Consider the following 72,089-nt stretch of genomic DNA (forward strand, 5'->3'; position numbering starts at 1 on the left):
TTCTCAGATATGTGAAAGCTAGAGAGGAAAAACGAAAATAAAGGTGTTTTGGGGGGAATCTCATGTAAATCTATAAATCGAGATAAGATATCAGTTGAGGAGAGGGATCAGGGGGAGGGAGCAAGCGATGAAAAAGACAAATACTGGTTAATGCTACTGGCCAAATTGTTACATTGTGTTCATGTATGAATATGTTACAATAAATCCCCCATTATGTACAACTATAATGTGCCAGTAAAACTATTAAAACAAATAAGCTGTTTAAATCATAATTTACAGTTTCATAAAATCAACTTTCATCTAATTATGGAAAAACTGAACTTTACTGTCATTTTGGTTGTGTTCTGGAAAAAGAACCACCAAATTAAGGGTACATAAGTCAAAGCTAAACATTAAGCCTCATGCCATGAATAAGCAATATGGGAGAGTAAGCACAAGCAGGTCTATTTGGTTGAGTTTCTACTTACGTATGCTTGTTGTACTTTGAAATTCCTAAAACCAGGGAGATTGGCTTGGTATTTTGGGAAACATATTTGGTTGTTTTAGCCAAAACAACCAAAATAATAAATGCACTAGGTTTCCCACTCCGTCGGTTGACACACACCTATTTTCCCAGGAGAAACCCGGGATCTAGACCTCGGGAGGGCGCAGGGCGAGCCAACAGCGGGCGCGTCCTGCACGCAGCCAGGTGATTGGCCGCGCTACAGCGGAGCGTCCTGAATGGGCAGACGGCGGCGGCCAGGCATCCCCGCAATTCAGTGGACAGAACTGCGACCAGGCGCGCACGGGGCTGCCAGCCCAGTGGCCTCGCAGGCGCCCAGCGAGGTAGGGAGGCGACCCACAGGACAAAGGCAGGCTCACGGCCGAGGGAGGCGGCGACTACCGAGAGCTCAGGTCACCAGAACGCACCACCACCCTGTCCTCCGGCGCCCGCCCCCCCCCCCGTAGAAAGGCGGAGACCCCACGCCCGCCCGAAAGCGCCCCCGAAGGGCGGCAGCGGGTCCCAAACTGCCATGCACGCCCATGCCCGGGCACTGGCTGCCAGGGAAGCCGGGAAAGGCCTCAGGGGCGGGGCCTGCGCAGCCCAACGGACCTGCCCGGGCAAGCGAAGCTAGTAGGGCCACGGGGGCGGGGCGCTCGCCTGCGAGTGAAGAAGGGCCGACGCCGGGGGCGTGGCCTGGTCGGGCGGGTGAGGCCGGTTAGACGGCGAAGGCGGGGCCTGTGCAGCTCAACCAGACCTGCCCGGTAGAGCGAAGCTAGGAGGGTCACGGGGGCGGGGCGCCCGCCGGGGAGTGAAGAAGGGCCAAAGCCCGGGGCATGGCCTGGTCGGGAGGGTGAGGCAGGTCGGGCGGGTGAGGCAGGTCGGACGGCGGAGGCGGGGCCTCGGGGGCGGGCGGGGCCTGGGCTGGCGAAGAAAGGGCGGGGCGGGCCCTGGGCGGAGCTTCAGCGGCGGGACAGAGCCCGCAGATCCAGGCTGCCCCAGACAGTCAATGCCCTGATGGCGGCGGTGGCGGCCGCTGGCCTGTAGGGGTGGGGAGCTGCACGGCCCCGGCTGCTAGGGCAGCTGGAGCTGGCTGTCGCAGGGAGCCAAGAGGCGGATCTGGAGCTGGGAGCGCATCCCAGGCCGGCAGAGGAGGCGGCTGCAGCCGGATCCGGAAGCTCTGCTGGCGGCGGAATCTCCCGCAGTCAGTGCCTGAGGCGGCGGCGGCGGCGGGGCCCCGAGGTACCAAGGGGCGGCGGTGGCAGGGCCGCGGTGCCCAGGGGCGGCGGCGGCGGGAGCGACGCCCTCCCTTGGTCGGCAGCGCGCGGCTGCAACGGGGCTGGCGGAGACCCGCTTCCCCTCCGCGCCATCCCCGCTCCGGCGCGCCGCGCGCCGGGGGCCTGGAGGGTTGGGGGCGCCATGCTGGACATTGGCCGCGGCCTTCGCGGGGGCTCCGAGGACCCCGCTCTCTCCCGCGGACACACCCTAGGGGCGGGGCGGGGCGGGCGGCGGCGGGCGTGCGGGGCGGGGGACCACGGAGCGGGGCTCGGCCTCTGCTGGGCGGCCAGCCCTGCGACCCGGGCGCCGGACTCGGACCCTTTTGTCTCCAGGCCGAGCTGGACTCGGGCTGCCCTGCCGGTGCCTCTGCCCCGCGCCCGTGCTCCGAGGAAAGTTTGGATGAAAATATCATTAGATGAATTACGTTAAAAAGATTATATATTCTTAACTCAAATAAATTGTCAAAAACTAAACATTTTAATGTTCAATTCTGAAAATGCCTTGAGGATTTAGCACACTCAGATTTTCTGTGGTATTTGAACAGTTCAATCCTGTTACAAAACATTTTGGTAATATATTTTAATAGCTAATCTTTTTCCAGCACCTTTAATCTTGGTGTCCTAAAATTGGGAATTTTTTTAAATGAAAAAAATTTAATGAAAAATTAAATCTACACCAAGATTTTTATTTCAATGCACTATTTATAATTAAAAACATAGACATCAAACATATATAACAGTAGGGGATTTTAAAGTATGGTCAGAAATTCAATTAAATATTGTAAATTAAGACATTATTTTAGACTGTATAACAAGACATTCAGTTTTAAATTAACTTGTCAATACTAGTTTAATTGATCATGTCTTGAGTGACACTCTAAATGATAAGTGATTAAACAAGGCAAGGCCTCTACCTCTGAGATACAGGCAACTCAACAGGATTTAGAAATGAATATGTACACACATATGTATTATGTAAATCAAGAATTGTTATTGCTTAAGAAAAGGAAAATCAGTTCTGTTGGAACACCAAAGGGAAGCAGGTAAGTTTAAGCTAGTTTTCTCAGATTTCAATAGACATTCCAAGGAGAAAAGAAAAAGACCATTAAACGAAAATACTAGATATATTCAGAGAATAATATCTAGTCATTGGACTATAAGATGCACAGAGGGCTAGGCATGTAGGTTCCGTTCAGAGTACATAGGACTTAACTTGTATGCTTAGTAATGATGCTATTGAAGACTATTGAAGAACCAAGTTTTGTGATGTGAATTCAAATGCTAAAAAATGGAATTCATTTTCTCTTTCAGAGAGGAGAAATTCACCAAACCCAGGTGTTCATTTCACATGGCTTACTTTGATTAAATGACACACTTTTTTTTTATTATGTATCATGATTATTTAGATTTATTCCCCTGATTTTGCATTTTGCTTGCTTTCTTCCTGTATCTCTTTTTTTTTAAATTAATTTTTATTGTAGGTTGTTCAAAACATTACATAGTTCTTGATATAACAGTGCGATTTTATCCTTATTTCTTCTATTACTTTTAAGTAAATTTTTTTACAGCAACTTTTGTTCCTGTACTTTAAAATGAATTTTAGAAACATAGAATAGATTTGTTTTGAAAAATTTATACATCTTGTGAAGGAACCATGCTAGTTTTTGTGGGGGGGAGCATGTTCATTGCAATATTTGAAAATACCTGAGTAGGGGAAGCACTATAAACACATACAAATTAAATAAATAATGTTATAAATCCCTGGAGATACAGAAATTTGTAATGAGAAAATTTTAAGTTTAAAATCACATTTCAGTTTTTAAAAATTATTATTTTGATATTTATTTAAGATAACCAGATGAATAAAGAGGATGAAAATTGTAGATGAGGTTTTTTTTTTTTGTTTGTTTGTTTTTTTCTAACCAGGATTCTCTCTGAAATGCTAACTTGTTACTATATTATTGTACTGTAGTAATAATCAGGACAGACCATGTGGGAACCAAGACCATCTTTCAAGGGATATATCATAGAAAAGAACCTATAGTACTTTCTTTCTCCTAAATTAGAGTGAATAATTAGCATAGCAAGATTCATATACGGTAATTGGTTATGGGGATTAGGCTATCTGTGTCTTTATGAATGACTTTATACACATAAACCTCAAAATTCTCGACAGAATTAATATTTAATTATTTTTTTAATAATGTTGAGTTTTACTTTTTAATCTTTATTCATTTTATTTATTTTATATGTGGTGCTGAGGGTTAAGCCCAGTGCCTCAAATGTGCTTAGACAAGTGCTCTCCTTCAACCCCAGCCCCTTATTTTGTTATTTTTATTCTGGTACACTTACATTTAAACATATTCAGTAGTTTTATAATATAAAATGAAACTAAAACAAAATGGATACAGAATATGAAAAAGAATTAACAAATGTCAAAAATGTCCTTAATGCTATGTAGAATTAAAATCCATACAGGGAAAAACAATCAAATGTCATCATTGAGTAAGTTCAGTTTTGGAAGATAGCATTTCCAATGTATTATTCTCAGTGAAATAAAGAGGCCTGCTTTTTCATTAACTGAGAAGTCATTTCAGTGATTGTGCTTACCTACTTTTAAATGTGGCACAATGATCTATTTTGAAAACATAATTTCTGGCAGAATGGCCTTTGCTGTAATGTTTATGTTTGACTTTAATGCATTCCTTTAATTTCTGTTGTATTTTTGATTTGCAGATTGCTCTGGGAACAGTCACAAACATGGAAGAAGCAGTGAAGTGGATAAGTTACACTTACCTTTATGTACGGATGAGAGCAAATCCATTAGTGTATGGCATCAGTTACAAAGCTTATCAGGTAGAAAACTCAAACTCATTTATTAAAAAAAAAAACCTCAAGCCTTCTTTTTAGTTTTGTAATCCTTTCATGATGTGAGGATAAATATTTGCTACTGTTGCCTCATCTGAATAGAGTTATGGACCTAGAAGAAAAATAAAGAGCCTTAATCGTTTTTAAAATACACTAAAAAAAATTAAATTGGTTCCTTGTAATTATTTGCCTTTTTTAAATCTCTTTTCCCATTAATAATGTTGATATTTGTATCATTCTATTTTTCAGGTATATTTCTGTTAGATGTTAATATTTCATCATGATTTTTTACTCTGGTACATTGAGTTTTAGAAATAACCGTATATAAGGAAACATATAAACCATTTTTAAAAATACACTTGTTATATACAATCTACTCCTCCTGTCATGTCCCTTCTATTCCCTATAGTGAAATAAAAGACAGCATTAATGCATTATTGTCTTAACAGTTTAAAGTTTGAAGTCAGTTTCATGATTCAATGTGTGTGCATAGACAGAGAATTAGATACATGTGATAGCAGGTCTTCCTGTGAGCTTTATAGTTGTGTGGTCCATGTGGCTTACAGATCTTGTCTTTTCTTTAGAACTCTGCTTTATATACTGTAAATGCTTCCTAATTACAGATAAAATTCAGTTGTAATGTAATAAAAACATTATTTCACCATCTTCATATTATATTTACTTCTGTTAAGTCAAAATTATCAAAGAGGTTGAGTCTAATTCAAAATTATAATTTTTCTCTATTTACCAATATACATACACACAAATATTGTATTGATAAATAAATACACATACATATGCATTGAGAGTGTATGTATGTGTGTGTGTGTTGGTAAATACATATATATATATATATATATATATATATATATATATATATACACATACATACATACATACATTTGTTATCAAAGCAATTGCCAAACTTTTGGGGTTTTTCTTTCATTTTTCCTTTTCTTGTGCAGTACATTTTGCATGGAAGAGTTGAAACTTAAGACTTAGGGGGGAAACAATAAGAATAGTAGTAGCAACTAGTTCTGAAGCTGGTAATCTGAAATTCTTAGGTTTTCATACTTGGGTCTTCTTTACATAGAATTCTACTACTTTTCTGCTTCTCAGTTAAAATATGTGCTGATCTTCAAATGGATGTCTTATTTTATAAGCAAATTATAACTGCATTATAATCTGTGATTTCATACATTTTTATATTTATTAATTTTTAACTGATACTCTATAGGCACACATAAAGGTGGGAATCACTGATGGTTATTCATACATGTGCATAGCATAATTTGGTCAGTTTCTTCACTCGGTTCCTCCCTTTTCCATCCCTTCTCCCTTCCCTCTGTACCCTTTATCTACTTCGCTGATCTCGGTTCTATTTTCATGGGACATTGCCCACCCCCTTTCTCTGTTTTTTTTAGTTCCTTAGTTATCTCTTGCTTCCACATGAGATAAAACATAAGGCCTTGTCTTTTTGAGTCTGGCTTATTTCACTTAGCATGATATTCTCCAGTTCCATCCATTTGCCAGCAAATGCCATTTCATTCTTCTTTAAGTCTGAATAAAACTCCATTTTGTACATATACCATATTTTCTCCATTCATTCATATGTTAATGGGTACCTGAACTGATCACATAATTTGACTATTATGATTTGTGCTGCTGTGACCCAACAATCCCAACAGACCTTGCACTTTTTAAATTATGTGTCTCTAAATGTTCTCATCACAAATATGATCATTGTGAGAATAGTCAAAGGTAGAATGAAAATTTTCTGAAGGACTAAAAATAAACAAGTACATGTATTTTCATGGGTTAAATATCCCTTGGAATAAGATAAACACATCAATTGATTTTTAAGTATTAGGTTAATATCAAAAGTTTTTTTGCAGTATAATGAAAACTTTAACATAGTTTTCTGGTATTTAAAAAAGAGGAATTTTGTTTCATTCCAGGATTCATAGTTTTACTGCCTTTACAGTTCTATATCTTAACTTTTTCTTTAACTTACATGTTTTGATTTTGTTGCTCTGTAAATTTGTATCTATAGAATTCTTATAGACAAAAACAAATCAAGTAGTTTGGACCTGATATATATAGTATCACTTATAGAAAATATTTGCTGATAATACTCTTGATGCTATGTTACTTATCTGCAGTTGGTTTCCTTTTGCCTCATTTTTCTGATTTTTAAAACTTTTTAAGCTGCCATAAAGATCTAAGTTAAAATAAATGGAAGAAGTATTAACTCATTAGATTTCTAGGAGTTTTACTACTTCTCCAACACCCCATTAAAGGTCATATTTTACATTATTGCTCATAACAAGAGATTAATCTTCAAGACTTAGATGTGTATGGTTGTGCACTTGTACAGTATGGTTGTGCATGTATATACATAGCAACAAGAATATTTGTTAGGGGGCTGGGAATGTGGCTCAAGTGGTGGTGCGCTCGCCTGGCGTGCGTGTGGCCCGGGTTCGATTCTCAGTACCACGCACAAACAGGGATATTGTGTCTGCCGATAATTAAAAAATAAATATTAAAAAATTCTCTCTCTCTCTTAAAAAAAAGAATATTTGCTAGTATTTTGTATTGAATATCAATTTATACTTAGAAAAAATTATAATAGTTTTAAAACTATATAAAAGTTCACTGTCAACTTCATTTTATTCTTTGCTTCTATTATTATTATAGGCAAAATGGATTTTTCCACCAACAGTTGTGAAAATTACTAAAACAATAGAATTGTATTTTTAAGGGAATAACCATGCATTTATTTTACCTTTGACAGGGAAAAGCATTCTTGCCATCATATCCCCAAATGACTGATAAAATAGAAGTATGGTTCGGTAATTTAAAGTGCCTATTTAAGTGTGGGAAGGAGAAGATGATGTTTTTTTTTTTTCCTTATACCTGATTCCCTGTGTCTATAACCTGAAAGATTATAAGATCATGGAAGAATAATATTAGTATCTAAAGAGACTGTACAGATTGATAGTTTTATTATCCAAAAAGACTATGTGGATTGATAATTTTAATGAATTTTAAAGCTTTCTTTATTTAATCAAATAAAATCTTTTTTAGTTGTTTCTTAAATGTATAGAATGTACTTCAGAATTTATAATTGAAAAATCTCTGATCAGCAGCTTCAATACTGGATATATACCCAAAGGAAATGAAATCAGTATGTTTAAGAACATCGGTTCTCCTGTGTTCATTGCAGCACTATCCATACAAAGAAATGGAAGCAGCCTAAGTGTTCATCATCTTATGAATGGATAAAGAAAAATCTAATACCTATACACAAATGGTGCATTATTCAGCTATAAAAAAAGACTGATATATTGTCTTTGCAGTAACAGGGATGGAACTGGATGTTGTTATGTTAAGTGAAATAAGCTACGTACAAAAGAACAGGTACCACCTGATCACATTCATGTGTAGAATCTCAAAAAGTTGATCTTACAGAGGTTGAAAATAGAATGGTGGTTACCAGGGGCTGGAGAGAGGGATGGGGAGAGACTGATCAATGAGTACTAAGTTTTTAACCATAAATAAATGATAAATGTTTGAAAGATAGTTGTATTTAATCTGTTTTAAATATTGCACAATATATTTTTGTATTGAAAAATCACTTTACACCATTGATACATATAATTTTATGCTTCAAAGTACCAGTTCAAAATTAAGTTTTTAAAAGTCTAATTAAAACATCAAGTGTTTATATTTCTTTCCTGTAGATTGACCCAACATTAAGAAGCATCGAGAACAGTTAGTCATTGAAGTTGGATGAAAACTAGACAAAGCTCAGATGATTCATTTTGAAGAGAGAACTGGTTATTTTTCCTCAACGGATTTGGGTAGAACCGCCAGCCACTATTATATTAAATACAGTACCATTGAGGTAATATTCTGAGAGGAACAAATGCAAAAATGTTTGTTTTTATAGTCAAATACTTTCTAGACTTCAGAATATATTAATAATGCCAAATAACAAAAGCAACTTATGAGCAAATACATTTAGTTTATATGAATTCAGCAATATACTTTTAGTAATGACAAGAAAAAAAATGACTTTAGATAGCAATGGTGCTCTTCTGCCATCCTGTTTCATTAACATATCCTAAACACGACATACACCTGAAATAGTTGAAGCCTATTGGTGAGTCTTACGGAGTGTATGCCAGAATGATTTTAAGCTGGACTTGATAGCTTAATTATTTCCTTGAATAAAAAGTTGGAAACTTAATTGCATATTAGTAAGAAACACTAAAGAAGAGTTTAAGAAACTACTAAAATTACCAAGTCAGCCTGTTTGTACTAGATGAGTAATTTAAGAAACTTTTAAGGCCAATTTTGAGCATACAATTATAAGAGAATTTGTTGCTTTTTAACAACGTCCTGTTTAAGATGATGTGATACTTTAATATTTTTACTTTTAAAAAGCATATACATTTCTTTATGTGTTTTCATGTATGTATATCAGTACATGTCAATACAATGATAACCTGTTGGGAGAATACTTAAATATGAAGAGATTGAAATAGGTTAAGTTGAATTTTTATACTTTTTTCCAATAGATAGTGTTTTGAGCTTTTTCTTAAATTCATTTTTGCCTTTTGTACATAAAGTTGTTTTTAAAATAGGAGAATAGAAATCATCAAAAAGAAAAACTCAGCTTATATGAAATCTCGGGTTTGTAGATTTAATATTTGCTTATATATAAAACAGGTTTCAGAAAAACACCTTTATGTGCTTACTTGGTTTTCCTCATTTTTTCAGAATAACCTATATGTGTATGACACTAGATTTCTGCAAGACCTCTTCACATATTATCTCAGAGCTGTGATTTGGTGGTTCCTCAATCCCAGACCTAGTCCTTCCTCCTTATATCACCTACTCTCATCTCATTGTCTCTATGAGACAGCCTTTCTCATTTGTCCTCTTGCTAGTAGACTGCTTCCAAACTACAGCCTAACACTTTCTTTTTTTGCAGTTCTTTTTCAGCAACTCTAGCCCTGTAGTACCTTTGTCTTTTCCATATGGCCTTTAACTGATTTTTCTGTGTATTCTCACTATTCATATTTTGAGACTCTTTGAATTGCATGCTGTCTAGTTATTTCCCTCTGAATTTTATATGATGTATGTGAGCTTATAATTAGTAAATGATGCAGATTTCCATATGCCTATACTGAAGTCAGGACCAGAATGTTATGTTGCACATTCTTAGACATTTAGTATAGATTTCATTAGATGATTTTACTGATCTTTTTTTGGTTCTAATGGCTTTCTTAACTATGTTTAAGAGTGTTTTATAATCTTTCATAAATTTGATAATATCTTTTGATATTCTATTTTAATTAAATGTGACACTTACTTTGATAGACCTTTAATGAACTCTTCTATGCTCAAAAAACAGAAGGTGACATATTTGAGATAGTCTCCAAAGCCGAATAATTTGATCAGATCAAGGTAAGATTACTTGAAATTTCAGTCAGATATGTATAACAAAGACACATTTATTCATTTATGAAAGTTTGAAATTAATTGTTTTTCCTGATACAATATAAAAAAGCCATATGGCATATTGGAGTATCAGCAGTGTTTTCTATAGTACAAGAAAACTCAGTGTTCTTGATAATAATATCACAGCATACCTAACATCATGCTTTGCTTTGTATCCCAAATCAAGAAATTTAAATAGGTTGTGTGTTAATGAATTTATCAAAAATATATTGTATATGTTTTGGTTTATTTGCAATATAGTTCACTGAAGAAAATGTTAAGAAAATCCATGATTCAAACTAATACAGAAATGAATATTTCTGTACCCATATTATAATTTAATGTTATTAACAGTGAAAACTTTAATACTTTGAAATAGTACTTCACAATTTTAAGCAGTGAATGCATTATGCCATATAAAAATATATGACTTCAATTTTGCCCTATTCAGTCTGGGCAGAGGTTTTACTCTGGTCAAATAAAAAATGAAACATCATCAGTTGAAAGATGGTGAGGTCAGATGACTTAATTTTTGTGGCATATCAAATTTTTATGTGTCAATGGCAACTTTAATATTGGTGATGAACAATAAATATAATTGTACCTGCCTCAACATAATTTCATATTATATTTTATAATTTACCTATGGGAAAATTACTGGGTTTTAGCTGTACAAGAGTAAAATATTACATTATACTAAAAGGCAATCTTTAAAATGTTCAATATGATTTTTAAATAAATCAAACCAAATATTACTATAAAAATATTGACTCTTCTAGGTCAGAGAAGAAGTAATAGAGGAGTTAGATGCTCTATTAAAAATTTTTTGTGAACTCTCAGCTCCTGAAGGTGTAGAAAATAGTTATGGGAAAATAAACATCTTTCTTCAAGCTTCCACCAGCCGAGGAGAGATGGATAGTTTCTCCCTTATGTCAGATTCTGCATATGTTGCACAGGTAAGAATCTTACTCCCCATTTTCTCTTCTTTGTTTATCTCTAGAGACCAAGGAATTAATTCTATTATTCTGTGAATACATTACTTTGAGAAATTCTATGAACTACAGTTTCTCCTTAGAATTAAAGATATTGATTTGTACATCTTTTATGTAACCTGTGCTTGTAAATCAGGACTGGGGGTGAAAGTTAGTGGTTTGTTTGGCTTAGTAACAAATCTATTTTATATAAGGCCTAATATATATATTCCAGTATGATAGGTTTCTGATTTTAAATATTGAATACTGAAAGAAAATTGTTCCCTAAACCTACAGCTCATTTAATTTATAACTTTTAAAAACTGTTATTGTAAAAAATTCTTCATATATTTAAACCATCATGTGAAATAAAGTAAGTTATTTTTTGTCTTCTTTGTCTTTCATTTCTTTTCTTTGTTTTGTTTTTCATAATACTACAGATTGAACTGAGAGGCTCTCTATGACTGAAATATATCCTCAGTTCTTTTTTACTTTTTTCTTTTAATTATTTATTTTAGTACTAGGGATTGAAACCAGGGGCCCTAAATCACATCTCTAACCCTTTCTATTTTTTTTTTATTTTGAAATAGGGTCTTACTAAATTGCTCAGGGCCTACCTAAATTGCTGAGAATGGCTTTGAACATGCAATCCTCCTTTCTCAGCCTCCCACACAAGCACACCTGGCTTTATTTTTTCCTTTAAGACAAGGTCTTAAACAGCTACGTTGCTAAAGCTGACCTTGAATTTATGATTCTCCTCTTCAACCTTTGGAAGTGCTGGGATTGCAGGTGTGTGCCACCATACCTGATTCTAAGCATAAATTAAAAAAAAAATCCTAACCTTTAAAGTATACATTTTGATTATTTTTATTTAGAAATACCTTTATTAAGTTGAGAAGTAAACTTTAATCTTATATAATTATGTTATCTCATGTAATTATTCTATTACATTATATTTGTAATTTTATTCAAAGATTTAATATAGAAAAAGTATGTTTTAAATGTTTTTTTTTCAAATTCTTATTTTTATTTAAATGTAATGAATAGTGTTGTTGGGTTTTTAAATTTTATTTTATTATTTTAATTAGGTATACAGGACAGAAGAATGCATTTTGATTCATTGTACACAATTGCAGCATAACTTTTCATTTCTCTTGATTGTACATGATGCAGTGTCACATCATATGTGCAGTCATTTATCTACCTAGGGTAATAATGTCCATCACATCTCACCATCTTTCCTTCTGTCTCCCTATCCCCTCTCCTTCCCTCCCACCTCTTTGCCCAATCAGAATACCTTCATTTTTTCCATGCCCTCCCCCATTATGGATCAGCATCCACTTATCAAAGAAAACATTTGACCTTTGTTTTTTGGGGATTGGCTTACTTTGCTTAGCATGATATTTTCGAACTCCATCCATTTTTCTGCAAATGCCATAATGTTATTCTCTTAATGCTGAGTAATATTCCTTCATGTATATATACCACAGTTTCTTTATCCATTCATCTATTGAAGGGCATCTAGGTTGCTTCCACACTTTAGTTATTGTGAATTGAGCTGCTATAAACATTGATGTGGCTGCATTACTATATTATGTGGATTTTTAAGTCTTTTGGGTAAAGATCCAAGAGTGGGATAGCTGGGTCAAATGATGGTTCCATTCCAAATCTCCATACTGCTTTCCAGACTGGTTGCACAGTTATGCAGTTCCACCAGCAATGTATGGGTGTGCCTTTTCCCCTCGTCTACACCAACACTTCTTTTTGTTTGTATTCTTGATAACTGCCCTTCTGACTGGAGTGAGATGAAATCTTAGAGTAGTTTTGATTTGCATTTCTCTAATTATTAAAGATGTTGAACATTTTTTTCATATATTCATTGATCAATTGTATATCTTCTTCTGATAAGTGTCTATTCAGCTCCTTAGCCCATGTATTGATTGGGATTTTTATAAGTGTTTTTTGAGTTCTTTATATATTCTGGAGATTAATTCTCTTCCAATGTGTTGTGGCAAAAATTTGCTCCTAAAATGTAGGCTCTCTCTTCACCTCATTAATTGTTTCTTTTGCTGAGAAGAAGCTTTTTAGTTTGAATCCATCCTGTGTATTAATTCTTGATTTTATTTCTTCTACTTTAGGAGTCTTTTAAGGAAGTTGGAGCCTAATCTGATGTGATGAAGATTTAGGCCTACTTTTTCTTTTTTCCTCTGTCAGGCTCAGGGTATCTGGTCTAATTCCTAGATATTTGATCCATTTTGAGTTGAGGTTTGTGCATGGTGAGAGATAGGGTCTTAATTTCACTTTGCTGCATATGGATTTATAGTTCTCCTATCACCATTTGTTGAAGAGGCTATCTTTTGTCCAGTGAATGTTTTTGGCTCCTTTTTTTAGTATGAGACAACTGTATTTATGTGGATTTATCTCTCTGTCTTCTATTCTGTACCATTGATCTACATGTCTATTGGTGCCAATACAAGCCTTTTTTGTTACTATAGCTTTGTAGTATAGTTTAAGGTCTGGTATTGTGATGCCTCCTGCTTCACTCTTCTTGCTAAGGATTGATTTTGCTATTCTGGGTCTCTTTTATTTTTCCAAATGAATTTCATGATTGCTTTTTCTATTTTTATAAGGAATGACATTGGGATTTTAATTGGAATCACATTGAATCTGTATAGTGCTTTGGGTAGTGTGGCCATTTTGACAATATTCATTTTGCCTATCCAAGAACATGGGAGATCTTTCCATCTTCTAAGATCTCCACCAATTTCTTTCTTTATTATTCTGTAATTTCCATTGTAGCGGTCTTTCACCTTTTTTGTTAAGTTCATTTCCCAAGTTTTGTTTTGTTTTGTTTTGTTTTTGTTTTTTTCTTTTTTTTAGGCTATTGTGAATGGGGTAGTTTTCCTGATTTCTCTTTCAGAGGATTCATAACTGATGTAGAGAAATACATTTGATTTATGGGTATTGATTTTATATCCTGCTGCTTTGCTGATTTTATTAATTCATTCTAGAAGACTGAGTTTGAATAATAAATTAATGACAAATTTAAAAATACATTGGACCTAACAACCAATCTCCCCCTTTTATTCTTCAGAATGCAGTTAGAATTGTTCGTGCCCTTTTTGAAATTGCTCTGAGGAAACATTGGCCTACCATGACCTACAGGCTCCTGAATCTTAGTAAAATCATCAACAAGAGGCTTTGGGGTTGGGCTAGCCCTTTGAGACAATTTTCAGTGTTACCACCACACATTCTAACAAGATTAGAAGAAAAAAAATCTTACTGTAGATAAGCTGAAAGATATGAGGAAAGATGAAATAGGTAAGAAGGGGGAAAAGTGCTTAAATGAATTTTTCTGTGAAAATAAAATATTTTACCAGATATAAAAATATTGTGGGGGCTGGGGATGTGGCTCAAGCGGTAGCGCGCTCGCCTGGCATGCGTGCGGCCCGGGTTCGATCCTCAGCACCACATACCAACAAAGATGTGTGTCTGCTGAGAACTAAAAATAAATAAATAAATATTTAAAAAAAATATTGTGAATTTTCATATTATTTAACATAAATTTATTTTATTTTTTTTTAAAGAGAGAGCGAGAGAGGGAGAGAGAGAGAGAGAAAGAATTTTAATATTTATTTATTTTTTTTAGTTATCGGCAGACACAACATCTTTGTTTGCATGTGGTGCTGAGGATCGAACCCGGGCCACATGCTCGCCAGGCGAGCGCGCTACTGCTTGAGTCACATCCCCAGCCCCAATAAATTTATTTTCTCTCTTCTTTTTTTATTTGTTTTTTTTTAGTACATTATAGTTTACATTGTTAATTTTGACATATCCATGAATGCATATCTCAATATAAATTTTGAACCTACATGTGAAATCTCTTTATTTATGCAAAAGAGCAAAAATCACTCCAGATTTTATGAAGTTATTTAGCAGAATTAGCAATTAAGGCTGGATGTGGTCACACATGCTTTTAATCCCAGCAGTTCTGGAGGCTGAGATAGGAGGATCACAAGTTCCAGGTCAGCTTCAGCAACTTAGCAAGACCCTGTCTCAAAATTAAAAAAAAATTAAATGGGCTAGGGATATTGCTTGGTGGCTTAGCTGCTGGCCCTGGGTTCAACCCCCACTACCCCCTCCAAAAAATTAGCAATTAAAATAGTTTATATTAGCAAAGTTTTAAGTATTTTAAATGTAGATCCTACCCATAAATGATAGTAATCATTCAGTGATATTTATTCTCATTTTGTTTCTTAATATTGAACTAATTTCAAAGATCTGTTAGGTATATCAGCAGTATCACAGTAAGCTCTACATTCTCCAGAGTTTCTAAACAAGCTTAATCACACATAGATGCCTTTAAATCCAGTTGTCATCAGTGCATACATAGTATTCAGTGTACAGCATTTTGTGTAATATTGAAAAGTTATTTCTAAACATACATTTCCACAAATCCTAACATTTATGGAATAAATGTATAATGCCTTGATTAGACAGTATTGACTTCTGCAGAGGATAGACATTACACATGAAAAGAGTCATTCTGAAGATGAGTAAGGAGGAGAGTTACTGTTGGCCAGAATTCTAAAGAGGAAACTGAGCTCCCTGGCACACCCCAGGAATCCCAATGGCTGGGGGGGCTGAGACAGGAGGACTGCAATTTCCAAGCCAGCCTCAGTAAAAGCAAGGCACTGAGCAACTTAGTGAGACCCTGTATCTAAATAAAATTACAAAATAGGGTTGGGGATGTGGGTCAGTGGTCAAGTGCCCTGAGTTCAAGCCCTGGTACCAAAAAAAAAAAAAAAAAAGAAAAAAAAACAGAAGAAAGAATTCCAAAGATGTTTAGAGAGGCTGAGATAGTCATAACATTTGTACTCTAAGATAGAGTAGGAAAAAGCGCAGAAAGAAAGACAGACTTAACAAAGTAAGTTGACTGTACACATATTGCACACTTGATGCTTTAAAACATGATCTATTTTCACTTAATTGCTCAAATCAGTCACATTTGTTTTTTAACAGCCTCTACCCTTGGTATTCCCATACATGTCTGCATTCCAAAACCTGATTATTTTATGTTTTCTAGAAGTGGGCCTGGGTGGATGAGTAGTTTTTAATTCCTGAAGCATTTCTCGTGATTTTAGAGTTCTAAAGTAGACCATGAATAAACCAGTGGCTATGTACATAAAATGTTAAATATTTCTGTATGTGTTCTAAACTAACTCAAAAAGAAGTAGTTCTGTTTAAAGTAGTTTAAGGACAATATCAAGGCTCAGAACCCTAATAATACCTAAAGGAAACTTGATACTGATTTCCAGAGCTATGAATTGCTGCCCGAGGCAGCAAGAGCCACCCTATTGCCCAACAGTAAAGGTCAAATATACAACTCAATCAATCCAGCATCACAGCAATTATATATAGCTTAACTCAAATCATCATCTCAATGGTTCGCTGGCATCACCTTTCAAACATTCCCTCTGGCAAATGCCAGGCATCATTCTGACTGGGCTGTGGCTCTCAACAATGCCAGGTCAAGTCAGATTATATTGCTTTTTTTCTGTCTGGACACATTACTTCTATGTGATATTTTTCTTTCAGGTCACATTTTGCATTGTGGATATTGGACAGAAGGTCAAACAATGTGTTCATCAGATTCCTTCTGTTATGATGGAATCATCCATTCAGCCTATCACATGGACTGTCCGCATCTACCCTGATTTCACATGGAATGATCAGGTAGAAGTGGAAAATATCTATATCTATATTAAACTAAAATGTCTGTACCTCAGATTTTACTACGCCTCCGTCCTCAGAGAGCCTAGGGAACTTAACATTGCATCACTGGACACTATTTTAGTGGTTTCAAATCCATGAGAACTTTGCCATTTATATTTGCCCTCTCTATTGACTCTCATTTTTGCTTACCAAAAATCCATTTTTAAATCATGATGTCTCTCAAAATACTGTTCTCTCATTTTCTTAAACATTAGACTTGTAGAGAAAGGTGTTCTACATTTTGTTTCTTGTCACCAGTTTTTTTTTTCTGCTGAGACCACTTCCTCAAGGATCTCTAATATCTGATTGACCAGATGCCATAACCAGCAGATTTTTCAGTTATTTCCCTTCTCTGATTAGATAGCATTTTATATGGAGCTCTTCCCTAGGATGTCCTTTCTTGATTCTTATCATGTTTCTATTTCTACTTTTATTCCTCCTTTTCCTCCTTTAATACTTAGAAGTTCTTCAATATCTTATATGTGTTTACCAACATAATGGTAAACATACATGTAAAAACCTACTTTGTATCCTCTTCTTATTCTATCAATAGTTTTTAAGATATATCCTTTGACTAGTTACTGTGTTAGAAATTGTACATACAAAAGGCAAATAGGACTCAGTCTACAGTTTCAAAAAACTAACTGGGGAAGGCAAGTAAATCAGGAACTGTATACAACAATGCTTTACATCAAGTAGTCTTTTAAAATTCTAGTTAAATGTATTTGGATACTTCCTATATTAGTTAACATTTGTACATCTTTAATGTAAATGAATTTTGTTCAGCAGTGTGTTTTAAAATCACCCATCCATGTTATAATTTAATTCCACATTGTCATTAAAGCATTCAGACCTTTAATTCCTAAAGCATTCCTCATTCCTATTTTTCTCACAGTATATGAGCACTAGTTGATAACACCAAATTACAGTTAATATTTTTATAAATATGAAATTTTATATAAAATATTAAATTATATTTAAGTATAAGCTCATATTTGAAATTTTTGATTGTTTTTAAAGGAATGGAAGTTTCATTATTTTTGCACAGTTTTCTACTATTGATATTCATAATACATCATAATTTAGTTTTTTTAATTAATAGGAGAAAGTACATGTTTGTTTTTATGATTAACTCTCTTATAATGCTATTAGCTTCAAGAATGTAAAACCTAACTTGCCTCAGTCTGATTTACGTAAGGTAATATATTCTTTTGTACAATAAAAGGTCCACAGATCAGATGGGCCCTAAGGAGGGTCCAGTCTTGAGGTTAATAGTATTGTTCAAGGCCCAAGATCTTTTCACTTCTTTGCTCTGCTCACACTGTTGGATACTTCCCCAATGTTTTCCTGCTTCTCTTTCACTTTTAATGGAGTAAGGGGAACACATACCCACTTCCTCAGCCCACAACATAAACTGTAAGCCCTCTTCCCACAAATACATGCTCCCCCCAGTCTAATTATGCCAAGTGTTTGTTATGGACTTCTCCTTTACTATAGATATTTTCACGAGAATGTCATGAGGTGATTGGCTTTATGTGAATCAAAATTATCCCAGGTGTTATGGTTTAAATGTGGTGTCCCCCAAAAGCTCATGTGAGACAGTGCAAGAAGATTTGGAGGAGAAATGATTGGGATGTGATCTCCTTTTCATGAGTCCCCGAGGAAGAAGTGAATTCTGAACAGTATTGGACCATATAAGGAAAAAAGAGAGATTGGCTTATATAAAAAAATATGATATATGTGTCCAGTGGAATATTATTTGACAATAAAAAGAAGCAAAGTACTGATGCAGTTTAAAACATGGATGAACTATAAAAATAGTATGGTAAGTTTAAAAAGCCAATCACAGAAGACCATATGTTATATCATTCCATTTAACAAAGTGTTTAGAATAGCCATGTCCATACTTCTAATGAATATAAGTACTCTCTTGGAGGTGATAAAAATGTTCTAAAATTAGATTATGTTCATAGTTGTACAACTTTGTAAATATGTTAAAACCATTGAACTGTATACTTTAAATGAGTGAACTTTGTTTTATAAATTATATATCAAAAAAGTTCTTAGACTAATAGGTGCTGATATGTAAACAGTACTGTTACTTGAGTTATGATTTTCATAGTAGTAGGATAATTTTTATTCTAGGTCCATGGGACAGTAGGAGAACCCTGGTGGATTTGGGTGGGAGATCCTACAAATGATCATATTTATCATTCAGAGTATTTTCTAGCTCTTAAAACCAGGTGAATATAACCTTATTATTTAGCTATCATAAAAAAATATATAAACAATTTTTGGTTTTTACTATCTCTCTGATTTCAGAGTGCCATGAAAGTTTTGTTATGTTCTGTTTTCCTGTTTTGTTTCAAAGGAACACAGAGATTCAGTGTGACAATATTGATTATTCAGTCTGATCCTAGTTCAAGAAATTCATTTATAATCTTTACCATGGTTTAAGGCATGGCTTCTAGAGGCGTGGAATATATAAAATAAGGAGGGTAAAAATAATTTCCTGCAAAATAATAAATTGCTTAGTGAAAAGATCATTCCTTGTAAAATTATCTGTAAAGACTCAATTGTTGTTACATCTTTAACTCATGTTTTATTTGTAATTTCTCTTTATATCAAAGAGAAAGCAAGCTTCCGATTGAAAATCTTGACTAGATACCGATAGTATTTTATAGCAATATTTTGTTTTCATGCATTTATCTTCTTGATAACCATGTAACATATATATTTTAAGAGATTTCAGATATTCCACTTAAGATACTGATCAGATTTAAAGAAAAATATTAAGTAAATAATAATATGGTACTTGAAATTATAGAAATCATGAAATAATTGCATGAATCATGTTTGGGAAATTCTGATAATGAATCAAACTGGTAACATGTCATAATGATAATATATATTATAAAGTGAGTAGAAATTTTTACCTTCTGTTATATCAAATAATCCTCAGAAGGAAATCACCTACAAGTTACTGTAGTACCTGAATATTTGAGCTATTTAGAAATCCAACATAGTTTATTTTTATTATATCTGATATAGATACTATTAAGAATTGACTACTAAGAACTTTATTTATTTTAGACTTTATTTCACATTAGGTCATTAGTAAAGAAGCTCAACTACTGGTATTTGCAATCCCTATTTTTGAACCTTTGCCTTCCCAATACTATATCCAAGTAGTTTCTGATAGACGGTTTGGAGCAGAGGCTGTTTGTATTATCAACTTCCAACATCTGATTCTACCAGACAGGCATCAGCCCCATACAGGTAACAAATTGAACATCAATGTGTTGATGTGAATTATTGACTTCCCAAAATTGTTATTTTAATTAATGTTGACAAGTATAAAGTTGTTTTATTCTGAATCAAAGTCCAACTTACTTGAAAAATTGTTTCTAAACTGTACGTTCAAAATTTTCAAAATCAAATATGTATATGTAGATAGTCAAATTGTGGACCTTTAATTTTTGTTTATTTAAGCCCCAAAAGCATTAAAGTAGGCTTAGTCAATTCTGATAACCATAGTAATGATAAGAGTTACTATTTCTTTGTTACTGGACTTTCATCTGTACATATAATCATTATTTCTCCATATAGCCTTCCTTTTTCATTGTAATTGTCATTTATCATTTAATCTGTATTCTCTGTGAAAGTTTTGAGATATCTCTTTTTTCTTACAATTATTCCAATTCACATAAACTTATTTCTAGTACAGGTTATCTTTTATCCAAAATGTTTAAAATCTGAAGTGTTTCAAATTTCACATTTTTTTTTTAGATTTTGGAATGTTTGTATATATATATAACAAAGTATTAAAAGGGATATATAGTAAGAGCATTCAGCAGCATTTTTATTGTTGTAATGTATAAACTCTAGGTTTTCACAAAATGAACCAATGCCTTTCTGTTTTGATTTATTAAAAAAGCAAAATTTCATGAATAAATCTTTGCAGTGATACTTTCAAGTACCCCTGAAATCTATTTCAAAAACATCTCGAAACGAGTATACTAATTTTATTTTTTGAGAATTCATAATTGATGAGTATTGATTTTCAGAGGTCCTTAATTTACTTTACAGACATAAATTAGGAGTCAAATTTTCTTTCCTATGTATATTTCAGACACACTGTTTGACTTTTCAGAATAAAAATGTTATTCTGACTACTTTAAATAGCATGCTATTTGACAGTCCTTTCAGAAGTGAAAGGAGACCTAAATATGACTTTATAATCTTTCATTTTGTCAAATGTACACCTTATTCATATTATTCATTGAGAGATTCTTTATACTACATCTCAATTTCTCTTTGATATCTTGGCATAGCAAAACCAAAATATTTTATCAAAATAGAATGATATTGAGACTGTATAATCTAGTAATCTACTTATTGCAGAGGGTCTTTCTGGTCTTATTTCATCAAATGTGTTTATGTGATATCTAGAATCTCATAAGTTCAAAATATATGGAAGTGATGATGTTTTAACTTAAAATATATGCTTGCAATATCATTGCTAGGTTTCTTTCTTTCATTAAAGTACTTAATTTCACATATATTAGCATTATATGTTAATGCCAATTTAATAATTTCTTTCTTAAGCAACCAAATACATATCAACCTATTTATATAATTAGCTGATATTATATAAACATACCATTTAGGTAAAATCACTGTAATAGATCATCTTAATTTAACATTGTCAATAACTGTGCATTTGACATTGTACAATGTTTAATTTTTAGTCTTTTATTTAAAAAAATATGTTTGATTAACATTGCATGCCTTATCATGCAATGTCTTCCTCCTTCCTGGATTTCCAGAGCTATGGAAAATTTAAACAATTATAATCAGACACAGAGAGTATGAAGTTAGCTCTCAGCTGTCCTTGTAATAGAGTAGAGCAATGGGTGGGGCAAAGATAACTTCTTAAAGTCATCTTTTTATTTATTTATTTATTTTTTCCTTTAGGGACAAGGTACCAGGATTGAACCCAAAGGGCACTTAACCACTGAAGCACATCCCCGGTCTTTTTATTATTATTATTATTATTTTGAGAGATAGGATATCACTAAGTTGCTGAGTCTGAGGTTTTCATTGTTTTACAAGTTATGGCAGATTTATTTTTGTACCATAACATACATATTGTCATGTACTTTTATTCAAGTTATTTCCCTTTTTGGAAGAGAAATATATAGTTGGTTTATAGGGGATTCTTCAATAAAAGTGTTCTGTTATCAGTTATGTTAAATGTAGTGACTGAATAAGATGTGTCACTGGTGTATAAGAACTTATATTAAATATGTTCTTCTCTAGAGATAATTAGGAAATGTTATTCTTTATAATACAGTATTCAGTATTGTGCATGTTTTTTCAGTTATTGTATAGAAGTAACTGTTGGATCTTTTCAGAATTACTGGATCTTCAGCCTTTGCCAATTATGGCTTTAGGATGTAAAGCATATGAAGCCCTGTACAACTTCAGCCACTTTAACCCTGTGCAGACACAAATATTTCATACACTGTATCACACAGACTATAGTGTCCTAGTTGGAGCACACACTAGATCAGGAAAGACTGTTGCAGCTGAATTAGCTATTTTCAGAGTCTTCAACAAGTATTCCTCCTCAAAGGTATGTTGAACATATTGTGTGCTTATTATATTCAATTAGAAAAGATAGTTAATGTCTCTAAACTAGCCAGGTCCAAATATTCTGGCATACCCTGGTGAATAGCTTTGTTATACTCTCAGTGAATTTTCCAGGGGGCCAGATCAGTACTAGAATAATTTGTTGCAAAAAAGATATCAACTTTGGAGTCTTCTAGGTGAATTTCTCATGTATATAGTGCTCACACATCCTCATATCTATAATTCATGGGTACTTCTTTTATGAGGTAATTAATTCTTAGCTGTACTTGTTAGGTATATAATGATTCATAATAATTCTTTGGATATGAATGAAATGCTAATGCTTTAAAACACTTCGATTATACACAGGAAATATAGACATAATTTATGCTACATTCCTCCAAATATTGCTATTATCAATTAATGTCAAATAACACCAGAATCAAATAAGTATTGATTTTTAATTTTTTTAAAACATATTTAGTAAATTTTTCCCAATACTATTTTATTTTTAATAGAAATTATTTATATTTGAGGTGTTCAATGTGATACTTAAATATACATATACATTATAAAATAATTGATAGAATGAAGATAGCTAGATATCCATCACTTCAGATAATCACATATTTTTGCAGTGGGAACATTTAATATCTAGTCAGCATATTTCAAATCTATTAATATGATATTATTAAATACAGACACTCTTCTGTACCTTAGATGTCTAGAACTAGTTCTACATAAATGAAACTTTGTATCCTTTAAGCAATATCTCCTCATATCCCCCAGTTTCACCCCTCTTAACTATTATTTTAATCTGCTTCTATGAATTTGACTTTTTATTATTGCACCTGTTAGTGAAATTATTCAGTGTTTTGTTGTTTTCAGCTTATTTCTCTTAACACAAAGTATAATATTGCAAATGGCAAGATTTTCTTCTTTTGTAAAGCTGAAAGATCTCCCATTGTGTTTCAGTTTCTTTTTTTATCCCTCTTGGGTCACTTAGACTGTTTCTTTATTTGGCTTTTCTAATCAATGATGTAATAAACATAGAAGTGTACATGTCTTTGAGACATTGATATCATTTCTTTTGGATATGTATTCAAAAGTAGAATTCCTATGATGATGATGATGTTTTCCATGTGTAATTTTTTAAGGCTGTTCATGTGTATTTTCCATAATGGCTTCCCCAACTACATTTCTACCAGCAGTGTGTAGCAGTTTCCTTTTCTCCACATCCTTGCCAATACCTTCATTGTTTTAGTAATATTCATTCTAACAGATGTGAGGTGTTGACTCATTGTGATTTTTTAAAAAAATATTTATTTTTTAGCTGTTGTTGGATACAATACCTTTATTTTATTTATTTATTTTTATGTGGTGCTGAGGATCAAACCCAGGGCCTCTCACATGCTTGACCTGTGCTCTACCACTGAGCCACAACCCCAGCCCTCACTGGGATTTTGATCTGCATTTCCCCAATGATTGGTGAAAGTAAGCACCTTTTCATGTCTGTTAGCCATTCTGTATTTCAACAGAATGATATCAATTGGCCTCATTTGTCCCTCCACCTTTTTTTTCTATAATAGAATTTTTAGCCTTTTTGTTCTTGGGCTATGTAAGTTCCTTATAGGTTTTGGATATTAACACCTTACTAACATCTGTAAGTATTTTCTCCTATTACATATGTTATTTTTAAAATTCATTGATGGCTTCCTTTTCTGTGCAGAAGGTTTGTAGCTTTGGTGCACCCCTATTTGTTTATTTGCACCTTTTTTTCCTGTGTTCTTGGGAACATATTCAAAAACTCATTGCTAAGACCAGTGTCAAGATCTTTTTCCCTGTTTTCCTCTAGGAGTTTTATGGTTTCAGATCTTACATCTAAGTTTTTAATAAATTTCGAGATGATTTTTGCATATGGTGTAAGACAAGGTTCCAGTTTCATTCTGTTAAACGTAGATGTTCAGTTTTCTCAACATCATTTATTGAAACCTATGCTTTTCCTTCTTGGTATTCTTGTTAGATTAGTGACAGGATGTTTGTTTATTTCTAGACTCTATTCTGTTCTGTTAGTCTATGTGTATATGTTGGTGCCAGCACCATACTATCTTAATTATTGAAGCTTTGTACTATAATTTGTAGTCAAGAAGTAGAATGCCTCTAACTTTATTTTTTTCTCAAGATTTCTTTGGTTTTTTGGTTCTTCATGGTTCCTTAATAATTTAGATTTTTTCAATCTCTAAGAAAAATGCTATTGGCATTTGTTAGGGATTATATTGAATCTGAAGATTGTTCTGGGTAGTTAGTTTCTTACTTTTTTTCAGTTAAACATTTAATTTTATTTTATATGCTTATAAAACAGCATAATGTGTCTCAGATTGCAATAAAGTCTACATTACTGGAAAGTGGAAGCTGGAAAAGGAGACTGTGATCCAGAATAGGTATACACTTTTTCATACTTTATGATGGCAAGTTTCACAACTTCACTGGAGCTTTATTCCTTGATGAAATAGATGAACTGTGATTGCACACGTTTATTCTGGTTCTCATTGTTGAGGAATTTTTTCTGTTGTTGTCAGTACTCCTTGAATAAATGTAGGAACAGGGCAAACTTAATTTAACTAAATAAAACTCCAAAGAAAACATAATGATTTCATTACATGAAATCAATCAGGGGCTTCCAAATTTTTCCACAGTTTGTTAAAGAAAGAAAATCAGGTTTTTGTTCTACCCCCACTACCAATTTATTGTGTGACACAAGGAATGTCACAACTTCTCTGGAACTTTTTCCTAAAAAATTGTATTAAATCATTTCTAAAGTCCCCATCATTTCTGAAATTCTAGAATTCTTTGATTTCAGCTATAACATTATGAAAAAGAAAGGGTTTTTTTCTTTTTTATCATTATTATTTTTTTACATGACAGTAGAGTATACTTTGAAATATTATACATACATAGAGTAAGTTGTAACTTGTTACAATTAGGATACTGTTACTGTGGTTGTACATGATGTAGTGTTACACTGGTCATTTATTTATATATGAGGATAGGAATGATATTCCATATTCATTCTACTGTCTTTCCTATTGCAGTCACCCCCTCCCTTTGCTTCATTTCCCTTTGTCTAGTCCAGTGAATTTCGAATCCCTCCTGTTTGTTGTGACTTATAATCCACGTATCAGAAAGCATTCTGCCTTTGGATTTTTGTGACTGACTTATTTAATTTAGCATGATATTCTTTAGTTCCATTTACTTACAAGCAAATGCCATAAGTTCATTCTTCTTTATGACTAAGTAATATTCCATTGTGTATATATACCACAATTTTTTCATCCATTCATCTCTTTAAGGGCACCTAGGTTGGTATCATAGCTATTTTGAATTGAGCTGCTATAAACATTGAAGTAGCTGTGTCACTGTAGTATGCTGATTTTAAGTCCTTTGGATATAAAGAAAGGAGTGGAATAACAGTGCAATACAATCATAATTTTTTGCATTACGATTCTTAATACACGTTTATACCATAATTTATTAAATCTCTGTATTTATAGTGTTGACTCTAGCTCAGCAGTCCCTTCGACACAGAATGTACAACCAGTCCAAGTGTTTTAAGGAATCTCCAGACTGCTTTCTGAGTATTTTCACCAATTTGCACTCCCACCAACAATGTATAAATGAACCTCTGCCATTCTGACTGGGATGAGATGGAATTTCAGTGTAGCTTTGATTTGTGTTTCTCTAATTGCTAGAGATGTTGAACATTTTTTCATATATTTTTTGACCATTCATATTTTTTCTTCTGAGTAGTGCCTGTTTAGTTTCTTAACTCATTTGTCATTTGGGTTATTTGTTTTTGTTGTTGTTGTTGTTATTTATTTATTTATTTGGTTAAGTTTGTTGATTTCTGTATATATCCTGGAGATCAATCTCTGTCTGAGATGCTGGTGGCAAAGATTTTCTTCCATATTGTAGGCTCTCTGTTCACATTCTTGATTGTTTCCTTTGCTGTGAAGAAACTTTTTATTGATTTTTTAATTGATTCTTTATTTTATTTCTTGTGCTTTAGGAATCTTATTGAGGAAGTCCTTTCCTAAGCCAACATTCTGGAGCATTGTAATGCATTCTGCTGTCATATATTAAACAAAATCAAAAGGAAAAGTTAATACTCTAGTTTGAGACATTTTTTAAACAAGTGCTATTTTAGTGAATAATGTATTTTATAAAATTGGAACAGCTAAAATATATGACTGGAATTTTTTAAGATCTGCATTAATCCCACTATTGGGATTTTCTATTTCTGTCATTCCTGAAGTTGCACTATAAAGTTGCAAAAATTCTTTCACATTTATTACTTTATTCAGTTACATAACTATAGAATCATAGATGTTTGTTTTATCCTATTGGTTAAACTGCCTTGCTGTCATTTTTATTTTGCTTCTCAAATTGTCTCAGATTAAAATTTTCTGTAAAGACTGAATGATAGTTCTAATTTTGTGCCTTTGTTCTCATTTAGATACATGGGTACTCTTAGTCATAGAAAGTATTGGCTCAGCAGTTTTCCAAGATTCAGCCCTCCTAGCGATTGAAAATTATATACTGCATTCATGGGACAGCAACCTGATCCTGTCCTTTATGGATGGGACTTCATACACCACCTCTATAATTTTCCTCTGCTGTCATTTTACTATGAAACCTTAGGAAGATCACTTAACCCCTGATGTCTGAGTTAAAACAATATCTTACAAGCATGAAGCATTATTAATTGTCATAAAGTGAAACAATAAGTTGGGAACTCAATAAATCTTAGGATTCTCATAGTTAGTAGGTTTTCTATATCCTTACGGTGTCATAGTGACTTAACATTAAAAATTTTTTATTCTCTTTATTTTATAGAGAGCCTTCTGAAATTTGCAAAATAGATCTTTTAAAGTTTATTGGCAGGGTTTTTTTTTAATCTAAATTTCAAAATAGTACTTTGACATTCTTATTCGTATAACAACATCTAATAAATTAAAAATATATTACATTTCACATAGCCAATATTATATTTTTCTGTACTCTCTATAATTATAGAGATGCATAAGATATATGTGTGTGCACATGTATGTACACATATCAGAGTCGGAGAAGAGGAAAGTAAAGGACACAGAAACAGTTTCCCAGCCCTGGGTTTGGTCCCCAGCAGCACCAAAACAACAACAACAACAACAACAAAAGATGGGTAAACTCAAAAAAGGCCTTTTAATTGAGGATACTATAAGAGAGGTCTATGTCTCATTGACAAATGTCTCATTGACAAATACTATAAGAGAGGTCTATGTCTCATAGACACATCTACTATACATGCTTCCCATGTATAGTAGATTAAGAAGCACAGAAATATCTGATGATGCTAGGAAGTGGAACTGTTATGGAGCAGGGCTCAGGTAACCTTTTAGGAATATTTGCCTATGTGTGCACAAAGCATAGGCCCAGTGGATTGGCAGTGTATTGAAGAATGTCAGTTTTAGAATTGCAGAGTCAAATGCAGTTATCAGTGAAAAGAGTCCTAAGGTAGTATCAAATTTAACAGAAGAAGTCCTTAGTCAAATCCTTAATCCAATACTTGCAAGAAATGTTTTGATACAGCAAATGACAGGTAATCTTCATTACTACTCTTAGTAAAATTCTTTGAAATTTTTAAATGTTTATAATTAAACCAAATGAAAACAAAGGTTAGTGTAGCACAACAGGCTTTAGAAAGCTTCTTCAAATCATTCTGCTAAAAAGACAGGTAGATTATCAGTCAATAACATGTCTATCATGACATGTTTCAAAGAATATCAATAGTTTGAACATATATTTGGAGGTTTTGTGTCACCTATGATGTGCTGGAAACTTTTCAATACCTGTAGCATCACCATTAAGATGACTTTGGCACAGTGCTTGGCATATAGTAGATATCAGTTTCAGAATGAAATAAATATTTCAGTTTTTCCTTTCTAGTTTTTTCATAAGAAAAATTTGGAAAGGCTAGATTTATTCTATGTATATAGATTCCCACTTATTTTAAGATTTTCTACCAAATCTGAATTGTCTACCAATAAATGTAGTCTCTGTTATAAATATTTGTGTAGTGTTATCAAATTCATAAAGAGCAGAGTAAACTCTAATCTGGCTGCTCTCCTGGCCAGATTTCCAGAAGCTAAGATCTTGCCATAAAAACCTGATGACGTTTTATTAATGGGTATTTAAAATCAAATAGTTTTAAGAAATGAGATTACTCTTGAATGATTTACTCTTACAAAGATTCACACAGTGGTGGAGAAAAGTCATCCTGGATAGTCAAAGGTACAGTTTAACTCCAAAGGATAATGACCAGAACACCCCTTAAAAGAAAGCACCATTCCCCACTAGGGAAGCAGCACTGAGCTGGTGTATTTAGCATGTCCAAAACTAACACAAATGTGTGTATTTTGCAGTGTTAAACACCTTTAATTACTCTTGTGGATTTACAAGCAATCTCCCTTCAAGGACTATAATATAATTTGGGAGGCTATTTTCTCATGGGTGACTTTACCTGTAAGCTTTTGTATGACAATTCAATGATGGTGTATTGAGGATATGATGCTATCATGAAGGATCATTCTCCCCGAAGCTCCTCTCTGCATCCCCACATAAAAACCCTTTTCCCGGTTGGGGCTGTAGGAAATGAGTAATGCTTAACCAATTTGTGTGATCAATTCACTTAAGCAGCTATTGTGAAATGTTAATCACAACTTTAATTTGTACTGTATTAGCATTTTGATTAACTTGTAGGCTTGCTAGCACACTTGAAGTGCTGTTACTCATAGTTACAGCTCGGAAATGACTTTTTTATTAATTAAGTTTGTTAGACAGCAGCTGAGCTTCCTGAATGCTAACCTTCTGGGGGTACAAGTTCAGGAGAAAGTTACTATGAACAACTGTTGCTATTGGAAAAGATTCTTATAAATGTACTTACAGCATTTTAATTATTGACAAAATATTGTATCATTATTTGCAACTGACCTGAACCTTTAAAAGAGTGTGCCTTTCTGTCAAGAAAGCTTTTTTTAGGTCTTCCCAACACTGTAAAACTTTGGGGAGCTCTTGAGGTAAATAATGCATTTGCTAGCAGATGTCTGACAACTAATGTTTTAACAAGCTGCCTAGGATAAACTTCCATGGTTATGTTATTGTTTTGTAATGAACTTTTAATTTGAGAATAGTTTTAGATTTCCAGGAAAGTGGCAAAAATATAGAGTTCCTGTGTACCTTGAACCTGCTTTTCCTCTAGTGTTAGTAGCTTATATACATTAATAAGCTATTTTTGCTATCAACAAAAGTGTATATTCATTCATAACCCTCTAATTTTTATTTCACATCTTTTCTGTACTCAAGAATTTCATTTAGAATACCACATTACTTAACTGTACTCTTCATGTCTCAGACTCCTCTTATCTTGGCTGTGACAGTTTCTCATACTTTTTTGTTTTTTTATTAATAACCACTTGATTTTTATAAATCAATGCAATTTTCTTCTCATTCTGGACTAACTAAATCTTTATTTTAAATCTGATAACAGTATATTATCTTCATATCATTTAACCTGAATAGAATTAGCAACATCACCAGCCATTTTGACATTCATCATGATATGATTTTCCTGTGCTGTTGCAATGCCTGTACAATCACTGGTGACAGCAAGATGACTCCAAGAGATACAGGGGGCAGGGGTCCCTGGAGGAGGAGGGAGGATCAAGAGAAGAGGAAAAGAGGGTACAAGTCTATAGAATGTGCCCACTATGTAGAAAAAGCCTGGAACATTTTCTGTCCAGCTCCACTCATGCATCCTACAGCCAGAATCTTGACAACACTGAGGGTTAAACTGACAGATTTCTCAAATTGAACTTTAGATTTTAGGAGAAATTTTTAATAATAAATCTTAGAGCCAGATCTATTAATATACCTTTTTATGGTATCATTTTTCTTCTAATGATGTCATTTTTTTCTTTTAATAGCCTAGGTCAGTGATTCAGTTATCTTACACAGAAGCTGACTTAATTTGATCACAGTACTCAATTTTCCTATTCTACCCTTGAATTATTTAACTTCAGAATTCAGGTGTGGCCAAAAGGTAAATGCCTAAAGATCAAATATTCAGATGTAGTTATAACCAATGGTAGATTAAAATTAATTTTTAAATTTTATGTGTTTAAAACTTATGTTAACATAAGTTTTAAATTTACTCGCAGAGATAGTAATTAAATAAACACATAATTTTATCTGCAGTTTATACTTTCAGCTATGTAAACAAAAGAGAATCAGATGTAAGCCATCTCAAATCCTTTTGAAACAAGACAGGGTGCAAGTCAGCAGAAGTAATGGGTTATTTTGCAATTAGCGTAGATCTGAGAGAAATCCTTAACTCCATCCCATTTTTTTTTTTTACCAGAGGGATGACATAGTGAGTTTCAGTTTCCCTGTCTGTGGAAAGCAGGTAATACTGATGCCTGCCTCATAGTTGGTATTGTTAAGGATTAAATGATAGCCATTAGTGAAAGTGTTTTATACTATATATTACTGTACAAATATTTTCATTATATTATATATACATACTGTCTACACAGACTGGACTTTATATAATTCACCATTTGAATCTTTTCACAATAATTGCATGAGATTCATAATACTTGCTATAAAATATAAAGATGTTGTCAAACGTAAAGTATTAGCTGTTTAAAGTATAATTGGCAATCTCAGAAGATAAGAAGAAAAATATCAGTAGATTTGAATAAATCTGATATGCAAAAATAGTTCTAGCACTATAAAACTGTGGTTGAATTTAAATGCTAAGACCAAGATTGACGAACTTAGGGAATTCTTGAAATGGATTCAAAATGAATATTGAGGACATGAAATGTATCCAAGTCAAAAAGCACACCTTGACTTTAGGAGTCTCACACCCAAAACATATTTCCTTCTAGAGATTGTTCATTTTCTAAGTTCTCACTGTTTTAAGCTTTTTTTTCTGGTTTGTTTTTTGCCATTGCTGTTTTGTTTTGCTTTACCCTTGTATATAACCAAGTACTTCAGAAGCTCTTGCACTTCCCATATGGGGAGGAGTTCTAGCAAGAGTATACTGTCTCTTTTTATTTTTTTGCCTCCTTCTTTCACCTTATCCTTCTTTCTCTCCTCCCTTCTGTTGTTCTCTTGCTGAAATAGAGGCAGATACACACACCATCTGCATTTCACCTTTCTCTCTAAAACTCTTGAGTTGGCTGATTCTTTTACTCCCAACAGTAAGAGTAGACCTCCCTGGGTCTCTCCAACCACTTCCTTCTCAGATTCCTGCTTCTTCCATCTATGTTGTTTTTAATTTTCATTGTACATAAGATTTGTTTTCAAGTGTCTCCCAATCTCTAGATCTCTTTCCCCACCTTCCTTAAGCACCAGTTAATAGCCTTCAGCTCTCCATCTTCGGTTCCATCACAGTAGCTTAAACAAATAATCTTATGTATATCATAATGATATACATCCCAAACTCCTTTACTCTTATTGCTGTTATATCCAAACCACTTCAACCCCCACCTTTGTGATATCATCTTCCAAGTTACCTCTTTAGCTGCAGCATTTTTGTCAATCAACTTGACTAAACATTTCTGATACTATGACCTGGGATCTCTTCTCTCTTTCCTGATCCCTCAGTTTATTCCTCAGTCCCATTATAACCTCACTTGCCACCTAAATAGCATCAGTCCCAGAGTTAGCCATTTTAACAATAATGCCAGGATTCCCTAAAAGATCTTATCTCTTTGGGTAACACCTGAATTCTCTGCTTTCACACCCAAATTATTCATTATTGCTGTAAACAACCACAGGGCACTGCTAATTTTTGCTACTACAGAGTCATTGAAAGTCACAGCAGCTCTAATTTTGTTTTGTTGTTTTCCACATCTTTCATCCTACCAGTAATTATTCCCAACATTTTTCTTTCTCACAGCATAAGATATCACCTCCAATTTACAGAGATTACTGAAAGCCTCTGGCATCAGTATCATCAGTTTCTGGACCTCAGAAACCCTCATCTTCTGAACTCAGGAGGGTTTTTTACCTCTATACAGCTTATTTTGTATTTAGTATAATCTACCCCCAACCTTAAGAATTTTATAGCCCACCTAAAATGACAAAAAGCAAACTTCATAAAAACAAATAATTACATACTATGAATGTATTGGTATTTAATCACTGAAAGAGTAAAGCTTGGACAGAAGACAAACCTTAAAAAGTACATAATCAAATTATATTTTTCAGATGAGGAAAATAAATACCAGGAGTTAAGGGATTTGTCCAAGGTTTCATAGTAAAATTAGAGGCACGGAACTCGAAACTGTCATTCTGAGTCTCTGAAGTGTACCACACACCACCTTCAAATCAGTGTCAGATATTCATGAATCGTACTATTGTTTACACTTTATCCAAAATTTAAAAAGTTGGCCTTCCATTTTCTTCAATTCCATATCTGCAGATTCAATCAGTGGTACATTAAAAATGTAAAGGGAAGAAATTGTATCTGTATTGAATATGTACAGCATATTTTTTTCATCATATTTCCTAAACAATTCAGTATAACATCTAATTGCATGATGTTTACATTTTATTTGATATTGTAAGTAATCTAGAGAGAATTTAAAGCATACAGGAAGATACATACAAATTCTCCACTTTAAGTAAGAGATTGACCATCTATGAATTTTGGTATCTGCCAGGGTTCTACAACCAATCCCTCATATATACCAAGGGATGACTGACTATATTCATTTTAAATACAGTGTGTTGTCAGGAAAACTTCTCAAAGTTTCATTGTTGCAGCTATACCCATTTCTCATAAAATCTGTAATTCTAGTTTATAACCCCATTTAAATTCTACACACCTTCCATATTACCCACAATGTTGTTAAAGTAAATCATTTGGATTGAATTTGAATCCCACTTACCAGAATTATGCAGGCTTAGACATGTTTCTTTACCTCTTTTAGCCACAATTTTTCCATCTGTGAAATAGGCTTAAATTCAGTATCTTACATAAAACATTTTACAGAATTTTTGGCAAATAGTAGACACTTAACAAATGTCTGTTCTTGGCCTTGAGAATCCTTAGATATCCTCCTCCATTATTCTTTTCTGTCTTTCCAGATCTCCTGGTAACCTCAATTCTACTCTCTCTACTTCTGCCACAGACAGGGTGGCTCATATACCTCTTTGACAGGATTTCAGAGTCCAGAGCTCCAGTCTGTACTTTCTCCACAGCTCATTTTCACCTGAACTTCTTACCTGGCTTCATAGTAGCACCCCAGTTAAAATGTGTTCAAGATCAAACTCATCGCCTCCTTTTCAACCCACCCCTCATCAGCAAATGACAATAGCCCCCACTGTTTCTAGTAATAAGGATAAGGGTTTTCTTTGGTTACATTGTAATTTTATAAATGCATAGTATACTAGAAATCACATTTCCACTCTGCCATGACTGGATATGAGAAATTGTTTTGAATCAGCAATCAATTGAAATTGGTGCCAATGTGGTAAAAGGTCTTATGCAGTGAGCCCCCATGTATTTTCCCCCTGTACTCAGAATTATTCTTTGTCTGATAGATAGTGTGCCAAGGAGAAAGTGGATAAGAGGTGAAAGGGGATTCAGTATCTACCTAATATTAATGTAAAGTTGCTAAAAAATGTCCAGGGTTCTTTCTCAATGTACTGAAGAAGCCTTTTATTGTTAAGCCTTGCATCTCTGTAAAGGACTTCAAGGTAACGTGGAAACTAAGCCATATTCTCCACTATAGCCAAAGCCAGACTCTGGAGAGGAGCATATTAGACCTTATCTGCCAGACAGACTACTATAAAGATAAGGAGATAGAGTCAGTCCTTCTAGGCTCAGTCATATAAATGTACATACTACCAGGATCCCCCAGCTTGTTTACCTAGACCACCTCCATTTTTACCTCCTATTAGTTAACACACTTCTGAAGAGTAAAATGAACTTGCCCACTGAATTGAGAAGGCCCACACCTTCCCGTTTGACCTAAGTTGCAGGATCGGATTTTGACCTTCTCTCCTGGCTTTCCTATAACTGCACACCTCTTTTGATGGACCTGTACTTTCCATCCCATGCATCTCCTTTGCCCTTCTACTACTGCCCAGTGTAGGAATCAACAACAAAAAGATCAAAGAAAATTCCTGTTAGAAAGAATGGGTTGATTTAGGATGTCTTCATCTTATCATAGAGGAACTTTAAAATAGGCATTTGTCCATTAGTTTCCACTCTGTAGCATAGTATATTAGGTACTAATATAGTAAGTAGAACATTTCATTTTACCCTCATAGAACACCTAAAAGGAAATATGATAGCTTTTTTTGTGGGGGGGATTGTTGTTGGAGAACTCAGGTTTATGATTCTGGCATACCCAGATGAGCTAATGCTCTGAAATTCTGGACCCCAAACTGAGGTTACATGGAACTTTTGTAGGAAATTTGATATTATTTCTTTTAACCATTACAACATTGGTTAGTTTGAATTACTGAACTGTGTGACCAAGGATCATGCACAGGAATTCTTCAATAAGTAGTACACAGATGCAGAATAAATGCAGTGAAATACCTCCAAGCGACATCACAAGTGACCTTCACCACAGGCAGCAGTTTCTCAAAAACTGTAAGCTTACATTTCTAAGAGGTATATTAAAAGAAAAAAAAAAACTAGCACTTAAACTACACTCTTACAAGGACCAGTAATTAAGTAACACTCTTACAAAGACCAAAACTGTCAAGTAATGTAATGTAATGTAAACCAATGTTTCTTCTTCATTTCCCCCTCTGATGCCTGTCTGTATCATATAAGGCATCAACCTTTATAAAGCTGGATAAATAAGGTCTTCCTTTTCAGAAGTCAGGACCATCTTAATTTTTGTTGGTTTTAGGCATGACGTAACAAACTGGACCAGGCAGTTTAACATGTAAGGAGTGAATCAGGCCTACGAGTGTCATAGCAAGGGGTCTTGCCAGGGGCAAGAGCCAGGCTTCCCGGCCAGGTTCACCTCTTGAATTTTTCAAGTTTCCATTGTCATGGCAACTCCAGATCACCTTCACCCATGCTGACCCCTTCCAATTGGATTACGGATTTTATGGTTAGAAGGAACCTCATTTTTTTTATCTCATATTTTTTTTATCTCTTCAGGATCTGTTCTTCGGCAGTTAACAGATAGTTTGCTAAAGAATGTGACATTCTGTCCACTTAGGCCAGGCAGGGCTGCAAGTATCTTGCTTCTTGGAAAAGAAAGCATGTGGAGGTGAAATATGATACCCTTCTATTAGTGAGAAGCTTAGGTTCAGTAGGGTAAAGTGATCTTCCTGAGTTATAAATGGGACAGAATTAGGATACAAATCTGTGTGTGTGTGACATTAAAACTTGTGTTTTATCTTCTGTTTTGTACAGTAAATTAGGCAGAATTTATTATAATTCTTATAATTTTTTAACCTATATTCTTTTGTTAGTTTGTTACTGAGGATTGAACCCAGGGGTGCTTAACCACTGAGCCATATCCCCAGCCCTTTTTATTTTTTAAGACAGGGTCTTGCCAAGATGCTTAGGACCTCAATTACATTACTGAGGCTGGCTTTGAACTTAAAATCCTCCTGCCCCAGCCTCCTGAGCCACTGGGATTATAAGCATGTACCATGGGCTTTCCAGTGTTCTTTAGTAGAACAGGTATTTTTTTAGTGTTCTTTGCTAGGGCTGGAGTTATAGAAAATAATTCCAGATTCTTGCTGTCAAAGAACCTATAGTTCAAAGGACAAATGTGTAAACAAAAAGTCATGCTATAATAATGATGGCATTCCTCAAAACCAGCAAAGGCATAGAGAAAGAACTAAATCCATCTGAAAGAATCAGTGAAGGGCTGGGGATGTGGCTCAAGTGGTAGCGCACTCGCCTGGCATGCATGCAGCCCGGGTTTGATCCTCAGCACCACATACAAACAAAGATGTTGTGTCTGCCGAAAACTAAAAATAAATAAATAAATATTAAAAATTCTCTCTCTCTCTCTCTCTCTCTCTCTCTCTCTCTCTAAAAAAAAAAAGAATCAGTGATGTTTCATAATATCAGTAGTGTTTAAGCTAGACCCAGAGAATGAATAGGAATTTCTCAGGTGAACAAAAGGAATGATATTTGTTTTACAAAATAAATAAATAAAAGCAAGGGTAAATGTGAAAAAAATACCAGTAATTTTCTAGTGCTCTATGCAAGGGGATGGCCAGAGAGAAAAGTAAGGACCAGATAAATCAAGGACCAAATAGATAGTGGGGTGTTGACCATCTGTAATGCAGAGAGACATGTTAGTTTTGTTCTCCTGACCAAATGATGGCATTGAAGAAATTTAAGCAGGGGAATGACATGACCAGTTTTACCCCTTTAAAAATTCAATTTGAAAAAATATAAAGTACAAATTAAAGGAAAATTATGAGATTGATAATAAAGGAAATTTATATAACGTTCCAGCAGAGACAAGGAGCGTCAGTATCAAGTAGTGGGGAGGAGACAACAGGAGCACCAGGGCGGGGTGAGCAGAGAGAAAAGGGGAATAGCATTTGGTTCACCTCACAAACCTCAAAACCTTTTATCATCCCGGATTCTTGATCTACCCACCTGCCTTTTCTGTAAACTAATAAAAGATAACAGTTTTTCAATTCGTGATATGGCCTTTCATTTACTTCACATGATAAGCACTTATTTTGCTTTTTTTTTCTAAATTTTCACATCTGGATCATAAAATGAAAAATTCTGGGGAAGTCTCATAAATTTTATGCAATCTTTCAACTTTATCGTCAAAACTTCAAAGTTAAAAACATATGGCTCATTCATTCAGCTCTCCTAGTATGTGAATTTTTGGTCTGGAATTTATTTCCAGTCAAGTTGTAATGTAAAATCACACGTAAAATTGCCATACTTACTCCGCATTACAAGTTATGATATTGAATTAGGTATAATTATTCATTTTTCCTTTTCCTTTTCCCTTAGCAAGTCTCAAGAGTTACAACTAGTGAACTACTTTTTTCTGTATGTAGCATATATTCATCATAAGCTGCTTGTTTCCTATACTTCACAGAAAAAGTGCATTTTTCTTCTTTGTAAAGAAAAATATAAATATATCTTCTCTGGATTCATAAATATGTACATTCATATGTGTACACACAGTCATACATACACATAAAGACACATATATTTATTACACCAACATTCAGGCTTTATGATGTATAACTAGCAGGTTAGCAGGTACTAAAAATCATTTTGACCATCCTTTAACACTAATTAGGGTATGCAAAAACTTTATTCTATTTCCCTGTAATGTATATAAAGAGATCATTGGTTAGTTTAAACAAATTTATTAAAATAGTTTACTTTTGGTAAATTAGAAAACACAGAATTGGAAATTTGCAACTTAGAAGAAGAATGTGTCTCTATCAAAATTCTTAGAAGTACAGGAAATTGATTTTACTAGAACAGCTTAAAATTATTTCAAAATTAATAGATTTTTGTTCGATATTTTTTAAATATTTTGCTGTCAGTGAGATATTTACCATTAAAGTATCATTGTAATGCTTTGCTAGGTACATCCAAAAATAAGAGTGGAGTCTTAAAACTGTATGAAATAACTGCCTAAGATCATAATATTAACACATGTCTTTAAGACAGCATTCTCCAGAATCTAATTTAATTGAAATGGCTTTGCCTGTGTAAACTTCTAAGATTTCACTGTTTAAACTAATAAGATTTCACTGTTTAGTTTTGCTTTAAGCAAATGCAGCGTTTTGTTTGTTCATAAAACATTGGATTAAATGTATAGACTGATATGAATAGCTCTCCATCATTCCACATGTACCACTGGCAATTGCCCCTTTCTGTATTGTCATTGTGGATGTGGTGTATTATTCTCATTGAGAACAAGATTCTATTCTTATCTTGCTCTTTGGGGAAAATGAGTGTTTCACAAGAAAACCTTCTCTCTCCTTACCATCATAAATAGTTTTCAAATTTAAAAGACTCTGTGAAGGGCCTGGGGTTGTAGCTTAGTGGTGGAGCACTTACCTAGCATGCATAAAGCACTGGGTTCAATTCTCAGCACTGTGTATAAATAAATAAATAAAATAAAGGTTTATCAACAACTAAAAAGAATTGTTTTAAAAAAGAAGAAATGTAACTACTAGTATTCTTGATATAGTGAATTATTAAGTATTTGTTTTCAAAGTACAATGAGTTTTTACTCTTAAAATTAGCTTAGGGTTTGACTTTTTTGTAGGATGTTACAGGAAATTCATTTTGCTCCCCATCCAACTGTAGTTTATTCTGTTTTTATTTGGATGAATAGTAATTTAATGATAAAATGATTGATTTTTTGTTTTTGTTTGTTTTGTTAAAGCTAATGTAAGATTTCCAATGGGAGAGGGTGAATGCCTTGATGTTCTTGTAACATGTGCTCTTTGCCTATTCAGGCAATGCTGGATGTGGCTGCAAAGCAAGGTTGGCTGGTGACTGCCCTGAATACCACCAACCTCGTTCAGATGTTGATCCAGGGCCGGTGGTTAAAAGATTCTTCTCTTCTTTCACTACCGAACATAGAACAGTACCGTCTTCACCTTTTCAGGTAATTGTCTTAATTTGCAATGTAATTTTTTAAAGTTTTTTAATGGATTTTTTTGGGGAGGAGTGGGTATTTTTGGGAATCAGACCCAGGGCTTCATGCATGCTAGGCTGTACCATTGAGCTACACCCCCAGATTCCCCAAAATTCCCTTATTAAAATATATATATAGACACTGGAATTTCATGTGGTGACTACAATATTGATTCTTTGGCTTAAAAATGCCCCTTTCCCAGAAGGAGACCTGCCCTCAGTACCAAGATGAACCACAATTCAATTTAACCTTCTCCTACCTAAATTGTGTGTTCTCCCTTTGCAATATTAAATATGTTTCTATTTTAACTGCATTTATTCCTTTACATTATCAGCTTTATTTAAGAAAACATTATTAAGGTGCTTTGTGATCTAAAACCAAGATAAATAGGCAGCTTCTGTTATGTAGAAGAGACTGAGGGATCTGAAATCCATTGTCCAAAGTAAACCATGGGGAGCTGGGGTTATGGCTTAGTGGTAGGGCTCGCCTAGCACATGCAAGGCGTGGGGTTCAAGCCTCAGAACCACAGAAAAATAAATAAATAAAATAAAGATATGTGTCCTATGACAACTAAAAGAAAATGTTTTTTAAAAATAGTAAATTATGGATCTGAAATGTCCAAAACTAGATAGTCAGGTGTAGTGGGAGTTCAAGATATAATCTGTACTGAGTTTATAATAGTATCGAATAATTCAACCCTTAGGTCTCACATACATGGCTGCAAATGTTTCAACAAGGAAAAGAACAGTACAGTATACAAGCTAGATTGACAGTGTTTAAATGAAAATATCCTTTCACACCAATGTTTCACAGCAGTTGAGATACCTTGCAGACAGAATGTTATTTCACAGTTATGGAGATAACCAAAATAGTCTGGCTTGCCATCATTCACCCTCTACCTCTTGTCAGCTGCATGAGGATCACAGTTATTTAAACCATCCAAGTACAGATGCCAACAAGAACCTCAGGAACACCTGGGGTCCCCTAAGAAAAATCCCTAATTTGAATCAAGTGTTCTGGGTGACAGGGTGACAGGTATGCTTGAGTCCCTACCATAGGATGTCCCTGGAAACTAACAGACACATTCAGAGAGTGAGCCATAGCAGCAACAGGTGGCAGGGAAAGAAGGTAGATATATCTACAACTTGTCAGAAGCTCTTCTGGTAAGGTTCTGAAGGTTATGTGAGTTGGATTTCAGCAGTATAGAAAGCACATTAAAGGCACAACCTCACACAGCATCATCTATCAGGGAATCTGCTGGAGGGTGTAGGAGATCTGTTCCAATTTTCTTATTACCCTTAAAAATTCAATATTAATGTAATTTCGACTATATTTTCTTCTTACTATAACTTTTAGGTGGCTCGTGTTCCTGTGATCTGGCACAACTTAAAATTATCTCAAAGATCTCCAAAGTGTACTTTAAATTCTGTGCTCCCCAAACTTAAAATTTAAAATTTTATTCAAGTAATTATAGTTGACACTTGCACACATTCACCAAAATCATGTCAAGGTTTCACATAAGCACTTTTATCTCCATGGAAACATTATTTCACATCGGTGCTTCCTATAGAAAGACATCCACTGCATATGAACTCTTTTACGTATTTACTGAACCTGATACATTATTTACAGTTTACAGATTTCATACAATGATAGTGATACTGCCTTAGGTTGATATAAAGAATGTTAGGCAATATTTAAAACTTAATATAATGGCCTATAAAGAGTTATATCTTAATTTTTAACAATTGTTAATATCATACACACCAATGTTATCAGAAAATCTAACTTGTGCTTTGAAAGAGTTATTTTGTTGGTGTTGATATAAGTTCTAAGGAAATGGAAACCAGTTATAAAGTGCTCACATGCTAGGTGCCAAACTTCCATTGAGTGCCTCCCTGAACTGATTCATGCCTGTGTAGGGAAAGACCATATATTCAGCTCCATGGTCGAGAAGGAGCTACAGGCCACCAAAACAAAGCATGTAAGGCCACCTTACTCTGTGAAGTTGTACCAAGAGTTTTCTAACGTAGGGCGTGGGTTTTGAAGTCAGTCCCACCTGTGTTTAAATTCTGTCTTTGCCATTTACTAACCATGGAAACATTATATATATCTTATGACATTCTTATGAAAGTTAAGCAAAATAGTAATATGTAAACTGCTTTATATAGTTCTTGACATAGAATAATAATTGAACAAATGATAGTAATAGTGATTAATAACATTACTGGCATTATGAGAACTTGTTCAGTATAAGGCTTTCAAGCTTGCTTTGGAAGGCTCCATTTAGCCTTTCCATCACCAGATTGCATTACCCAGGAGCCTTCTCCATCTCTTCTAGGGAGTTTTGCCCTTTTTATTGTAGGGTATATTTTCATCTAATTCCTTCAATTACTTGTTTATGTTCCACTCTTATTTTAATTACATTATTGTTCCTAGATTCAAAGAGATTCTTTCAAATAAACCCATTATTTGTTCACTATGTAACTTATAAGGAAAGTTAAATCTAAACAATCTTTGGAAGGCCAAAAACCAAATGAACAATGCCAGATACTTGGCTTTCTAGCCATTTAAGTCTTAAGCAGTTTTACCCTAAATGTGTCAAAAGTGAATGTTCAGGATTTATAACATGATTATATTGATTTGTATGTACACATATTAAAGAAACTTTTAAAGCATGTCTCTTTTTCTTTCCAAGTAAAACTTTTTTTTGAACAAGACTTGTTATAATTAGTTCAGGGAGAATTCACAGGTAAACTTACTTAATTTATTTGCATAAATTTCCATTCTATTATCTTTAAAACCAAATGCAAATTGGCTCTGTCTGATATGATGATCTTGATTTTGGCTCAAAAGTGCTTCAATTTTGCAGAGCAATCTGGTGTCGGCTTTGCAGTGAGGCGATCCCAGGTAACATACAAATCCTGAATTATTCCAGAAATTAGTATGTTTAAAGCATCAATTTAAGTGCTAATTGAAGTAGTAATGAGAAAAAGCAGTACGACTGTGAGATTTGCATCTCCTATCCCATCAGTATACCTGGAACAGTTGCTGACAGGCAGAGGATTTGACTGCTAATTAAATAATTGTATGCATGGCAGTGCTCTTGCCTGATTCAATAGATGAAGATTAATCCTCAGATAGATTTGTTTGGCTGGTATTGAAATATCTTAGCAGTTTCTTTTAAAAAGCTCATGTTTTATATACATAAATATACCTATATACCAAATAAATATATCTGTACACATTATAAGTTAAAACATAATAATAAGTCCTACAAAAAGATGTCATATGTAAATATAAGCCAGTTAGACATTTGGAAGCTTTATAAAGAAAAATCTCAGTGAGTTGCTAATATCAGAAAACATCATATTGATGACTAATTTAATGGTATGAGTACAAAAACATGAAGTCCTGCTTTGTGTGGTAAATATTACTTTCCTTGTTTCACAAAATTAAATGTTTTGCAGAAATTAAATATTTAAGTGTTCCCTCGACCACTTTTCTGTGTCGGCCAATAATTAATTAGTGCAGCTTCTGAACTCAGTGACTTTTGGTTCTAGTAGGAGATAGACCATCATTTGTACTTGAAGTACATTTTATAGCTTGACAATTTCAATTTCAGAAGTCTAATTGTAGGCATAATTTCAAATTCACAAGACAAGTTACAGGATTGGAGTTGAATTGAAATTTTGCATTGGATCTATTTTTTATCTTATTTTTTTTTAATTCCTAAGTGATAGTTTGGTTCATCAGGGCTACTGCATTTGATTACATATACCAGCAACACTAAAGTCTTAGCAAACAGAAAATTAAAGCTTATAAGGAAATCCATACCATATATAAAAGAACTAAAAGGAAAACTAAAATTAAACTCGTTGTGTAACTTTAAAAATGACCTTAGAAGATAACAATTGATAAAACAGCTATTAAGAAGTTGTCTTGGGCTGAGGTTGTGGCTCAGCGGTAGAGCATTCGCCTAGCTTGTGTGAGGCCCTGGGTTCGATCCTCAGCACCCCATAAAAATAAATAAAGATATTGAGTCCAACTACAATTAAAAAATAAATAAATGTTAAAAAAAGAAGTTGTCTTGACCAATAGTTACATTGCCACATAATTGTAAATGTTAAAAAAAGGTTACAGTTACCTAGTCCTAAAGTTTATTGTGTTATATACTTTCCGTGGATATAAGATTCACTCTTTCATTTGTTCATTCAGCATTGTTAAGTACTATTGGAATACTGATTACTCACAAATATCTTTTAATTTAAAAGGCAAGAATAAAGTTGGTAAAATATTTCTACTCTTTTAATATGTGTGATTTTAACTGGTACTTTCAGCATGATAATGCCAAAAAAAAACCTATTTGTTTCTACAAGGAACCCTAGTCTTACAGGATTCCCTGTGTTATATGACAAGTGTCAATGGATTATACTGACATCAACAATTGCATCACAGATTTATTTTCAGATTTCCTTTATATTGCTAAGTAATGTTTTCTACCTTAAAAGTCACATAAATGTTAAAATAGATGCTTCTCTTTAAAAAAAATACAATAAAAACTTTTAGTCCCTCTTTTTTTTTAGTCAATAACCACTCAATATGAAGAGGCATTTATAATAAGTTAAAAGTTTAGATAATAACTTTTTGGTTTATAAAAAAAAAACTTAAAGAAGATTTTAAAAAACACTGTTCTACATATATTCACCTATGTACAAGTACAAGAAAAACTAGGGAAACCTGAATAATCAGTGGATTGTGTCAATGTCAGTATCCTGGTATTGAAAAATGCCACCATTGCATGATACTGGGTAAACGACGCAAAAGATGTCCATTATTTCTTTCAATTGCATTTAATTCAGAATTAATCTCAAAATTAAAAGTTTGATTTTTTCTAAAATTACACTATTTCTTAGTTGATTACTCCATGTGACATTTTTTGTTGTTTTTCCTTTTTTCTTTTTAGGCATGGAATTTTTTATCTCATTTGCCAGTGATAGATGTTGGCATAAGTGTTAAAGGCTCATGGAATGACTTAGCTGAAGGACACAATGAACTCTCTGTCTCAACTCTGACTGCAGACAAACGAGATGACAACAAATGGGTCAGATTGCACGCTGATCAGGAGTATGTGCTCCAAGTCAGCTTGCAGAGAGTCCACTTTGGGTTCCACAAGGTATAGTATTTGGTCTCCATTCTCAAATATTTGGCACCAACAACCAGCATGTGCCACCACACATATCTTTTCTATTACTAATGTGTCCGTGTCATTCATGAATCCTGCTTTCTCAACTGGCCTTAACCAGCAAGAGTCAGTCTTTGACAGTAGTCAGTCAGTTCTCAAGTGCCATTTTTCAACCCCAGAGTATCCACCTTACATAATCATATATTGCCTGGAGTACTATTCTCAAAGTGTGGTTTACACACTCAGTCTAGCAGAATTTCCTGGAGTGCCTTTATAGTATAGATTCTTGGCCCCACTACTGAATGACTGAATCAGAATCTCAGGGTATGAGTGAATCGCAAAACTGAAGCTCTTTTGGGGGCCCCACTTGATCTTTTTTTGTTTTTTGGTTTTTTCTTGTATCTAGGATTGAATCCAGTGGCCTCACACATACTAGGTAATGCTCTACCGTCCCCAGTCCCCCCATGTACACATGATTGTTAAGGACATTAAAGTTTGAGAAGTACCTCACTAGAGGCACTTTGGTATAGGAACCACATCAGGCCAGATGCAGATGAAATTGAAGCTTTCCTTCTTAGCTCTATTGAATTTGAATAAGATGCTATGCTTTTCTGAGACTCAGTTGCCACATCTAGCTGCTTACTTCATTATAATGCATATGAGAGAGCTTTGTCAATTTCATGCAGACCAAAAATGTACAGTAGTTTTATTTTAAATTACTATGCTCTTTTCTGTATCCTCTGACACCAAAATTAATTATTTAGTCCTCTAAGAATATTAGTACACATAGTGTGAGCTGATTGATTTTTAGTACCATATTAATTGAAATAAGAAAGAATTTGTCCATTTTTTTCTTTTTATCCTAGTGGATTTAGGGTTTTTAATATCTAGAGTAACCCTCTGGGATGAGTAAGCCCCTCTGTTTTCATAGAATAGTCATGTGTATTGTTACAATGTCCTTTCAGTACAGGTCTCACTTCATTTCATTTCTAATACTAAATATCAGCCAATACGAACATGAACTGATAGGCCTCTAGCATTTAAGAGCTTCAATATGAGCATTTCTAGATGACTTACTAAATTCCAGCTTCCAAAAAATAATAATCATAAACTAATCATAGAAATAGTTATAAAAATCATAATAATTAAGATAAAATCATGGAGCAAAGGTAGATTTCTTTTTTTTAACCTTCAAAATCTACTTTAAAATTAGATTTAATCATGTTCAAAAAAATTGTAGATTTTATTCCTAACTGCTATGGAACTATATTACTCTCTGGCTCTGTTTTAAAATGCTATAACTGAAGCATCTCCCCTTAGAATACAGAGTGAAATCTCAATAGGAACATGTCATTATTAATATGTTTTATGCCATAAAGTCATTGTCTTAAAGACACATTACAATAACCTTGTTTTTGTAAAAGTTGGTCCAAGATAAAGACTCCAGATTCTGTCATTACATTAGTACTAGTCTTTTGTTTTTAATTTAAAAAAAAAATATTTTTTAGGTATAGTTGGACACACAATCCAACTTCAAAATATATTATAAAACTATAGTGACCCAAACTATCTGTGGTGCTAGCACAAATATAGACAAAGACAAATAAAACAGGATTTTTCAAACCGAGAAATAAATTCATGCACTTAAAATCAAATTGTTGGCAAAGACACCAAGATCATGCTTTTGGGCAATTACCCTCTTCAGTAAATGCTGTCAAGAAATCTAGATGTCCACACATAGATGTATGAGATTAGATTCCTCTCTCACACCACATTCAAAAATTAACTTGAGATGGATTAAAGGCATACATATGTAAGATCTGATACTATAAAACTAAAAAGACCATTTTCAGCAAAAGATTATAAATAAGAATGAAGAAAAAACCCAAAGAATGGGAGAAAATATTTGCAAATTCTTCACCCAACAAGATCTTAATATCAGAATATATAAGGAACTCAAAGAAAAAAAAGAGAACTAAATTGAAAAGAACACAAATAAATGGAAATACATTTTATCTTCATGGATTGGAAAAATTAATATTGTTAAAATGTCCATATAACTCAAAGTGATCTACACATTTAATCATTTAATGCTGATGATTAGAACTGGGAGGGCAGGATGAAAGAGGATTCCAGTTAAAACAGTATTAGCAAGACTCTGAAATAGCCCAACCTAGAGTGTCTAGCTGGTCTGCATTTTCTTTTTCTTTTTTTTTTTTTCACTGAAGCAAAAGTAGAAAATTTATGGAAAAGCAAACAGAAAAATAACCTCAAACAAGTAACAAAGCAAAGACTAATAGGAAATAAGAGGGAAAATACCTAAATTAAAACAAAGCTCCAAATTATTTCAAAATGATGAAATTATATTGAATATGGTATCTAAAAGATGGAGGTGGGGGATGGGATCTGATGTAGGTGTGGCTGTCAACAGAGGACTGTGGGAAAATCCTTGGGGAAAGCAGAGGTCCCTCATTCCTGGAGATGCAGGCAGCTACTGCACTGGGCTGCGAACGAAGATCCCCGTAAATTAGGAAAGAGTGATAAAATTGGCTATGGGCGGGGTCAGCATTAAGGGAAGGAAATGCACCCAGGAACACCCATTCCACTCCTGGACTGGAGACTCAGACACTTCCAGGTGACTCAAATGACAGGTGGGGACAACAATTAGATGGAATAGTAACCGGAGGGAGGACCTGAGGGACCTGTGGAAGGTGGCAGGTGCAGAACTCCCATCCATGCAGAAATACGCTGGACATGATTTGTCTGGGTCTTCAAGGTCACCTTCCTCAGGCTCTGCAGTGGAGAGTCTATTCAAGGTGGCTTCTAGTTCCTCATCCTCTCCCCTGAGGGGCCAGGCACTCTCCTGGGCCTGAATGGAGAAGCTTCTGGTTCTTCTTGGGCTGAGGTAGTGGACATCTTTGCAGGATGGGCATGGACAACAGAAGCTAGACCAGGATGGGCCTGCCCAGGTGGAGTGTGCCCAGGATGAGCGCGAGGCCTCCCGAGGCATTGTGCAAATGGGTGACAGCCTCGTTCAGAGTTGGGTTATATCTTCTGTTGCACCGTAAACCAATTCTGCACCAGTTGCTCCTCTAGGCTGAGGCTGGAGGCCAGGGCCACCATGGTACCGTAGGATGGATAGGGGTCCTTCAGGAAGTGTGCCTCCAGCTCCTGCATCTGTTGCTTGCTGAGGGTCAAAATAGATCAATCTGAGGTCGATGGGCCCAGCATATTGGAAGGCTTTCCATCTCATCCATGGCAGTGGAGGCTCCTTTCAGAGGAAAGGGAGGTCTGCATTTTTAAAGAGTCCAGCAAACAAAAACCGAAGTCTGTGAAGTAACATTGAGTTAGTAAAGGCTGCAAACCTCATGCACATGCCATGGAATTCTTGGAAAATTCACCAGTGCTCAGGGCTTGACACTGGAGAAACTTTCTTTAGAAAATCAATCTGATGTACATGTAGGAATGGTATGACTAAGAAAGTCAAGGAAAAAACATTCTGAAAATAATTTAATACAGAGTATTTCTTAGTAAGGAGTCCTGAGGGGCCAGAGAAGGTTTTGAAAAGAATATTTTGAGAGTAGAACAGAGAACCAGTAGAAAGAGGAGACACCCAAGAGCCTAAGAGGGCAAGCATCCATGTCTGTTATGGGTAATGGGTAACAAATAGGCCAAGGAAGCATGAACTAAGTCAAGGGTCTTTGAGTGTAGTTGTCATTAGTGATGGTTAAGTATTTCAGCAAAACAGGAAGGCAGAAACTTTGAGAGTAGGAGGTAAGGATCTGAGTGGGCAACTAGAAAGGATAAGTAATGAATAAGTAAATTATCTGGCTTCCTTCCTCAAAGATCCCATGCTATCACCTGTATTGAGGTGGGTGATGATAGGGCAGACACTAATTGGTAAGAATCAGCCTGTTTCCTTCCAATATTTTCCCTTGCCACATCCATTAATATAAATTAATGTATTTGTATGTGTACATATATCCCCATTATATATTTGTAATTTATTCCTATTACATTTTCTATTGCATGTAGGACCAACTAGAATTCAAGATCTGAAACCCTCCTTTTCCTGTTCTTTCAAATTCCACAGATGGCTTTGGTGGGAAGAGGATACAGTGACATGAGATAGTTGGTCACCAAATATTACACACACAAGTAATACAACAAAGTCAAAATACAAAATCAGCCCTCTCAAATTTCAGCATGCCCTTGTAGTGAATCCCTAATCAGCGTCCTTGGAAAACTGCAGTCATTTCCCAAGCACATCTTCCACATCTGTCAGCAAACCCTTTCAGCTACACCCTTGAATTCTTTCAAACACCTCCACCCCTACCACCCCTTGCACGCTACCTCCTGATGGGCTTCCCACCCATCATGCCCCTTCACAAATCTTTTCTCTAAACAGTCAGCCTTTTGAAACCTAAGTCTTAACAGGAGTCTGCTTTGCTCAAGAGATTCCAATTACTTTCTCAGAAATAAAACTCAGATCCTTACAGTGCCATCCAAGGCCCTGCCTGGTCTGCTGTCTCCTCCCTTCACCTCCTTCTCATTTATCTCCTTACTCTCCCTCCTGCTCAGTTCACATCAAACCATGGGTCACATTGCTGCTGGTTGAAAACCCTCTGCCCTTTCACTCCCTCAGTCAGAAAGCTTTTCCCTGCCTTGTTAGGCATGTCTGACCATCTTAGTTTAAGTGCCAAGCCCATCAGTCATACCCATTCTCTTGTCCTGTTTGGTTTTTCTCCATCATTTCTATCACCACTATAAAAATATCCTTTGGTTTATTACTGAAGCAGGAGTCTCTTCTGACTAAGATTCAGGAAGGCAGAAATTTTTGTCACTTTTGTCTTTTACTGTAAAACCAGGACTGACAGCATGTCCTGGCTTGTGGTAGTGTTCTAGACCACGCTATACGGGCAAAGACCAAACAGACTCCATCTTCCCCTGAGACTCCCTGTCATGTAAAAACTGCTTCTCCCATGGGAAAGCCCCACTTCTGTACCCATCAATAGTTGCTTAGCAAAGCATATTTGGCAACACAAAATGGCAATTCTTATACAATGTAAAATTGTTCTCTCTTTGGTTCTCATTTTTCTTGGACAATGTACCCTCTCCAAGACTGATTGTCTAAATGTGAGTAACCATTCAACTTGTACTCAACTAGGGACATTTTGACCCACTCCCCCTTCTACTTATGATTTTAGATCTCATGAAATTTGTTTTGAATCATAGCAACAGCTACTTATGATTAGTACGGTTTTGGACTACAAAAAGTGTACCCAAATCCCAGGAGGGAGTTAAAAGGTATAGACTTGCAGCCTACCCCTTGGCCCGCCAGCTGGTGGATCTGAACCAATGGCTGATGAATAAGGTTTTGTCTCCTGCTTTAAGATCAACTTGGTGATTTATTGCAATCTCACCTTAACAATAGCTCAATAAATATTTCATGAAACACTAAATGTTCTTCGGCACTCAGATGAATAATAAAATACCCACACACCTCCACTTTATTCTAGAAATCACAGCTATTCTTAGAGGCTCAACAAAAACTAAGTACTAACCAGATCTTCTTATATCTTCTGTCAAGGAAAAATTTAGTTAATTGGTATTTTGATGATAACAACGATGGTGATTTAAGGCAAAGGAGAGTGAAATTTTTTTATATATAGCAATAGATCTTGGATATTACAAGTATTCTAAAATTTCAAATGAATAAGACCATTTTAGTTTGCCTCCTAAGCGTAAGCTTCATATATCTAAAGAATAAGGATTGGTAATTATTTGGGCCTTCTGCCTTTCAGAAATAATCCAAAGTGAGTAGGCAAAAAATATGTCATAAACCACCTTCTTTTCAAAAAGAAAAATGAACTTGAATTAAGTTTTTAGCTTTCAAATGAGTGTTAACTGAATATAGAAATTGGTTTCAAAGACATGCATTCGATAAGCTTTTTTTCCTGCTTTCAAAACTAAAAATTTTAGGGACTGGGGTTGTAACTCAGTGGTAGAGCACTTGCTTCTCATGTAGGGGGCCCTGGGTTTGATCCTTAGCACAACATAAAAATAAACAAATAAAAATTAAGATACTGTGTCCATCTACAACTAAAATAAATAAATAAATAATTTTTAAAGATAAATTAAAAATAAAAATTTTAAATCTAGACAACACAAGAAATAAATATTTTGAGCTTAAGAAGTTTTTTTTTATATTATTTCTTTCCAGGTTCTCAAAAATTCTGAGAATGATAATTGATTTTTGGTTGTCCTGAAAGCCTATTTTTTTAGATTGCTACAGCCAATTCTGGAACTCACCAAAGCCAATGACCCATTTTTCAAAATGCCCTTAAAGGTGTCAAATGTTACTCCTTTGTGGGATGAATGAAACTTCGGAAATAACCAAATAATTTCTGAGAAGGAGAAGGCTGATAACACAGAGTAATGCTGACTCCTAAAAGTGAAACTACTTTTCTCATGACTTGTGAATTGACATGAAAGACAATCAAAAAAGAGAAGTCCTAAGAGTGTTCTTCATGACAACATGTCAGGATTGGCACATATTCTCCAAAAGTAGCAACCTAAAAGGACACAATTTCTTTGGATATGTAAGTTCTAGGTTTATAACTGCCTTGGGTCAAATTGTATATATGGGTTAATTTAAAAAAAAAAAACTAAACAGAGTGAACTGGCAAAAAAAATGAGTCTCTAATAGTTTTATTATTACATGTCTTACATTTAAGCTTTTAAGCACTTTTGGGTTGATTTTTGTATTTGGTGAGCAATGAGGTCTAACTTCATTCTTCTGCAGTTTTCCCAGCACCATTTATTCAGGAGACAGTACAGTTAAAATGGTGGAATAAGTTCAGGTGTTCTATTGCACAGTAGTGATATGGCTAGCAATATTAATCAAACATTTCAAAACAGCAATATTTATTGACTACTTCAAAATAACTAGAAGGAAAGTTTTTAATATTCTCACCACGAACAAACATATGAAGTGATGGATATGCTAAGTACCCTGATGCAATTTGTTGCATAATGGACACATGCATCAAGACCCTCATTGTACTCTATCAATATGTACAATCATTTTATGTCCATGAAAAACAAGATACATTTTTAAATTAATAAAATAAAATTATAGAAGATAAATTTTGGATTAAAATGAGAAAAAATCAAACTTCACACTATGGTTAAAAAATAATGAATAGGCAAACTATCAATGGAAATCTTCATTAATCAAACATTATCTTCCTCAACATAACTGTTTCTCTCTACCAAACTCCAGGACACACTGGAAACAAGTCATTGAATATTTCTTTAAATATCTGAAATCAATATTGCATGAAAATGTTTAAAATTCTAACAAAGAATGCTGATAACTTCAATTTTATCTTCAAATAAATTCTTCTAATTACAATACAAAAATGGCCTGATTATGGGCTATTTACCAAGAGTGTGCATCTTTATCTGTGTTACTTGAGCTCATTAGTATTTTCAGAAATATGCTTTACTGTCTTTCACAACATGATTTCACCAGGGATCTAGAAGGAATAGGAACAGCTTATGAAGAAAAGCTATATTTGCTATGCCAAAAGAAGCAGTTCTTGTTTGTGTGATTGATTGGTTGGTTTGTTTTTGTTTTTGTTTTTGTTTTTTTAGGCAAGTACAGAAATGTTTTATTATCAATTCCTTACACAATAACACCACTGTATTAAAAGATTATGCAAGACACCAAAGGGTTACTCACAACTCAAAAAAGTTTATAAAGAATTTGTTACCAAAAGTTCAGTCTTTGTCTCTGATGCCAATCCAATAATAAGGAGATCATTTTGAGAAAAAAAGAAAAAGGTTTATTGCTTTGCTAGCAAAGAAGAAGCACAGCCCTGTCCCAGAGGCTGTGATTCTGCACATCAAGGAGCAGGAGACTTTTTAAGAGGTGAATCAAAGGCTACATTCCACCTGTTCTCTGTTGGAGTTGTAATTTACTTAGGAGATAGTCATTTCTGAGATCAGGTACCATCCCCAAAGTCATTCCTATGGTGGATGTATGCTCAAGGACATCTCCCTAGGATGGGGAAGAAAGGTAATCCTGTTTCCCCTGAGATTAGGGACAGAGAGATTAGGGAAGAGCAGGGAAAGAGGGAGAGAAAGAAACATGTCCATTTTAAAAATAAATTGCAGTGACAGAGCAGCAAGGTATATTCAAAGCATAACATAGACCACTGTAAGAAATTCCGTCACTTTTCTGTAATTCAGAAACCAACAAAAAGAATCCCTAAAATTCCTTGAGATTGGACATGTTTTTTTTAATGAGCTTCTGTGTTGCTACTTCACCCCATGTTGTATTTGGTGATCCAACCACATTTTGAAAGATTGAGAGTAATATATCCTATTGACTCCCCTCTGTTCCCATGTCCTCACCCATAAAAACAGAGGTAACTCTTGCTCAGGCTTCCTCTCACACAGCAAGTGTTGGATCAATTTCATTAAATGAATTATTTATGTGAAAATGCTTAGAAAATTATAAATAATTAAAAATAGCAAACAAAATGTGAATGGAAGTCTAAGTTAGTAAAACTAAGAATAATGTCATTCTCAGGGTTGATTTTATGTGTTAGTAAGGTAGTAGACTAAGAACACACTTTACCATCTCCACTTTTACCAAAAACAATAAATTTTTGTATTTGTGTTCCATTTCTCAGGAATAGGCATTCCACTTCTGAAATGCAAATGAATTTATATTTTCAGTGTAGCTTAGTACACATATGGAAACGTGAGTTACTTCATTGGAGCTTTTCTGTGGGTATTTCCTGAGACCATGTTTTGATGGGATAGTAAACAGCCCCTAGAAAGACCAGAGAGGTCTGACTGCCTCATTTCTACTCATCTGTGTTCTGGAGACAAACTTCACCACTTTGCAGACTACTAAGGGCCATTTCTGATGTCCAAATCAGCAGAAACAGGGATCTCTCTGGAGTAGAAGAACTTTTGAGAGCAGGAATATGGGGTACCTCACACTCTCATTGAGTGTATGGATCATAAGGTTTGTTACACCTAGAGTGAAATAAAATGGTTAAGCAAGTTCTGTAGTGTCCTTAAAAGCATTTGTGTACTCTGCTTAATATTGCAAGTCATACCACTCTGCCCAATCTTTCTTGGAGTGGTGTTCCTCCCATGCTTACATAAGCATGAAAATCAATTTAACTATATTCACTAAAAATCTAAACCCTTTCCATCTAAAAGCAAATGTTTGATCTTTTACTTTCAGAAGCAACAATTTTTACATGATTTTATCCAACTTCTGAAACTTAATTCTAACAAAAAAATAGGGAGGAACAAATTAGGCCTCTGGCTTCTAATATAGTGCTTCTGTTAGCAGAGGCAATGAGAATAATATAGACATCTTTGTAAAACCTCAATCTTATTTTCTGATCCTTTAGAAAATTCATTCCTCTAGAAACACATTACCCTACAAGTGGCCTTTGGAGAAACTGAAACATTGAAGAAATCCTTAGATTGCTGGAAAGAACATTCTCCATGGACAATTCTAATCAATTACAGAAACATAACTGTACCCAGATCATGTAATACACCACAGTGATGATCCTGGTTTCTGTCCATCTTATAAAATGCTGCAACTCATAAACATCAAACTTGCTGCTGTTTGCAACAATCCTGCCCAGAAAAAAAATCACTCTCAATTGATTGTTACTTTTTCATGCTGCAAACAATTGTACATCTGCATCTTCTATTTCAGTTTTGTCCTTTTGTTATCTTTGTCCACAGTGTTAATTATTTTTGGATGTTTCATCTCATCCTCAAACAATATACTTGAAACACTCCTGGGGATGCATTGCATAAATATTGAATGTGTTAAAGACAGAGTCTGAGGTAATTCAGAATGAATTTAAGTAAGTTGACTGGAATCAGTTTTTACTTAGGAAATCTTCTAGGAACAATCCTGGCATATTTAAAATAACTGTTCACAGAGATGCAATCTGCATGTGCATTCCATCAAATCCGTGAATCAGCAATCATAAAGGAAAAACACCAATTAAAATGCAGGAAAACTGCTGAAAAGGAATTTAGAAAAACATTACCAGTTACAATAATAAAAAAACTAGGAAAATGCTTCATAACAAAAATCTTTTAATAAGTTCAGATGAATGAAGCTGGGGATGTGGCTCAAGTGGTAGCGTGCTCGTCTGGCATGTGTGGGGCCCGGGTTCGATCCTCAGCACCACGTACCAACAAAGATGTTGTGTCTGCCGATAACTAAAAAATAAATAAATATTAAAATAAAAAAAAGATCAGATGAATATAATGTGACAACAATGAGATGTTAAATAAAAAAGGAAAATGTAGAGTATACACAAGCTGCAATTACATACATGTTTTATGGATTTAGTGGACAAATAGGAGATCTGTTCCACCTGACAAACAGAGAAGTGGCAACAGTAATTAGAAGTCAAATGCCTTGCATTGGATTTGGAATAATGTTTTGGGTCTGACACCAAGGACACAGGCAATTAAAGAAAGGAAAGCAACCCACAGAAGAGAAGAAAATATTTACAAATCATGTCTAGGATACATAAAGAACTCCTAAAACTCAATAACAAAAACAAACAACTTGATTTTAAAATGAACAAAAGACTTGCATAGACATTTCTCTAAAGAAAATAATCAATAAACACATGAAAAAATACTATAATGAATTATTACAGAAATGCAAATCAAAGCCACATGAGATCCACTTCATACCCATTAGGATGGCCCTAATTTAAAAAAAATCAGGAAATAAGTGTTGGTGAAGATGCAGAAAATGAGAGCTCTGAGGTATTGTTGATGGGATCATACATTGATGCAGTCACTCTGGAAAACAGGATGGCAGTTTCTCAAAAAATTAAAAATAAAATCACCATATGATCTAGTAATTCTATTAGTTGGTATATAACCCCCCATTTGAAGGCAGGGTATTGATGAGATACTTGTATACCTGTGTTCATAGCACCATTGTTCACAATAGCTAAACCTAAGAAGCAGCTTAAATGTCAAAGGATGAATGAAAAAGCAAAATGTGACATAGAAACATCTAATGAAATATTATTCTGAAAGATGCTACAATATAGATGAAACTTGAGGATATTATACTAAATGAAAAGAGCCAGCCCCCCCCAAATAAAATACCATATGATTCCACTGATAAGAGGTACCTAAAATAGTCAAATGTATTGAGGCAGAAAGTACAAAGGTGGTGCCAGGGCTGCAGGGAGAATCAGGAGTTATTGTTTAATAAGTTCAAAGTTTCAGTTTTGTAAGATGAAAACTTCTGGAGTTGAAAGGAGGTGATAGTTGCATAGGAATGCAAATGTACCTCATACCATGTATCTACAATGTTTAAGATGGAAAATGTTATGTTGCGTATTTTTACCTTAATACAAAAAAGGTGTTATTAAAAATTATTCAAGTATATTTAATGAAAAACAATGAATTACAATAAGATGACAATATCATCTAAATGTTCATTTAAAGTTCATTACAAAACACTATGCGGCCAGAATTATATAAGCAAAAGCAAAAGTATTATATAAGCAAAGTGTTATTAAAAAAAAAGTATTATAAACAGAAAAGTTTCAAGACCATGTCACCAGTTCATTTCATTGAAAATTTGTTTCAGTAACCTACTAAATACTAGAGATGGAGTTGTTGTTTCTACAAATCTTTAAAAATAAAGTGCAGAAACAAATTTCCATTCATGAAAACTTAACTATGCCTTCTCCTGCCAGGATCCATATCCCTAAATTAGGGGAGAGTAGGGTTAGAGTGTGAGGGTGAGTCAGCTTCCCTGTCACTCAATGTAAGACTGTCTATTACATACTAAAATGTTACTGGTTGGCTAAATAGTGGTCCTTTAGTAACACCAGAACCTCCAATAAAGTGAAACCGAAGCAAAACAGATAACCAGAGAGTCAGAGATTCCCTCACCTTTATCTCTCATATCTCTGCCAAATATCTGAAGCCCATCCCAGTGAGCTCACAGAAAATAGATGAAGGGGTTTTAATTATTTGTATTTTGCTCATTCCTTAGTATTGTGAAATATTGTAGACCTATCAAAAATACAAAAATGTTAATGTACATTTATTCACTGTCTCCCAAATTTATTGAATTATAACATTTTTCATATTCACTCTTCTTTAAAAAAAGAGAGAGAGATTTATTTATATATATATATATATATATTAGTTTTCGGCGGACACAACATCTTTGTTTGTATGTGGTGCTGAGGATCGAACCTGGGCCGCACGCATGCCAGGCGAGCGAGCTACCGCTTGAGCCAAATCCTCAGCCCCATATTCACTCTTTTAAAGAGAAATGAAACATTACAGGTACTCTTCACCCTTTCCCAATCCTGCTACCACCTTCTATTCCAAGGGCCAATCCTCACCCAAATTTCATATGTTTCTTTTAATAATATTATTATTGATGTTACTACAATTTTTTTATATTTTATACTATTTTATCATTTATTTTAATACATTAAAAATAGTAATCAGTTGTAACAGCCTCCACTTTGTTCCCTGATGATCCCAACCTTCTGTTCTTCACAGCCTTGGGGAATTTTCTCTCATTAAGTGAACAGAATATGTAATGTGATGCCACTTAGAAGGTTAGGTCATAAAATGACTATGACTTCTATCTTGGGTGATCTCTCTTATTCTTTCTAGGATTCATCTTTTTGGAGGAAGTCAGCTGGCCATGCTATGTCATGAGGCAGCTCTGTGGAAAAAGATCTACAGAGAGGCACCAATAGTCAAGAAGTGAGTTTGAAGGCAGCTTCATCAAAGATTCTGAGCCAGAATGAGCTGCTAAATCCTTCCAGGATCCCTGATTAACAGAACCTACAAGATAATAAGTGTGTATTTTTTTAAGCTAACATGTTTGGGGTTTATTACCAATAAATAACTAATACAGAAGTACCTACCAAGCTTTTAAACTTTTTTCACACAAAATTAGTTTATCACACTGTATAAACATAGCACAGTTTTCTCTTTTTTTAAGTTGATGAGCTTTTATATGCATGATACTACAAATAATTGCTGCAACAAAATTTTCCCCACTTCTGATATTATCATTTTAATTTAATAAAAATGCACATAGCCAGGATGGAGATATAGCTCAGTGATAGAGTATATGCTTAGCATGCATAAGGTTTTGGGTTCAATCCCTAGCAGAAAAAAAATGCACATAGGTAACCAATATTCAAGTTCAAATTTTAGTTCAGGGATCAAAAGAAATCAGACAGAATAAATAATGATTTGCCTAGAGTAATATGACTTTTTTGGGGGGTGAGGTGCTGGAATTGAACTCAAAGCCTTGTGAATGCTAAGCATGTGCTGTACCACTGAGCTACACCTCCAGCCCCTATTTCTAAGCAGATGATTCTGAAATTGTTGAATGAAGGCAGCCACAGAACATATTTCAAACCCAGATTGAGGTACACAGGGCAACAGTTTCTCACAATTACCCTAAAGATATCAAGATGACATGGTTAGCATGCTCTTTGCTTTTCTGCTGTTCTAAACTAACGTTCAACTGCAAAATTTCCCAGTAACTCCTGTGATTTTTGTGGTTGGGGAGATATCCTCTGGGAGAATTTCCTGGGAATCACATGAAAAAGTTTCAAGAGCCCCCTCTTTTCCTTCTCTCCCAGTGAGACACAGCAAGCTCTGCCCAAAGGTGCACAGTGAAGCCCCTGGGCTGCCCGTGTCTCTTAGTGAATCTTCTAAGCAATGGGAATGTGTCCTGCATTCTCTCTCCTAGCAAACCAGGGTGGCTAAAATGCTAACATGAATTAACAGTGCTTCATGGAGTGACAAAGGTCTTTAAGGTTCTCTTCTATTTTTGATTTACAGAATTTTAAAGCTGACATTAACAATCATTCCTCCCTTAGAGTATCTTGGATGTAAAATTGTATTCCCTGGGGTATTCATACTAACCATATTTCTTTATGTTTTTATATTTTCTATCACATGGATAGGAAAAGAAAACCCAGGAAATTATTATTTCCCAGTTTTAGCTACAACCATAGAAGCCAACTACTTCCAACATCACTACCTCCAACACCACCCTCACTGAGACATAAAAGTGCTAAATAAGAAAAGGTGGCTTTGATGAGAAATGCAAATACAGCAACACCATGCAATGAACTGCCTCGAATGGCTGCCGTTCTTATTCTCACCCAAATGGGGGATCTATTTAAAGAGATGTCAGACTTGGCAAAGCACCTCAGTCACCATTTCATCACAACTTAAGATTTATTCAAGAAAAAAACCCAAAAAGATCATGTATAAAATTCCTTCATCATTTGAATCATTTTTAGAAGCAATCCGTATCCCTCTCAGAATAGATTTCACCTCATATGAATCATCAGAAGAAATACATACAAAGTCCAACCTTCCACAGAAACTGACCTGTGCAGATGCTTCAGAATAGAAAAGACAATAAGAACCGGCCCTGGATGGTTTACCTGGCCCTGTCCTGCACCCAGTGAGTCACCACCACCTCTGCCAGGACTGTTCTCTGTTCTCAGGCACAAGTTCACCTTGTCTCCTCACCTGCACACACAGCCTTGTACAGAGGAAGTGCTTGAGAATGATCTGTGCAACGCATACAGATTTAAAATAATGGACTTAAGGAGTAAAACAGACAAACTAACAGGAGAAAATGAACATTTCAATAGAGCTTTCTCAAGCACTCCTCATGCTCGTTGTCCCATCTTCTCTTCAAAGGATCAGTTGTGGCTCCAGTGAAGGTAAATAGAACAAAGTGAGGTTACAGAACATCCTGCCTGCCTGCAGGTCATTAGGGAGACAAATGCCTTCCTTTGGCAGGAAAGCTGACACGAAGGAGACCAAAGTACTAACAGAATCTCGGAAATTAGAGGTATTTTTCAGGCAAAGAGTTCTATGGTAAAACTTGGTCCCTGATGTCTAAAAGCCACTGCTGGAGAATATTCTCCAGCCTCCACCCCAGACTGCTATTCACTTAACAACATGTTCCCTACTAAGTGTGTATTGTCTAAAGAATTCAATGCTCTCCATAGAATAATTCTGGAAGGCAAACAGAAAATTTATGAGCAGTGGCTTCTGAGGAGGGGACTGGAGGGAGAGACTTCATGTTTAATATATTGCACCATTTGAATTTTTTTGTAACCTCGTGCTCACATAGTAATTTTCCATTGAAAAGAGTTGGTTTCAGGCTGGGGATCCAGCTCAGGGGCACAGCACTTGCCTAGCATGAGGCCCTAGGTTCAATAACCATCAGGACAAAAAAAAATGTTGGATAAAAGAATATGTTCAAACATGAGGGGGGAAAAGAAAAGATGGATCCCCTGAAAATAGAGCAGTGATTAGTGGAGTGAAGGAAGGGGATTGAGAAGGAGGGAGGGAGGACTTGAGAAGGGAGGAACTTCATAATGAAATTAATGAAATCATGCTATGAACACATATGAATAGACCACAGTGAATTCCATCTTTATGCATGTCTATAAAGCACGAATTAAAATAATAATAAATAAAAGGAAGCCCAGTAGAGGAGAAGAAGGCCAAAAGGAAGAAGGAGGAGGGGAGGGAAGAGAAAGTACTGGAGACTGAAATAGAGCAAATTGCATCCCATGAAGATATGACTCTGTCAAAATAAACCCACTATTATGTATAACCATAATGGACTAATAAAAACATTTAAAAAAAATAAAATGCTCAAAATCATAGCCTGCTTCCAACACACAAAGCCAAAAGATGAATGCAGTGTTTCCTTCACAAGCGGTTCGTGAGCTGTGTATGTGAAGGGAGAGGATTCCATGGGGAGTTGAGGGAAAAGTTTTCATTTCCTGCCAAGGACAAGTTAGGGGGAAAGTGATTTTCCATCCATGAAGAGGGTCCATGGGGAGACCCTCCTCTGAGGAGGCACAGGTCCTCCAAAGTGTTTGCAGTCTGGGGAAATCACCCAACTGCTCCCCAAAGCCCTCAAAACCTCCACAAAACTCTGATCCTGAGGAAGATGGTCACCAGGGATGAGTCTGTAATAGAGGATGATTAAAACAAAGGTAGACCTGCATTGTGCTTTAGGCAAAAAAAAAGTTGTGGTTTTTTTTGGGGGGAAGGGGGGTGGTTAGGGTGGAGGGGTGTTAAAATTTATAATAATTTTACAGGATTTCTTAGGTTCTCTCTATTTACCCCACTCCTCCCCACATGTGAAAATAATATTGTAAACAGATAATAAAAAAAACTCCTAATAGATATATTAAATAACATTATTAAAATTAGACTACTGTTTATATGCCTTAATTCATTTTTTTCTTTTTGTGTTCTTTAACTCTTATCTAGAATGCATTGATTCCAGTGACCCACATCTTATGATTCACCTAATGATTAATAAGTGACCTAGTAACTAGTGCAAAGCTAGTTCTCAGCTAGTCATCAGTCTTTTGAACATTATTTAATTCTGTTTTCAACTTTTATTTAGTTTCATTTGAACCAGTGAATTTTGATTTGGATGAGAATTGTGGGACACTAACTATCGGGCCTGGTTTTCAACCTGACATTGCCCTTTTTGCTAGAGGATTCTGTTTTTTCCTGTAGTTTTTCCCTTTTCACAGAACGCACAGTTTGGTGATGTGTGTTTCTATTACACTTGCAGTGGTCACTAATGGCACACAGACTTATTAGTAGCTTTGACTAAATTAAATAATTGAATATATCTAATGATTAATCATAACAGTTTCTCCTGGTAAATAGAAACCCATTTTCTCATATTGTAAACCCTTTAGATTTAAAATAATTAAATTTTAACCACTGTAAAATATATATGTATGTATATGTATGTGTATATATATAAAATTTGACCAAAGGGAATGTATCCTGGTTATAAAAGGTAAATATTTATAAATTATTCTTTATTTAATTCTTCATGTAAACTTCACCTGTTAGATTGTTCAAATATATATACTCTAATGCATATTCATGTACTCATCTCCAACATTTAACAAACTAGTGTTAAATATTTAACTTTTATTAAAGTTTTTCATGGTATGATGAAATAACTTGAGGGGATTAAAGGTGGAGAATTTTAGAACAGCAAATTTGGCTTATGCAGCGAACTAAGCACAGGTTCCTGAACATTGAACACTGTTGGGTTTTAAAGTTGATCATAACTGAGATTGATTTCAGTAGGACCTGCAATGCCACTGTCACCAAAGAGAAAGGCAGTAATAAATACTTCCTTTTTTAATATCCATACTTTTCACTTTAACGTTAATAACTATCATGTTTTTATTTTGTTGACGGAATACATTCACATGTCATGTAATAACAGCTGATAAATATGTAACATGTACTGTGTACTAGGCACCATTTTATATATGCTGAGATTATTTAAGGATCACAGCACCTTTTAACATAGATATGGTTACTTTTTATAGATGATGAGACTGAAGGTCACAGAGACAGTAAATGACATGTTTCTTGGTTCTGCCCCTAGTGTTGACCCCATAGTCCATTTTGGGGATCACCATTATGGTGAGCTATCTTCCAACATAAAAAACTTCTATGAACCTCCCTCTGGTTTAAAAAGATATACCTTCAGCACACTAGGTGACTGAATTCTGATCAGTGCAAAAGTACAGTTACTTGGAGACTATTGGGAGCACATCCTGAAGGACACAGGAGAATATATATTCTAAATGGAAACTTGTGTATTACTTTAATAACTGTGGTAATTTAGGAAGTCTACTTTCTAGCTGTAAGTATTCCTGTGTTTGGAGCCTTTCCAATCTTTTGTATTAGGATATATATACAGTATACATATCTAAATACACCCAGCTTTCTTGGCTACAATCTAACCAAGAAATACTTAAGTGTTCTAATGTAAATACTCCATCTTTTCCTGCAGACTTTCACCCAAGAGAAGGATATGTTCAGTAGATACAGATCATCTTTTCCTCAAGACCAAGTACTCCTCCAGGTTTTCTTAGTAGTGATATTTTAGTCAACCCCGAAAAACTTCAAATTTGACTTTTAGTAACTTTCTTTGGCTGTTACCTTAGCTGACTGAAGCTCTTTTCTAAGAGTCTGTTTTTATAAAAACAACTAACCTCTTCTGTATCCCATAGGACGACTGAAAATATAAAGCTATTTTTAAAATGCTATTACTGGTGTTACATCTCAAAATTTACATTTCTATTATTAATCTTGTGTTGATTATCTAATCTCACAATTCTTATTAATTCAGAACTCCTGCTTTTGAATCATCTTATACTAATTGTTACATTTATATTTTGTCTCTTTATTTAGCAAGTTTTCACTATTAATTATAAGATGGAATCTAGTTATGACAGGCACAAGTTCTACCTCATATCAATTAGTAAGAATCATGACTCTCCTAATGTCCTTGTTCTGAGGGTCTGTGGTTCAAACTGCAACTCTAGAAATGTACACCCCTTTATACCAGTGTTTTGTAGAATGATTATACCGTATATGCTTCCCAAGGTATCCATAGCTTTGTATTCCCTCAATTGTCTTCATAAATGCTATTTATTTATTCTGACAAATTTCAAATTTCTTGTTCATAGAAATATACATATTCTGTACAAAAAATGCTAGCTTATTTTAGGATCTCCAGACTGATAAATATATGAGTATGTGGGTATTCTGTATTTGAGTTGTGGATATGTTCACATGAATTTGTGAGTATAAAAATTCCTCTATTTTTAAAATTTCTATGCTGTCTGCTTTACTGTATTATGAAAGTCTTTAGCTCTTAAACACTATTGTCTGTGAAGTTCATATTATGACTGCTTTAAGCATGTAATAGGTGAGATCCATAAGTGACAGTGATTGAGAATATGGCCTAAGGTAAAAGTATTTTTATTATATACCTCATGAAAGCAATCAGTCAAAACATGAGAAACATGAAACTAAGGAGGAAGATCAAAGATGTCATACTTGGCGTGCTTTTACTGCATTGTTACTAATAAACCAGGTCTGCAGTGAGAGTGATGCTTGGATAAGGCTAAACTGAAGTCAGTTTCTCAAGAAATAACATCTTTAGATTTTTAGACAAATATTTTAAAATGTCCTTTTAGTTTAACCATCTCCTTGAGTTTCTCTGAATTTGCTAATACTATGAGAGATCAAGTGAAAGTTTCATACCACAGAGGCATTATAATCTACTCAAATCAGTATTTACTGCTAATTCCTCACTATGTTTCTATATCATCTGTTTATTACTGAGGATCCTTCTCTTGAATTATTTCAGAGGTCTGTTGGGGATCCATCCCATGACCTCCCGTTGGGGGATGATCACAATAATTAATCAGAATTGACTTTAGTGGTTCAGAATCAAAATGTGAGTTTGAGTGGCAGGTTTTCTTTTCTTGCTAGATTATTAGAGGTCTGAGTTCTGAAAGAAGGAACAGCGTAATATGATGGCAAGGGCTAGCTATAACTATATACCAACTGTTATGGTAGAAGTTTAATATTTTTGGGGATGATGAGATCACCAGCCACCTTACCTCTCCTTCCTTAAGAGGAATTATGAATGAGGGGTTTGTATAGTATAGAATCTGCCATGTAGTCTTGTGTTTCTGTCCCTGTAGTGATCCATCATTGTCTTTAGTATCTCACACAGTTGGCAATGATGATAGATTTTAAATCATTTTTTTTCCTTTTGGGGCAGGTTTCTTTACTCTGGCAGAAGTATTAGAAAGTTATGAAATAGTAAATTCGTCACTTTTTTCTGGATGTATAGCAAAGCACAAAGACAGAGAACTTCTTATGTATTGGACTATTATGCTTGGATGTACTTACATGGTCCTGTAAGAGTGGAATGACCCAAATTTACACAAACATCTAGTCCAAGTTTATCAAGACTTCTTACCCATGAAGAAGAAAATACAGAATTCATTTTCCACTCAGTTAAATATTTATTGAGAAACTTCTGTATGCCAAACAATTCTTCCAGAATTACAGCAATGAGCAAAATAGAAAAACAAGTTCCTGCCCTTACAGCCAATTCCAGTGGAAGCAGATAATTAACCAGTAAATAAGCCAAAAGCTGTTAAAGGCTTATAGTAAAAAAAAATAAAGCTTGGAAATGGGATAGAAAATTTTGGAGTCAAGGAGGAAAGCATTGAAAGGTGACATGTGAGAAATATCCAGAAGGAAATGAGTGAGGGAAACATTAAGCTATCAGAAGGAAGAATGTTGTAGGTATAGGAACAGCCAGGGTAGCCATCCCAGGAACTCTCCAGGCACCATGAGAGGCAGCAAAAAGGCCAGTGTGTCTGGAGTGAGCTATTCTGTCCTTGCAGATGGTCAGAGACATCTAGGAACCAGGACATCAATTAAAAGGACTTAGATTTTCTGTGCCAATTGGGAAAATACTAGAAGGTTTTGAACAAAGCATCCTAAAGTGACTTACACACTTTAACAGGATCCTTTTTTTCTGCTATGTTGAGAAAAGACAGTTGGCATGCAGCGTAGAAGCAGAGCCCTGTTAGAGTGTTGTCAATGATTCAGACTCTATGGTAGAAGTCAAGCTGATGCTCTGTGTCTTTTAAGGGAGGAGTCAACAGGGTAGACTTGTAATGGTTGATGAGAGAGGAGATGACAGCAAATAGAAAAATGACTTGCTTTTTGCTAAGATAAAGACCATGAGAAGTACAGAGTTTGGGGTAGAAGGAAGAAAAAGAATGACTGCTAACATTTCAGGTTTAGATGTGCTAAGTTGAAGTGGAGACCAAAACAGGTCATCAGATGGAGTAAACATGAGTTTACAATCATCAGCATGTATATAAAACTTAAAGGTAACAAATCATCAAGAAAGTGTGAGTATAGATATTAACAAGAATATGGCCAGAGTTCTGGTGACACCAATGTTGGTCAGAAGATGAAAAGTAATGCACCAAGAAAGCAGAGCAGCCAGAGTATGGATCTGTTGAGAGTGAGAAATGTGGTGTTCTGGGTAAGAAAAAGCACTACAGAAGGGAGGTCATGTGTGTTTATTGCTGCTAACAGGTCCAAAAAAAAAAAGAGTTCTAGAAATGACCACTGATTTATTTGTGGTCAAGGTCATTGGTGATTTTGATAGGAAAAGTGTTAATGGGTCAAGGGTTGGTAAAAGTTTAATTGGGAAATTCAAGAGGGAAAAGAGAAATTGCAGAAATAAAATATGAACAATTCTAAGTTTTGTTATAAGTGAAAGAGCAAAGATGGTGTGGCAGTTGGCCAGGAGGCATCAATCTGCCTGAGGAGGCAGGATAGTCCTAGGTTCTGCAGACATTCACCTGCCAGGAATGTGAGCAGTAGCCATTTGTAGTCTGTGACTTCAAGGACCTTATCTTGGGTAAATATAAATTCTTGAAACATTTTCCACTGATACACTGGTGCTAATAAGAGATAGATTAACCAAACCAGCTATTAGTGTACCAGTATTCTTCCTCTTTTTAACCCTTACTTTGCATTCAATAATTTCTCTGATTCTTCTGTAAAAATTAGTTTTTAATTGTATTTCTCAAAAGCCTTTTACATTTCAATTTGTTATTTTCATATTTGTCCCCTGTCCTAGTCTAAGTTAATTGAGGAGGGATATATTTTATTTTTCCTTACATTTTACCTTACTTCTGCACATATTTTCTTTTGTTCCATAACTATTTTTTTAATAAATTACTATTGTGCTTCATTTTGGTAGATGATGGATTTGTTTTAAAGATCAGTGTCTTCATAAGGTTTGCAATTAATTTCTAAATATAGGATTGTGTTTGGTGGTTTTGTTTTTTACAGAGTCCCTGTGAAGCAAGCATAGTGAGAACAGGCTCACTGCAGCTCAGTAGCTCCTCCATCTGGGAACTTCATCTTTGAGGAGAACAAAGTGAAAAGCACTTTCCCCATCCTCCAAAGCAGCCCATCGTTCAAGTGATGGAAATGGCTGAGTGACTGGTAATGTTACTTTTCCCATTAACACTATCATTTGTATTATGTTCTGCTTAATACAAACAGAAATGATATATGTTTGTCTTTTTGTTAAATAATGATATTTAGGATTTATAAATAGTCCCTGATTATTCTCACTTGACTGCTTTCTATGAATCTGCAACACAAAATAAAATGACAAAATTATATGGCTTCATTATCCGAAAATGAGCAGATTGTAATTTGTAAACTTATTTAGAAAACATTGCCACTCCAGGATTGACTTATATAGTAAGAGGAATGAATCTAAGTGGAATTTTGTCATTTCACAGTTGGGTAGTAAAATGACTTTTAGGAAGGTCAAGGCTCAATTCTTTTTGGATTATATATAAAAAAAGCTACAGTGAAGCTGTAAATGTGCTTTCTGTGTGAGGCTTGTTTATAAATTGTGTTGTTCCTTTCAGCCCTGCAGTTAGTAGATGGGATTCCTCCAGACAGTGCTTTGGAAACAAGCTCTCCTGAGGGGCCATCCAGCCCAGGTATGACACCTTGACTCCACTCTGTGTCAGTACTGAAAAAGAATTTCCATGACAGTTGAGGAATGGATTTAATTAGAATGCTCTATGAAAGAGATCAGATTCTTTGACCTCATTTCCCAAATTTATTTCGTGAAATGAATTCTCCTTCCCTTACTCCCCCCAGGAGTAGAGATTAGAGTCTGAAACTGGCACACAATCAACATTTCAGTTCTGGAATTATACCTGGAGGACTTTCCCTGTTTGGTCTCTTGTTTTTCCTTATTCAATGTCAGGTCGACATTTGTTAACCTCCTTCCCAAGAGTACTGACACATCATAGTCAGAAACGTTTAGTATGTTTGGGGAAAAAAATTTACATTAAAATTTAAATTAAAGTAGGACCAGGTATCCTACCGTCATGGTAAAAATTTGTTACCCTGAAAATACTTTCTATTATATAACTTGCATTATCAGTTTTCCTCAAATAAGAAACTGAACTAAATTTTATTAAAAGCATGTACACTATGATAAAATTTTATGTGTATTTTGACTTATATGTTCAATTATCAATATTAAATTTGCATATATACTGGTATATATTGTTTATAGGATATATTCTTCATCCCCATGTTTACCAAATTTGTAATCACATGACTCACATTTTACTTATGCCTGTATCAACATGTGGTTTCATATATGCTTTCATACATAATTTCACAGTATATTCTTATGAATATTGATATTTCCCAATTCACATATTCATTCTTACACTAAAACCCTAACACAATCCAAAATTTTATATTGACCTTTATATTACTTCTATAAGAAAGGCAAATTTTACTTCAATCCTTGTACACCAATAAGAATTTTAAAGTGTATTTTGACTTTTATTTTCAATGATCAATATTAAATTCACATACATATCACTGTATATAATTTATAGGGTATATCCTTGAAACTCCCTATTTACAAAATGTCTCATCATATGATTCATATAGCAGTCTCCCTAATGTCATACCATGCATGTTTTTTATATATTTTTAACATATTTTCACACATTCATCTTATGAATACAGATATTTCCCAGTATACATGTTCATTCTTTAACCCTAATCCTAACTCAAACCAAAATTTTATATTATCTTTACATTACCTGTTTATCTAAATCCAGTTTGACTTGAATCCATGAAGTCCAATAAATTTTAAATTGTATTTTGACTTCTATTTTATTTATTTAATGATAAATCTGCATCTATACTAATATATGTCATTTATAAGTTATATCCTCACCTCCACTTGTATACAACATGTGTAATCACATGACTCATATTGTATTTTTCTCTATGTCATATCATGTATGTTTATATATGTTTTGGTTCATTTTTAATGTAAATTCTTAGGACTGTTCATATTTTCACATTTACATGTTAATCTTTAACCCTACCACTAACTCAAACCAAAATTTCATATTAACCCTAACCTTACCTCTACATATTAACCAATTTTACATAAATCCATGTGATCAGGTGTATCAGGTGTATATATGTGCCTGTGAGTGCTAGCTGTGCTTACTGGTTCAGATATGTACGTGTGTGTATATGTATATATAACTGACAGGAGACCTCAGCAGTCTTGTGCAGCCAAGCAATTGCATCATCACTACCAGGTCTCTGGATTGGCACCAGCAGGTTTCCATGTTTGGCCAGAGTTATTTAGTGCTGAGCACCGCATTGGCCAGAACTCCAGTCCTCCCACAAGTTGAAGCCAAGAGGGCTGTGAGAACTCCCTTGGCTCCAAAAAGCAAAAGTTGTGCATTGACCCCAACCTCAAGAGCAACTGCAGGGGAGGGGGGGAACAACACAACATTCCTGCGCTGCCTCCTACACTCTGGCCCAGACAAGGAACCGGCAGGCACCCTACGCCACCTCCTGGGCAAGTTCTGCAGTGCCCCCTCCTGCAACACAAGCCATCCTCCCCATCTTCCCGGGAACTCTGCTTCCCGCTCGCCCTCCCTGCACATCATGTGGCCCCACCCCTATATTGTTGGGCACAGCCCTGCCCTCAACTCATAAATGAATGCAAGACGCGTGCACGCACGCACACACGCAAGCACACACACAAGCACACAGGCATAGACGCACTGCGAACTACTTCTGTGCAGTGGTTTCCTGCGGCCTAGAAGTTTCAGGCAGATGGTAGAGAAACACGTGTCTTCAAGTAGCTGAGGACCTACCTTTGGAAGGCTGCCTGGCCTGCTCTGCTCCTGGCCAAGAAGCTTTGTCGCCCTCTGGGATGAAGTCCCTTCCGGCTTTCCACTTTGCGGTTCCTGGTGAGGATGTGAGACCTCCCACAAAGGCAGCCTGGCACTCACCACTGTGTTCCTTTTGGACATTGTGGATTCCAGTGGAGAGCCTCAGGTAGAGAGGGCACCAGTGTGTCCAGCAGTTTGTGGGGTGCACCACTGGCTGGAGCGGCGTCATGGGACCAGAGCTGGGTAAGTAATGCATGGGGAAGAGGCAAAGTGTGTCTCTCTCCCTGTAAGGTGGTTCATGGATGCGTGGACCCTGCTGAGTCCTGTTTGGGATAGGAACCTTGCTGGATAGTTCTTAGGGAACCAGGAGCAGGGTGGGGTAGGAGGTGTGAGGGGTAGGACGTAGGTGAGGTAGGCTCTCCGTGGGGTAGGAGCTGGGTGGGATAGTGCAGGGGAGGGGATGCTCTGTGCTATCTCTGGAGGCAGTGACTAAAGGGGTGACCATGCTGAGGCTTGTTGGGGAAGGGTCCTGGATGGAGATCTTAGGGGACCTGAGCTGGGTGGAGTAGTGTCTGGGGAGAAGGCGCACTGTGCCTGTTGCTGCTAGGCATTACCTTGTAACATTCCTCGGCAAAACCCCACCCTCAACACACAGGCAGGTGCATGAGGCACACAAGCTTGGGCGGGCATATTGCAAACTGTTTCTGTGCTCTGAGTTTCCAGGCATCCAGAAGTGGCCAGTAGACAGTGGAGAAGCATGTTCCTCAAGTACCTGAGATCCTTCCTGCTGAACCTGGGAGCAGAGCCAAGGTAGGGAGACCTCCAGTGCCCTCAGCAATGTGTGGCGTATGGCCCTGGCTGGAGAGGTGTTGGGGGGACCAGACTGGATGGGGTAGATGCTAGGTGTGGTAGTGTGTGAGGAGGGGGCATGCTGTTTCTGTAAAGTGGTGCCTGGAGAGGAAGCTCATGCTGAGGCCTTTGGGGGCATTGCCCTGGCTGAAGAGCCTTCAGGGGAACTGAGCTGGGTGAGGTAGTTGGTGGGGAGGGGGCACACTGTGTTTCTACCTGTGAGGAGATGCCTGGAGGGGGCGCTTTTGCAGAGGCCTGTGGGTACAAGGCCCTCATTGGAGAGGTGTCAGGGCACCAGGAACTGGATGGGGTAGTACATGGGGAGGGTACTTGCTGTGCCTGTCACCGCAATGCAATGCCTACAGTGGATGCTTGTGCTGAGGCCTGTGGGGGTGCAGTCCTGGCTGGAGTATTATTGGGAGACCAGAGCTGAATGGGGTGGAGCTTGGTGGGGTAGGAACTTTTGTGGAGAGAGGTGCACTGTGCCTGTTCTTGCTAGGGGGTAGCTGGAGGGGGCAGTTGTCCTGAGGCTTGTAGGGGCACAACCCTGGCTGGAGAGGTCTTAGGGGACCAGAGCTGGATGAGGTAGTACCTTGGGAGGGCTGAACTCTTTCTATAACTGTGAGGTAGGGCCTGGGAACATCCCTGCACATAGCCCTGCCCTCAACACACACGTGCATGCAGTTTGCACACATTCACTGATTCATGCAGGAACTTATCCCAAACTGCATCTGCACAGTGGATTTCTGGGCAGCGTAAAAGTATACTGCAGATTGTGGAGAGGCTAGGGCCTTCAAATCACAGAGATCCTTTCTACTGATGGCTGCCTGGGCTGGTCCAGTCTTGCCCCTAGACTATGTCACCCTCTGGGAAGGTGTCCTTGCCATCCTTTCTCATTCATGGTTCCTGGTGAGGATGTTGGGCCTCCCACAGGGGCAGCATGGCCCTCACCACCACCTCTTGTTGGTCTTAGTGGACTTATGAGGACAGTCTCAGGTAGGGAGGACTCCAGTGTCCCCAGTGGTATGTGGCATATGGCCCTGGGTGGAGAGGTTTTAGGGGACCAGAGCTGGGTGGTGAAGTAGTTCGGTGGGTAATGTGTGGTGATGGGGCACACTGTGCCTGTCTCTGCGAGGCAGTTACTTGAGGGGGCGCTCATGCTGAGGCCTGGAGGGGGCGCGCAGCCCTGGCTGGAGACGCATTGGGGACTGGAGCTGGATGAGTTAGAACTGGGTGGGGTAGTGTGTGTGGAGGGGGCATGCTGTGCTGGCCCCTTGAGAGGGCCCTCTTTCTGAGGCCTGTTGGGGTTGGACCCTTGCAGGAGAGGTGTCCTGGGACCAGAGGGCTAGGTGGGGTAGTGTGTGGGGAGGGGGCACTCAGTGCCTGTGGCTGCAAGGTGATGACTGGAGCAGACACACGTCGTGAGGCCTCTGGTGGTGCAACCCTGGCTGGAGAGGTGCAGGGGGACTGGCAGCTAAGTGGGGTAGTGGGTGCATGCTGTGAGGGAGTGCCTGGAGGGGGCACTAGTGCTAAGGCCTGTTGAGGTGGGGAAGTGTGGCATAGGAGTTAGTGTGCTGTTCCTGGGTGCTCTTGGCAGGAGCTGAGTGGGTGTGGCCGAGGTTTCAGGGCAGTGGGGCAGAGGCACTTGGGTGCTGTTCCTGGGTGTTCCTGGAGGCAGCTGAGTTTGTGTGGTGGAGGTTTTAGGGCCGGTACCTGGCTTCAATAGTGGGACCTTGTTGGGGGTGTAAGTGTGAAGGGAAACTTTGGTTGGGGGCTGACCTGAATGGGGGAATATTGAAGAGAGAAAGAGGAACACCTGGTTTAAATGGGAGTACACATGTATCATTTTTAAAGTTGTGCATATGGTGTATCATTTTAAAAGCTGTGTTCTAAACTTTATCTGCCAGTGTTTTCTTTTGTTTGTCCCCCCAAAAGAGTAAATTACAAGTTTTCAGTGTAAGTCTATTCTCTACATTCTGTACGTATAATTTATGTGTTTTTCTTGTACCTTATATTTTATTACAATTAGGTGATTTGTAATGATTCATTGTTTATATATCAATGACTTTCATATTTT

General features: G+C 35.7%; 1 protein-coding gene across 1 annotated transcript; it reads left to right on the plus strand.

The window, feature by feature from the left end:
* The first annotated feature begins 18,586 nt into the window (after positions 1 to 18,586).
* On the plus strand, positions 18,587 to 51,069 carry LOC143640804 (uncharacterized). The gene is made up of 5 exons (XM_077108369.1): positions 18,587 to 18,705; positions 19,991 to 20,159; positions 39,060 to 39,211; positions 44,208 to 44,417; positions 50,650 to 51,069. The coding sequence occupies exons 1-5, from the start codon at positions 18,619 to 18,621 to the stop codon at positions 50,677 to 50,679; spliced, it is 648 nt and encodes a 215-aa protein (XP_076964484.1). The 5' UTR covers positions 18,587 to 18,618; the 3' UTR covers positions 50,680 to 51,069.
* Positions 51,070 to 72,089: the final 21,020 nt, after the last annotated feature.

The sequence above is a fragment of the Callospermophilus lateralis genome, unplaced genomic scaffold (assembly GCF_048772815.1).
Source record: "Callospermophilus lateralis isolate mCalLat2 unplaced genomic scaffold, mCalLat2.hap1 Scaffold_63, whole genome shotgun sequence".
NCBI classification, from domain to species: Eukaryota; Metazoa; Chordata; class Mammalia; order Rodentia; family Sciuridae; genus Callospermophilus; species Callospermophilus lateralis.

Coding starts and splice junctions, on each gene's coding strand:
- LOC143640804 (XM_077108369.1), top strand. CDS start 18,619: ATGTGTCCAGTGGAATATTATTTGACAATAAAAAGAAGCAAAGTACTG. Junction 18,706..19,990: donor TGAACTATAAAAATAGTATG/GTAAGTTTAAAA, acceptor ATTTCACATTAG/GTCATTAGTAAAGAAGCTCA. Junction 44,418..50,649: donor TCCACTTTGGGTTCCACAAG/GTATAGTATTTG, acceptor ATTTCTTTCCAG/GTTCTCAAAAATTCTGAGAA.